The following is a 70,055-nucleotide window of genomic DNA, read 5'->3' on the forward strand; positions in this document are numbered from 1 at the left end:
GTCCCACCGCCCAATGGGGGCGCGGCGGCCCCGCCCCGCCGGCCGCGGGAGCCAATGGGAGGCGTCGCGCGGCGGCCGTCCACCTGCGGCTGCGGGAGCCACCTGAGCGGGCGAGAAAAGCCGACAGAACCCGTCGGTGCGGCGGGCTGCGCGCTGTTCCCTCCGCCTCGCCCTCCCGACCCGCCGGGCCAGTTCTGCCGCCCGCTGCCTCCGCCAGACATGACACAGGACTACGACAAGTGAGCGGGACGGGGAAGGAGAGCGGGAGGGTGGAGAAGAACGGGGTCCGGTCCGACCGGTGCTGCCGCCCCTCGGGAGAGCAGCGGCAAGAGGGGCTCGCGGCCGGGCCGGAGAGAGCCGCTCGTCCCTGGGGCCCGCCCCATTCCATCTTCTCGGAGGAGTTACTGGAGGCTGCGGCGGGGTGGTGCGAAACGGCGGGGGGGTGGGGGGTGGGCGCTGAGCCCTGGAGCGGAGAGACCCGGCGGCGCAGGGGGGCGACCCCGGCGGCCACCCCGCCCCTTCCCGTGGGGCGAGCGGCGAGGCAGGGCCGGCTTTGAAACCCGACACCCGCGGCGAGGCGTGGGGCAGCGCCGCCGCCGTCCGCCCCCCGCCCCGCCGCGCCTTAAATGCGGGCGGCGGCGGCGGATGGGCCGCGCCGTCGGTAGGAGCGGGCGCCGCTGCAGCGCCGAGCCGCCCCGCTCCACTCCCGCGGCTGAGGCAGGCGGGCGGAGCCGCCCGGGCCCCACGCCCCTGCCGGAGCCCCGCGCCCGGCGCCGGGAGCGGCCCCCATGGACTTCTACGAGGCGCATCCCTCCGGCAAGGTGGATTTCGGCAGGTAAGGGGCTGGCCGGCGCAGCCCCGCGCCCCTCCGCCCGTGTCAGCGGTGGGCGGCCCCGGGGCGAGCTCGGATGCGGCAGCCGCGGTCTGCGCGAAACCGGCTGTTGAGAGGGCTACGTCCCAGCTTGGCTTTCTGTAACTTCACGGTGTCGAACGCCTTGCTTGTGTTTGCGTCCACGCTTGTCACTGTCTCCGTCGGGAGAAAGAGGGGTAGCCCGGAGTATTCACGGAAGCGATTTGAAGATCCGATTCTAAAATCGCTGTATTTTGAATGACGGGTGACTCAAACGCACTCGTTTCCTAGGAAAAGCATAGGAGTTTTACCGAAGTGGGTTTTTTTAAACTACACTACTCTTTAGGAAGAGAGCGGCAACGCAGCAGCTCGCTAACTTCACCCTGTCGTTAGGATTTTTCGTGGCTTTTTTTACCTCCAACGACGCTTAATAGACGGGTCCGTAGCAATTTATGGACGTGCGCTTCCCTTTTCTGGCACGTAGAAGCCGACAAAAGAAATCCTCTCTGCTGCCTCAGCATTAAAGCCGTGCTCCCTGCAGAGACCAGGTGTAAAGCACGCAGTGGCTGAGGATCTCTCAACCTCTCGAGTTAAATCGCACGGTGAGGGACAGAAAGAGTGGGATTTGTGTTAATGAAATGAGTGGGAATAGTTTCTCTGATCCAAGCACAGAGCAGGAGGGAATTACGGGAGAGAACTTATTTCTAGCCTTTGCTGGATGTGTCTGCTGCTTTGCGAGCAGATCCACGTGCCCGTAATCTTGAAACCTAAAACTTGGGAGAAATTAGTGTTTGCCTTCTCTTATTAATACATTCTCACTTTCATGAAAGAAGCTGTGGTTCTGTTAAGGGATTGAGTTGCTGCCAAACGCTGCACTCTTGATAATTCTGAAGGTAATTCCTTTTATACTGCTTTTAGAGGGGTAGGCTACCTGTAGGGCAGCGGGCATTACATTTAGACGTTGCCTTCACAAAGAAATCACATAACAATATGCAGGTCTTGGCGTTTGCTACATTGCTGGTTTGTGGCTGCTTTACTAATGGGTGATTTTGGCGCTCTCTTTCCGTGTGAGCGTAGCAGTGCTGGAGGGAATCAGCTTAGTGGTCTTGTGGGTCCCAGCCAGGCTGACTTAGCTGTTCAGCTTGGCAGAGATGGATCAAACACACTGCGCCCTGGACACTTCAGTTGCCTTTTCTGTGCCAGTGACTGTAACTGGTGGATTTACCCAATTTGCTACAGATACTTTCCTGGTTTCTTTTATCACAATGTATAAGAATAGGAGCTTACACTATGTCCCTAAAGAAATTTCCACTTTACTTTCTGCTGTGTGGTCTTTGATAGAAAGTGGACATCCTCAATAACAGAGGTATCTGCTACTGCTTTTACGACAGTGTGTACACAAAGATGTACAAAGACCTAAAACACAGAGCTTGGTGCAAGAGCTTGTCTTTTTGTTCTTGTTTGTTTTTTTCCAACTAAATAATACTGATTAATAGCCACAAAGTGCTCCTACAAATCCTGGAAACTCCCCGTCACTTGAAGTGTCTTCACCTCAGCCAGGCTGTCCAGTGGAAGCACAGAGAGGCTCCTTGTGTAACTGATAAAGGATCAAACGCACAATTTGCAAAGTGCTTTGCAATCTTTTTTTGATGGAAGGTGGTGACAAATGTAGGATACTGTTAAGTTGATTATAGTGATTAGGGTATTTCACAACTTTATATTTCACAAGTTTTTGTATTTGTAGTATATTTCAGTCTCTGAATGTGTCTGAGTGAATAGATGAAAAGAATGCTTATCCAGCAGGGAAGGGGTGGGATGGTGGTGGGGAACTGGGTTTTTTTATGCAGTTTGGGGGTTTACAATATTTATTTATTTTAAAATATTACCACGTCGTTTAAAGATGCTCAGTTTGGGATTATTTAAGAAAATATAAAAGCCTCACTCCTCTCCTAGCGGGTTTGCACTAAACTAATGTTAGACTTGTGCTGGAAAGAAAACTATTTGGGCTGGTTTAAAAGACAGATTTAAGCAACATTTGCCTGAGTTGACTTGAAAGATGAAGCACATGTTTTACCAATAGAACTAAAGTATATAGTAAGTTGTCTAACATGGCAGGACAGCATTTCCTACAGATGCCTCGCTTTCCCTGTGAGCAGAAGATCCGGGTCCTCTTGGAGCTTCCTTGTTCCCAGATATCTCAAAATGGGGTGTTTTTTTGTTTTTTTTGTGTACTAAAACATAAAGGGGAAAACTCCAGTTTTGCTCTTTTTTTTTTCCTCAGTCACCTGTTGAGGGTACTTCAAACCAGTGTTACAGGTTATTTCAACAGTAAGTAGGCAGTAATGCCTTTTGGCTTCCCTTGTTTGACAAATTCACTGCCAAATTGATTTGAAGTCCCTTTGAGCAATTTCTCTGTGTATCCTATAACTCACTGGCAGCTTCTAGGTGGTGTTTTCAGATATACTCCGAGAGCAAAGGCACTTTCTGAAAGCTCTGGAGGAAAGAGATGTTTCGCTAATTCACATTTTCTAGTTCCCTGTGGGAACTGGAGCGTGTTGAGGGTTGCGGCTTGGAAGTATTACGTAGGATGTGCTAGAGGTTTTGTAGGTGGTAGGCCAGTCAGTGCCTGCAACTCTTTCTGGGTTGTATTCAGAGCATGAGCAAGTCATTTACGCTCTTAAACAGCTTTGCTTTTTTATGTAGGCTGGTGTAATCCAGCTGAGTTTGGTCAAATTAATCCTGATTTACGCTGAGCGTGAGTGAGATCAGAAATGGGTTTCTGGGCTTTTTGTGTTGACTAATCCTTGCAGTCCACTGAATCAGAATATGAACCCTGTGAAACTGGGGCAGCTAATTTTGAAGAACTTCAGGAATGTTTTCCATGTGTTCTAACAGGTGGGTTTTTTTCTTCTCTTTTTTTTTTTTACTATTCAAGTAAAAGACCCGTGTTGGTTCTTCAGAATGACTCTCTCTACTCTCAAAGGCGCCCTTATACCAGTGAAGATGAGGCCTGGAAAACTTTTCTTGAAAATCCCCTTACAGCAGCTACTAAAGCGATGATGAGCATCAATGGTGATGAAGACAGCGCAGCTGCCCTGGGACTGCTCTATGATTACTACAAGGTACGCTCTGGCAGCCAGCGGAGCTCTTGTTCCCCTGTGGCAAAGGCATTGTTTGGCAGAGGATTTTACAGAAGCTGTGAACACCTCACAAGGACTTTAAACTGTGTTGTTTTTAAACTGAAAAAATTTCTCTGAAATTTCTCTCTCATTTTCTGAAAATAAGTTTGTTTTTAGCTCAGTAAAATAAGATCCCCTGGATCTTTGCAGCATGTCTGTTTCTGAATGTAAATACACACGGAGAAAGAAACTTCTCTTGCTGATGTTATCCCTCTCCTGGTGGGGCTGTTGGCTTTTGCCAAGGCTTTGATGTACTACCTTAATATCAGCAGATACTAAGCTGTAACTACAGATTTTTGGTGATGTGGAGGTTGGAAGGAGATGCTGCCTGCAACTCTCTTAACCTTCAGTGAGCTGCAGCTGCCATAGCCTGTTAATCCTTTGATAACTGTGGTTGTCTCCCTGTGTTCATGGTCAGCTGGGAGACGTACGCCTTCCTACAAGCTCACAGGTGAATTGAATACAGTCAAACAGATAACTTTCTGGTTTGTGTGGAATACGTTTTGCTGAGCTTTCTTTCGTTGATACCTGAAGCCTAAGCAGGGTAGTTATCTCTGGTGAACATCCAAGTCAGTGGAGACCAGTGGGCGTTTCTGGGCAGGAGGCATCCTGCTTGTGTCGGACGCATACGTTACACTGCCTGCCTCACCAGATGGAGATGCTTGGTTTCTCTTTGCTGAGCATGCAGGGAGGCCAGAAGGCTGACTGGACTCACATGCCTGACATTTTGGCTAGCGTCTTTTAACAGCAGTGAGTGCAATTGCCAGCCTTAGTGTGCTCTTGAAGCATGAGGCAAGGTTGCCGTGTGCATGCAGAATCCTTGCCTGTCCTTTTAAGAGCTGATCATGTCTCAGGTATCAAAATACTCTTGTAATGCCTCATGTGGAGATTAGCACTCCACACACACGACAAAATGCCCCAAACTCACTGATGTGGATGTTACTCAGGTAGTTTTGTGAGAAAGCTAGATTTCTGCTTTGTGCCTGCACCTGCCATGCTCTTGGGAAAAAAAGACCCCCAATGCTTTCACCAGGATGATTTTAATCCACAAAATCACTTTTGATTTCTAAACCTATAGATTACAAAGAGAATGTGGATGTTGATCCTTCACACTTGGCAAAGCAGAAGGGATTTGCTATGTATTGATGCCTAATTTGGGGTTTCCTCTTATGTTTGGGTGTCAACAGGTGTACAGAAGAATCAGTAGAAGTGTGCTGCACACTCGTGTGAAGCAAAGTGGTTGGGCTGTTACGAAGTAGTACAAGAGGGACAATGTCTAGGCATTCCTAGTACGCCCCCTCTGCAATACGGAAGGCAGCTGATGAGATCACTTTCCTATTAAGAAACACCCAAACCAACAAAACCAGACAACTGGAGTTTTCTTCCATTTAACTAGTGGGCTGCCCTGATAGCTCAACTGTGGTTAGTAAGGCCTTACTGGGAACAAATCTTTTGATCAAAATCCAGAGTATTGGAGTGTTGGACTTGAGGCCCAATACAGCTTGGAAGACCCTTGTTTGTCAGTGATATTGGTCCCCAGACAGTTTCAGCTAGTGATTCTCCAGATTTTCCCAATTACCATGGAAAATCTAGCAATCCTGGTGTTGTTGGAGATTGTGTGATGTGCGAGAGCCAGGACTTCGGTTTTGGTTGGAGGCTGATTAGAGAAGTGTGCTGTTCACACAGGTATGCCATCAGTCCTCGAGTTAGCAGGAAAGCTGTGGTACCCCATGTTGCACCCAAGCTGGCAAACACTGGCAGCATCTGAGCGGGCTTCAACGAAGGAAAGTGGTGGGAGTTTACTCCTCCTTAGACTGTAAAGTGTTTGCTTTGCTCATTCAGGAGGCGTGTTGAGGGTGACAAAACTCCTGGGCACCATTTGTGTGTTTGCAGAGGAGCTTGTGTGGACTTGCTGCACGGTCTGGAGGAGCCGAGCACCACAGGCTTGTGCCAGCAGTGACGAAAGCCATTTGGGGCACTGGCTGTATGCTCCAGTGCACTGAGCCACCACAGGTCAAAGGATTAACCTTCTCTATGTGCCTTGGCTTTGCAGTGCAGCCAGGAAGAGGGCATGTGTCTCTGTGTGTGTGTGTATGAAGTGACTCGTGTGATCTGTATAGGAGAAATCCTGCCCATAGTATAAAATAAAATACAGGAGTGGTATTGAGCTTCTTTGAATCCAGAGCACTGGTGGTTACCTTTGTGTGTAAAAGGTGTAATACATTTTGGACTGTGTGGTGTACACAGCTATGTGCAAAAATGAGCTATAGCGTCACAGTACTCTTACTGGACCTGTTCCTTCCTGAATCCCCTGGTCTCTGAGGAGAAAGGAAGCTTCAAGTGGTGTTTGAGGAAGTGGCCTGCAGAGCACGTGTTTGTGGGGAAGGAGATGTGGAGCAGCATCTTTTCCTGAGCCTCGAGCTCATGCAGGAAGCTGAGGCCTGCCAACCTACAGAGGAGAAAAATCTGTGTTATCAGTGCAAACCTTGGGGGCTGTCCTAGTCCTGCTCAGCCTGATGCTGGTGCTCCATCCAGAGATGGACACTTCATAGAATCATGGAATGGTAGAGGTTGGAAGGGACCTTTAGAGGTCAAACAGTCCAACCCCCCTGCAGAAGCAGGTTCACCTAGATCAGGTGGGGCAGTATCTGAGTCAGTTTTCTATACTGATTTTCCCACCTCCTGGCACTGGCAGGAGCACAGGGCTGGCACAGCTGTCTGAGTTGGCTACACAGGGGTCTGTGGGGTGTTGCCTGGGCTATGTCTGCATCTCAGAGCCATACAACACTGGTCAAGCTGTAATGCTGGTATGAGAGAGTGATGCTTTCTTAATTTGACTCAATAGCTGTGTTTTGAGGAGCTTGCTAGTTTGTTTGTTTGTATGCAAGGAAGAATGCAATTACAGCATGTCTTGTCTCTCCCAGGTTCCAAGGGAGAGGAGATCTTCAACAGCTAAACCAGAGGTAGAACACCCTGACCAAGACCATAGCAAGAGGTATTAGTTTTTATTATTATGTGTCTGCTTATCTCCCTTCCCTCCTAGACCACCAGAGCTGCTGAAGGAAGGTAACTTGCTGCACTGCAGTGTTGTGCAGGAGGAGAGAAATTGCTTGCTTATACTCTGTGCCCCAAATTCCTGTGCTGTTTCAGGAACAAGATGCGGCTTAAACTGTGAGGTGGAGAGCTGAGGCCCAAACTGCTTCTCCTTGCCATCCATCTGCTTTCTGTCTACTAACATCATACAGTCAACATGGCAAGAGCTGCATTTTTTATCACTATGCCCAGCCTGGTAGCACGAGCACCTCTGCCCAAGGCTGCTTAAATGACTGGGGACCTTTTCATTTCTGCATGCAGTTGCCTCAGTTATTCACTGCTGGTTTTGTTCTCGGGCACCAACAGCATTGCTTCTTTGTGCATGGACTGATAAGGGAAGATTTCAAAGTGCAATTTAGATTTGGTTTTGTATTACTTGTGGGCTTCTTTTGTATCCTCTGGAACTCCTTTCTTTCTTCCTCTTCTTGTCCTCTCTCTCTTGTGCTTCTCAAGCAGAAGATGATACTGATTAAGTAAATATTACGAATGTGAGGTTCATTCAAGCCAGGCTTCCACTCCTACCACCCTCTTCCTTTGGACAGCCTAGAATGCTTTTAAGGACTCGAGGTGAGGTTTTTGTGGTCTGGCTGAGCCAATTGAACAACTGTTGTTGACGAGGGCAGTCTGGTTCCCAGCCATGTGTTCCCACTGTTCCACTCATACCTGCTGTGGTCTCCCACTGACCCATAACCTATCAGGAGGAAAAAAAAAAAGTTGCTTTTTTTCTGCCAGTGGAACAAGCCGAACTGGCTCACCAAGGGGATGTGGAACCCTCAGAACTAGTGGAAGGGAGAGGGCAGGACCACGTTGTGGGGAGGGAGAAAGGGAGGGCAGGCTGACGTAGTGGCTGCTAGCAATGAGGTCAGCTCAGCCACAGATCTTGGTGTTGTCCTAGCAGAAATGAGTGTTGGTGCAGTGGAGAGTGGCAAGTTATGCAAACCACTGCTGGGAGTCTCGGTGTGGGTTTTCTTGGGGGTTTGTGGATGAGAGAGGTGTGTAATTTCCCTATTAGTGCTTCCCGGGTGGCACACAGTCCTGGGGCAGAGGAGCAGCAGCTTTTGTTTCAGGCCATCTACCAAAGAACAGTTTCGGGGAGCCTGTGTGTGCCAACGCCTGGTGGGAAGGGCCTCAAAAAGCTTAGTTCTGGACTGCTCTTTTCCAAGCAGTGAGGATCTGGGCTGTGAACCCTCACCCTTTGCTCCAGGATGATTCGTCTCTAAGGTGGGGTTGTTGGCAGTAGGTGAGGGATTTTCCTGAATTAGTTTCTCAGCTTTTCAGGATAGGATTGAGCTGTTCTGCACAAGCAGGACAGTTGGTGTCAGTTATCCCCGTCCAAAAGGCTGAGCAGTATTTCTAACTCTTGTTTAGTAAGAAAATGAGCTGTATCATTTATGCATGATTTTTTTTTTCCCCTCTTGGTCCTTTATAGGAACAGCATCCCAAATGTAACAGAACAGTCACTCATTTCTACCGGAGAAAACAGAGTCCAGGTTCTGAAAAATGTGCCTTTCAATATTGTCCTTCCACACACGCCCCAGATGGGTATGGACAAGAGAGGCCACCTTACAACCCCTGACACGACCGTCACCGTTTCAATTGCCACGATGCCCACCCATTCCATCAAGACAGAGACGCAGCCCCACGGCTTTGCGGTGGGCATCCCGCCAAGCGTCTACCACCCCGAGCCCCCTGAGCGCGTGGTGGTCTTCGACAGGAACCTCAACCCCGACCAGTTCAGCTCCAACACCCAGCCTCAGAATTCCCAGAGGCGAACACCAGACTCCACCTTCTCGGAGACTTTCAAGGAGGGTGTGCAAGAGGTACAGAGAGAGACAGTCGCTCTATGTGTGTGTGGCTTGAACTGGATGGAGAGATCCACTTCCATCTCTAATTGTTCTTGTTACATGAGCCACAAATCTCTCCAGTGAATTAGGAACAAAAGACTTTGTGAGAAAGGTGCATAAGTATAACTCAGTAAATAAAATCAACAAAACAAGAAATCACAGAATGGTAGGGGTTGGAAGGAACCTCTAGAGACCATCCAGTTCAATCCCTGTGGTAAAGCAGGTTCATCTCAATCGCGTCACACAGGAATACATCCAGGTGGGTTTGGAAACCTCTGTAGAAGGAGATTCCATACCCTTCCTGGGCAACGTGTGCCAGGGCTCCCTCACCTGAACAGGAAAGAGGTGTCTCCTTATGTTTAAGTGGAACTTCTTGTGTTCCAACTTCTTTCCATTACCCTTTGTCCTGTCACTAGAGACAAAAGAAAAAAAGTGTTGCCCCATCCTCCTGACATCCACCCTTTAGGTACTTATAAGTGCTGTTGAAGTCTCCCCTCAGTCTTCTCTTTCCTAGGCTAAACAGCTCATTATCAAAAGAAAATGACTAACCAGTGGCAGAGCCTGTGGCTTGTAGAGTGTGGAAATAAGTATCTTGATCCACAGCACGGGGCCAGGTTTTGCAAGAGTTCATCACTCTGCAGTGCCTTTGCAGGACCTGAAGTGAGGTGACTTAGGTCTGTAAACTCCCTCGCCACCAGTTTCTAGGCGTGGTGTGTGTCAGTGGAAAACAGTTGGTTCGTGTAGGGGCCTTGAGTGAGATGGCTTTGGTTTATGGTATCAGCTGAAAACAGCAGAGTAACTGTGTTTTGATTTGTAAGGCAGGCCTCAAGGAACTATGTACCTATTCCCTTTCTTTGAGATTTGGGAAAGCTTTAAAAAGGTTGCCCTGAGCTGACTCGGAAGGCTTGTGAGGTGTGCTTAGTTGACACCCAAAAGTTTTGGGTTAAAATCCTACTCAAGTGTCCTGTTTCTACAGACCAAAAAACCAGTTATCTGATGAGCAATTTGCCTGCCAGAAATTCAGTGGAAAAGAGTATCTGTTTGATCTTGACTTTTCTTGTTGCTGCTATATTAATTGTTGTGTTGTTTTGTTTTGTTTCTACGCAGGTTTTCTTTCCTACTGAGCTGAATCTCCGGATGGCCAACATGAATTCAGAAGATTACGTTTTTGACAGCATTTCTGGGTAATGCTTTAAGGCCCCTATTTCCCTCTGCTCTCTTCCAACAGTACAGTTCATGCCCTTCTAGGCTAATGTCTGTCAGGCACTGGGCAGGCTCTGGATCTCAAAACCACAGAAATGCCTGCTCATTTGAATTTTGGCTGAAAATCCTACCTGTATCTTTAGGGAAAACTACTTTAAGGAAAGCTCATTTCAGTCGCTGTCCTTGTAATGTCTCCCTGTCCCATGGGAAGATGCAGTGCTGTCTGTCAGCTCTGCAGTGGTCTCGTTGCTGGCTGGAAGCTCCAGCCAGCTCCCTGGACTACTTGCCTTTCCCTCTGCCTCCTGGAAATCTACAGCACAAATAAGAGACTCATCCAAGCTCTAAGGGAAGGGAATAAATAACCTAGTCATTTGGCTAGCTGCAGTTGACCAAGAGGGATGGGAAGACTGGCCATTGGATGGCTTATTTGCCTGTGAATTTTGCTGATAGATACTTTTCTGCTGCATGATAGCAGCTTGCTCCTCTCAGCCTGACTTCCAGTCTTACCTGCTGGTGCGTCTTGGGATTTAGCTTGCCAAGAACTTCTCTTAAATGTTCATTCATGAAGGAAATGGTTGAAAAAGGGGCTTATCCTGTTTTCCAACTTCCTCGGCTTAGTGAGTCAACTAACGACTTTGGAATTTCTCCAAATTAAATGTAGAACATTTAATCAGCTTTCCAGGAAAATACCTTAGCAATCGTTGCCCTCTTCACTTCATAGGAATAACTTCGAATACACCCTGGAAGCCTCCAAGTCCCTCCGACAGAAGCCTGGGGACAGCACCATGACTTACCTGAACAAAGGGCAATTTTACCCAATCACCCTGAAAGAAATCAGCAGCACTGAAGGAATCCATCACCCCATCAGTAAAGTCCGAGTGAGTGGCAGCTCTTGTGGTTTCTTGGGAAAGAGGGTGTATATAATGGTAGCCTTATACTCTCCCAAAGTCCAGTAATCTAAGCCAGAGCATCAGCACTGAGGCCAGCTTACCTGTGCTCTTACGTCAGTGTTCGTTCCTTTGCTGTCCACCTACTTCCAGACCAACCCATCCTAGCCCAGTCTGTTAAAAAGTAATGTCAGCACTTGTGTAAAGGTGATGCAACACCTGGAATGAGGGCTTTGAACTCCAGTTAGGAGAGCATTCTGCTCATTGCTGTTGGTGACCCAGAAAGCACTGCTGCCTGCCTTCCTGTTTGGCAGCGGTGCGTCGGGTTGGAAAGCTGAAAGCAGAAAACCCGATACCAACGAGAGCTTCCAAAACAAATGTACTCTCTGGCCTTTCCTCTGTCATGTACTTATTTGCCTTTTATTATTATTTTTTAATCTTACTCCCTTCCCTGCTCCTTTCAGAGTGTCATCATGGTTGTGTTTGCTGAAGACAAAACAAGGGAAGATCAGCTCAGGCACTGGAAGTACTGGCATTCAAGGCAGCACACGGCCAAACAGAGATGCATTGACATAGGTAAGCAACACTCACATTACTTATGTCAAACTCCAAACCCAGTTCCTTGGCAAGGTTGGCATTCTGCTGAAGCTTTGTTGTTCTAAGGAACCATGGGGTCACGCCCTCTGCTATCTGTGGCTTTGCTGAAGGCCCAGCGAGAGCTTTTGATCGCTTGGAGCTAATGCTGCAGTTTTTAGGACTCCTTAGGGAGACTGATTTTTGGGGTGATTTTGGTTGGGGAGCAGACTGGGTTTAGAGTTCTGCATTGGGAGATCTAACACCTCTCAACCATAGTTGCTTTGGCATGTGCTGTAGATAAAATCACAGCTTGTAGCCTCGGTGACTGTCCTAAATATTGTGTTTCTTCAAAGGACAAGATCCTCATAGAAATAGCTGGACACCAATGATCCTCCTTCACACAGCTTCACTCACACCTTGTCTTTGCTACATGTGAAAAAAAAGAAAACACTGCAAATTTCCACTTGCCTCCAGACAAGGCTGGGGCTGGCTGGCTTCCAGCCTTCTCTTGCTGAAGGCTGAATTGTACTCCTCATCCCTTCCTTCTGTGAATAAAAGCAGGGATTAATCACTTTGCACTTAAAGCAGACGCACATGCAAATCCTTGTTTGTTATTGAAGGAGTTTGATTGAGAGCTTATGCCCTTGCCATACAGGGTAGAATTTCCTGCACATAGCAAGTTGTGGCACAGGACGTGATTTTTGGGATGTCTGCTTTTCTTACTGGGGTTTCTGGTTTGGAATTTCTGCAGAGTCCCATTTTCCTCCTTCTTCCTGTTTCTTTTGGGGATTTTTTTTTTGTTTGGTTTTGTATGAGAACCATTTCCAACCTTTGTCACGATCCAATTTAGTGTGGTTCAAGTCCCTTTGCCTCCCACAGGAGTTGTTAAGGGACTGTAGTTTCTGGCTGCTTTGTGTGATTAAGGACTCCAGGTGATATCCTCTCTTCCTCTCTCTCATGCATCCTTATTCCTAACAGCTGACTACAAGGAGAGCTTCAACACCATCAGTAACATTGAGGAGATCGCATACAACGCCATATCCTTCACTTGGGACATCAACGAGGAAGCCAAGGTGTGTGGCCACGATTCTATTTCCTGTCCTTTTAGCAGATTTGAGGGCTGGGGGAGGGGAAGGGTGTGTGGCCTACCTGGTGATTAGCATGTAACAAGCTTGTTTACGCTCTTATGTTAGGCAAAACCTTCTGGCCATTTCTTAAGAGAGTTTGCATGTGCAACTGCAGGGAGAGCTTTGCAACTGCTTGGAGGTTCTTGGCAGAACTGCCTACCTGACAGACAAGTACTGACAAAAGGAAGTGCCACGCGTTTCCAGAGCAGATGAAGCAGTGCAGGAGGTGTGATGGAGCGTGGCTGGACTTGGCAGGGAGCACAGGCTCTTGGAGGATCCCTGCAGAAGGCAGAGGACAGTTTCTGAGGGAGTTAAGGCTGTGGCAGCGGGCTTGTCTTTAGCAGAAGAGGGAGTAGGTGCTGCGTTGAGCTCCCAAAGAATGTGTTACTAAAACTCTGGATCCCAACACCCAGTGACCTATTTTAAGGAAGAGCAGCCTCCTGCTCAACTCTGGTTTGTTCTTTTCTCAGAGTCAGGTATGCTACAGTAAGTGTGTAAATATGGGCAGCTTCCCTATCTAGTAGCTACCCACAGCTGTCTGAAGCTACTTCAGCTTTCCAAAAAGATCTGTATGTCTTCCAGGTGCCAGGACACCTCCATTCCAAAGTCGTTTCATACTGATTTGTTGCAGGAGTCAAGGTGTAGGAGGTTTTTTTGGAGAGTTTCATTACTTCTGAGCTTTGCATTAAAACTTGGGAATGGTTCCCTTCAGTTTTTGGAGGCTGGCTGTTCCCTTGCTAGTACATCATGTGCTAGTCACCAGTGTCATGGGGAAAACTACTGGAGACTGCAAAATGCCATGTCTAAGGAGAGCCCCAGCTTGAGGGACATAGGAGCTCTCAGCAGAGAATGCAAAGGTCCTTCTCTGGAGCCATGTGTGCTGCTGTTCTGCAGGAGCAACGAGGGATGATGTTATTGCACAGAGCTCACTGCCACCATGGGCTTTGTTCTGTGCAGCACAAAAGCTTTGGCAAAAGAGGGAGGGGTTGTGTGTGCTGCTGTCAGGTTTCGGCTCCGTGAGAGAAGTTTTGAGATGTTTGGCAGGCAGCCATGAGGAGTTGTGTGTGCTCCTGACAAAGTTCTGCCTTGCAGCATGCGTGACATTACTTTTGAGGCTGGTGTTAGGTGCCAGGCTTCCCTGCTCTCCAGGTTTGGCTTCAGTTGGATTGAGAGGGATGGTAGGGAGAGTCCCACCTGCTGGAGTATGCAAAAAGCCTGATGTTTCTGAAGCATGAAGCACTTTGGCTATGTGAAGAAACAGACCAAGATTCATTAGGATCATTGAAGAAGGCAGTAGATATTCCCAAAATGGTATCTGACTGGGGTAGCCAGTCTAACAGTTCAAGGAACTCTGCTAATCTGTGTCTGTGAGGTGCTGGGGGCCTTAGGATTTGCACCTAGAGATGGATCGTGCAGACAGAGCAGATCAAAAGTGTGGCCAGCAGGTCAAGGGAGGTTCTTCTCCCTCTCTACTCTGCCCTGGTGAGGCCTCATCTGGAGTCCTGTGTCCAGTTCTGGGCTCCTCAGCTCAAGAGGGACAGGGAAGTGCTGGAGAGAGTCCAGCGCAGGGCCACCAAGATGATCAGGGGACTGAAATACCTTTCATACAAGGACAGGCTGCGGGATCTGGGGCTGTTCAGTCTAGAGAAGAGGAGACTGAGGAGAGATCTTATTAACATTTATAAATATCTAAAGGGTGGGTGTCAGGAGGTTGGGACATCCCTCTTTTCTATAGTAGATAGGAACAGCACAAGGGGTAATGGGATGAAGCTGGAACACAAAAAATTACACTTAAACATAAGAAAAAACTACTTCACTGTTCAGGTGAGGGAGCCCTGGCACAGGCTGCCCAGAGGGGTTGTGGAGTCTCCTTCTTTGGAGGTCTTCAAGACCCGCCTGGACATGTTCCTATGTGACCTGATCTAGGTGACCCTGCTTCTGCAGGAGGGTTGGACTAGATGATCTCTAAAGGTCCCTTCCAACCCCTACCATTCTGTGATTCTATCATCCCTGAGGAGTCGGAAGCACTTGGCAGCTCTGCAGCTGCCTCTCGGCTAGCTGAGCCATCCTACAGCAGTAGGAACAGGCTGCTGACCCAGGAGCAGGGCTCAAAGTGGCACTGAGAACCCCATGGCTGCCCCAAGGAAAGCCATCCCTTTCCACCAGGTGACAGCCCTATAAAGCAGGTGGTTATTGCCCAGGTGCTCTACAGAGTGGTTTCATTCCATAGTGAAGTTGCCAGTTATTAGCTTGAAAAGGTCTAAGGACGTGCAAGGTGGTATTTCATCTCAGAACTGACTTCCTGGGATGAGGTGGTGTGGGGAGGTGTGACCCAGGCTGGTTTTGCAGCTACCTAGGTGAGTTTACCTCCAGATTCACTGTCTTAGTGTGTGATCCGTATACTTTGTGTATTGATGTGTATGAACCTGCATAGAGGACTGTTGATTCCAAGAGTACAAGCCTTGGCTCCTGGGATCAGAATCCTATTAAGACAAAATACTCCAGACTCAAGTATTCAAAGAATTAGTGTTTTTAGTAAGCGAGCAGTTACTCTGTGTGTTTAAGCATCTGTTTAACTTTATTTTTCTTTCCCTGAGTGAATGCATTTTGTCAATGGTTGGATTTCTCACCAGTAGAGCTGCAGTTCTTTCTCAACACCTGTGATCTTATCAGGAGATGCCTGGGCCAATTTAAACAATTTTTATTGCATGGTTCATTTACCTTGCATGCACTCTCTCTCTACTATTCTCCTTTTATTTTTTTTTTGCTCCCCAAATAGTAGTCTTGAAGTATACGAAGAGAGTAGGCAACAAAGAGAGCTGAGTTTCTGAAGTTGCAGAAAGTTTTCCACAGTAACAAATACAGAGTCTTACATTTAATAACAGCAGTAGTGTTGCATAGGTGGTATGTTTAACCAACTAGCAAGCCTTGATTATTAGAAACTTGCTTCCCGAGCCCTGGAGTTACCTGGACCACAGCCAAATGATTTTTCTGGGATTGCTGCTTCTCCCATCTCTCTTGCTCTCAGATTGCTATGGGAATGATTTGGTCCTGTGCAGCAGTGGCAAACAGGAGGTGAGGAGGCTCTGTATCTGAGATGTCTGATGGAATTACTTATTTAGACTCCCAGGGGTCTGAGTGTGTGTCAGATTTAAGGGAGAAGTAGCATTTTGTCACAAGAAGTTACCTCAGCAGCCCTGGGACCTTGTCTGTCAGGTACTTGTCTGTCTTGAGCTCTCCCTCACTGTGGGGGTGTGCAGGAATATTGGAGCCCTGCCTCTTTGTGCAGGATGGCGTCACCTGCCCGAGAGTGCTTTGCTATTCCCCTTGGGGCACTTTGGGGGATTTGTGAAATACAGCTTTCTGGTGAAGAAACACTGTTTTCAGGCGGTAATGGGTCATGTGCTCACACTGTAACAAGGAAAATGTGCAGATTTTGCAGCTGGGGAGTTGGGGGCTGGAAAGGGTGTTTGGGATGCTCTCGGCAATCGGTATTTCCCAGTTGTGCTGAGAGGGCTGAGGGCAGTTGCTGGGCTTTGTATGCTGAAGGCAACAGGCAGGTCTGGCTCTGCATGGATGGAGTGGTCACACAGTTGGCTGCGATGCTGTGCTGTTTGTGAGCCTGTGTGTGTGAAAACTAGGAGTATTTTGTGCGTCATAGACACTTCCCACTCACAGACCAGACAAGTGTCCATGGGTTTCAGAGCAAATGTGGTGTGTGTTTTTCTGGCAGCTCCTCTCTGCCCTCTTCTGTTGCTTTGGGACATCACAGGAGCTGCTAGAAGTGGCTACTCTAAGCAACAGTGGGTGTTTAGTCTTCTCTGTGCACTCAAGCTAGAAAAGGACTTGGGATCCAAAGGCTCTTTACTGTGAGACAATCGAGGGTGGCGAGGGTGGGGAAGAAAACCCAGACTGCCCTGAAATAGTGCTCCTAAGCCTGGAAAGAGAGCAAGGACAGGGTAGAAAGATTGTCAGGAGACACTGCGGAGTGGGGAAGTGATGATTCTGTTGGGCTTCCAGGTATATCTGTGTTAGAGGTGGGGTTTGACCCCACCACCTGACACATCAGGGGAGAGGAAGAATTAGATGAGGAGGCAATCGTGTGTTGTGAGGAGAAAGGGGGAGATGGTGAACTGGGAAATCATTTGGTAAGCTGCTGAGTTGTTGAACTGGAGATTTAGGAAACCCAGCACAGCTCCTCAGCTAGGAGCCATCCTGGCTGGGTGGAAGCGTGGTCTGATGAGTCTGACAAAGATGTGTAGCTGATACACTCACTTGCACACAACAGGTAATGCTCAAGTTACCCTGAGGCTTGTGAAGACTTCAAACAGTTTCCCACCCTGTCCTGGATGTCTGCCGTGTTGGGCAGACAGTCGAGGTGGGGTTCTTCCACTGCAAACAGCTTTTTAGATGTCTGGACACGAGCTCGTCATCTTTCGCTCCTATGACTTCATTAGGGATGGAGTGTCTAGAGCTGGGATGGCACTTTCTCTGGAGGTGCCTGTTCCTTCTCATAGACTGAGCAGGCTTGACTATCTTTAAAATCAGGGGATTTTAAAGGTAGGGAAGAGGAGTCCTGTCCTTGCAGCCTTTTTTTTACCTCCATATGTCAATCAGGAGAAGCATGTATGGGCTCAGGTCATGACTTATTGAGACTGGGAGCCATCCCTTCCCAGGTCAGTACGGCAGGCCCGGTTCTCCTTCTCTTGGTACCCATTAGAGGTCTTTTAATGAAAATTGCCGCTATGCGCGTGGTTCAATGCACAGTTCTTTGGAATGCTTCCTGCTACTCTTCGCAGTGTTGACCATTGTCCTGTTACCTGTGTTGTGTTACCCGTTAGGCTGTGAAGCAAATTCTCGATCCCTTAACTTTGGCCTGGGGACACGGCCTGCTCTCAGGTCAGCGGCAGTTAAACAATCTGGACGGATCGGTTTCCGCAGGGTTAACTGGCTTTGCTGGATCCTGCTTTGCTCAAATCCTGTCTGAGCTCCTGCCTGCTGGAGAGTAGGAGGGCTGGGGCCTCGTGTCTGAGCAGGGTGAGTTGTCTGCACGATGACGACGAGAGCCTCTTTGCCCCACTTGTGTAGTCCTCCCAGTGCAAGGCCCCTGCTGCTGTGCTGGGGTACCCCTTCTGTGCTTGCCAAAGGGCTGCTTCCCAAATGTAGTGCTGCTTCCAGCAGCTCCCAGAGAAGGGCCCCCGTGGAGGTCTTCTGTCTGACTTGCTTTAGGCTGCATAGTGGGACTGCAGCCAAAAATTATGTCACTGCATGTTAAGGGTTCTATTGTCCTCCCACTCTTTCCCTTCAAACAAAAAAAAGGCATTTTAAGCCAGATGCTGTGTGTGAAAAGACCCTTTCAACTAAAAAGGGATACACGGTGAGAGTGTAACATGGGCATTTAGGACTAGAGAATATTGTGGTAGAGTATTTTGTGCTGCCTTTCCATCAAAAGAAAGGTGCTGTGATTATCTCTTCAGTGACACATTAAAGGACAGAGCAGTTGTTTTGGGGACTTTTGTGGGGTTTTTTTCAGTTTTGTTTTTTGTTTTATTTTGCCCAAGAAAAGTGGAATGATCCCATATGAAAGTAATTTAGGCTAATTTGGGTTGGCCTTTCGAAATAGCAGATTGGGCAACAAGGGTGGTCTTCTGGCAGATCCTCGTGTGTGTTGCCTGCAGTTCTTGAGCAGGATTTGATTTTTTTTGTTCTGCCTAGCTCAGTTTTTGGAGAGGGTGGATCTCTTCCTACACCATGAAGTAAGGCTGGGATGTACACCACTAGTTTATTTTAAAAATTTATTGTAGAATAATCCTCACTTGGTGTCCAGTGTAGGAAGAATTTCAGCTTTTTTTGATTGATGAATGTTGCATGCATTTATATGGATGCCATTGTAATGAAATGACAGTCATATGCCTCATTAAAGAAGGTGTTGCCACCTTCAGCAGCACTGAGGAGGTACAGGTTTGACGAGTTGGAAATGAAACTATGAAATGTGATGAGTCAAACATACTTAAATGAAAGAGATTGGTTTGAAGCCAAAGCTGCAGACCACAAGTACTCTGAGGCACAGGTACACACAGCCTGTGGAGCAGTGACATAGTATTGCTTACCTGCCTCTTAATGCAGACCTCTCCCTACTTTGTCTTGGGTTTTCTTAAAACAAGCATGTGTTGCCCTTGATTTTAAGCGTTGCAAATTAGAAACAATAGAAGTCAGAAGCAGTTCTGAGGCTTTTCTTCAGAACTTGGTGTCCTAAATTCCACGGTCTGATCTTCCAACAAGCTACAGTGCTCCCAGTGTGTTTCCTAAAGCTTGAAAAAAAAAATCTTCTTGAAGTTGACTCTTTCATAGAGAAAACTGGGAGGTGATTTGTTTTTTCCTGTTTCGTACCTGATGGCAAATCTTCCTTTTCAGTCATTTTTTGGTGCCTTTGTAAATGCAATTCTTTCTGTTTTGTGCCGTGGGATTTTTGGTTTTGTTTTTTACTTGTTTGGATTTTTTTGGGGAGGAGTGGGGAAGCTATTTGGTGAGTGGGTTGGCTTGCTTGTTTGGAGTTTTTTTTGTGAGGTTTTGGTTTTAGATTTGTGTGGTTTGGGGGTTTTTTTGGCTTTTTTTTTTTTTTTTTTCAAACTGCTGCTTTTACTTTCCAACCAACCCAACAAAAGCTGACACCTGGCCCTGCACCTTTATCTTACCAGAGCGTGGGGTGGGAGGAAGCATTGGTGGGACTGGGAACCTCAGTCCCCGCTTTTCCCACGTGTTGTGGGCAGAGATGTTTCTGTATTGCCTTGCCTCAGAACACATTGGAATAACAATCAGCATTCCTCTTTGAGCAGAATCATTAACACTTATTTTTGCTTTGTTGATGGAGTAAATTTGCTAGGAGGATGTTCTCTTATCCGGGGCTGGGTCATATTTCCCACTCAGCATTCCTTGGCATGGTATAGGACCCGTGATGTGTTTTTTGTGTCAGTCACCCAGATGGGGCTGGGTAGGTTTGAATGCAAACTAACTTCCCCAGGTTGTGAGCAGGATGGTGCTGGGTCTGGCTGCGAGGAGGTGGAACGGATGCGGCCGTATCACCCATCTGCCAGACAAACCTTATTTGGAGCGTCCGATCCCACAGGCAGGAGGCGGCTGTGGAGCCCACAGGTGCATGAGTTGCCCAACTTTTTTATCTCTCTCTCCTGGCTTGCCTCCTGCTGATGCAAAACCTGTGGTGCATGTGGGAGGTGAAGAAACGAATGTGAGAGCAGCAAGATTAACCACCTCTCAGGTGATCTGTACAAGCTTTTTTTTTTTTTGTCTTCCTTCTTTTAAGGACGGAACAGTCTTCCCAGTGCTGTTTTCTTAGGATGTGCCTCTGTGGCTGTGTGCAGGCAGCGCTGTGCTTGCCTTGCCTCACTGCCAGCTGCCTGGCCAGAATCCAGCACCAGTTCTGGAAGCCACGTAGCTGAAGCCAGCACGGTGCCCATGCTGACAGCTCTGCCTCTCGAAGGGCCTGGAGCTGCACTGCTGGAGTTTAGAAGGCTTTTGGGCTGGAGGTGATGATTTGCATCCAGTCAGCTCACAGCACCGATCAAGTACATCAGGGCCTGTCTTACATGCATCCATATAGACAAATGCTTAGAAAAGACCATTTATTTGTCCCTTTTTTGTGTTTATATTTGTCCAAGCCTAAACCACATGCATTCCCCCATCAGAACTCAAATAACAACCTTTTAGTTTCCGGGTAATTTTTCTTCAGTGTAGGACTGATAAATGAGTTGTTTGTGGAATTTGGGCCTAGGGCTGCTCCTTCAGCTAGCCAGCAAGGAGTGCTGTGACTAGGTGGCTACATACCCCTGAATTGCACTCACATCTGCAGGACACCAAGTGACCTGGTAGCTGCTGGCCTCTGCATTGACATTCCCGGAATTCCTGCTGAGGGAAGCATCTGTGTCCTGGTGTGGGCAGTAGCTGTGTGGCTTCCCACTCTGTAATGATGAAAGGTGTGTGTGTGTGTGTCTTGGGTCTCCAAGGGAATCTGTGCAGGCAGAAGAAAAGGAAGTTTGTTCAAGTGCCCCAGTCCACATGCAAGTTCTTTTATTTGGGTTTGATGGATCCTTTAGCTTGTTCCTCTGGTTTTTAATCTACTGTGGTAGCCTCAAAGGGTCTTGTTCAGGTCAATTTGGTTGAAGATTTCTATGTCCCTTTGTCCTGCAAAAAGTGAAAATAATTGTAGATCAAGGCAGCTGCACAGTGACTGCTGCTGTCCCCAGCCAGAGACCACAGGAATGGCCTTGCTGCTTGGAGGGAAGGCCCAGTGAGATGCAGCATAGGGTCCATGAGTCCCTCTGAGCGAGGGCTGTGTGTGGCCTCAGGCTGGCCTGCCATGAGGGTATGTGGTGGTTGGTCCACAGGTGAGACTTTGTGTTGGGGAAATGGGCTCAGGACACACTAGAATCCCTTTGCCTGCTGTGTCTAGGGCAGGACATTGAAATTATTTGGCCAAGACTCAGAAAAATGGTATCCAATGATGTTCTCTGGAAAGAAGCTTGTTACAGTTTAACCTCTCCCTGGTTGTTGTATTGTAGGCTCCAGACTTTGTGTTCTGTACAAACACAGTAATCCAAAATCAAGAGCATCCTGATAATTTGAATATAACATTCCAATGAGAGGCTTTTGTCTATTAGTGCTAGAACAGAGCTAAAGGTTTTATCTGAATTCTCAACCGAGAAAGAAATACCCAATGGACTTGGGTTATTGAGTGATACCTTCATCCTCTGTGTACAGAAATGATAATGAAACACAAATAGCAGGAGGTGAATTCAATTTACCTGTCCTTTATTGAAATGAAAGGCATGTGAAGCAAGGCGATCAGACTGGGATTGTCCCAAGTCTTCTGTGTAGGGTCTCATCCAGAAGGACGTACAAGTCTTTGCATAATGGGGAGACCTGTTACTGGCCCATTAAGGTCTCACTATGCCTGTGTTTGCTGTGGACTGGCCAGACCTTGTAGGCTGTTAGTACTGATCTGAGTTACTTGCCATTACCTATAACCACCCTAGACATTGATGCGTACCTACATATTGTTCCTTTTCAAATTTGCTTTGTGATGAGTCAGAAGAGGCTGTATAAGGTGACATTTCATCTAAAGCTGCTGTATATGTAGCCTTTGGACTAGTCAAAACTGCTGGTGCTTTTTGTGTGACAAAAGAGCACGGCGTCCAAGATAAACCAGGGAGAAGAGACCTGGGAATGCAGGCCTTCATTTAAAAAAGACATCTTTCATCTCGCTGACAGCGAGGTTCCTGCAGCGCTTTGATTGCCCTTTAATTATGCCTGTTTTTCCTGGTTTGTTTGAAAGGCAGATCTTGTTAGAAAAAGGTGCTGTGTAGAAAGAACTTGGCTGTCTCCCCTGCCCACCCTTGAGGGCACAGAGCAGAGCTGCTAGGTTCGTTTTCTTTTGCTGCATTATTAAAATGGAAGATCATTTCTTGTAGATCAGAGCGTGGGCACGGTGTGTTTCCGCCTCGGTGGGTGAGGAGGGATGCGAGTGGTGGGGTGGTTAAAGCAGAGCAGGAAGTGATGAGGTCTGGCTTCTTCCCACACTGACTTCCAGCGAGATCCCAGAGGAGGTGCTTTAATCCTTCTGCCTTCCGTCTTTCGTCATGAGCTGCTGGGCTGCTGCTTGTCCGCCCCAAAGGCTGCAGAAAACCCAGCGTGGTGTTGGGTAGAGGAGGCTCTGGAGCATGTTGGGGTCAGTGTTGGCTCATAGGTTTCATGCTGTCTGGTGTTTTTGTCTGCAGCCCTGCCATTGTGAAGCCATTCGTTTCAATGGAAGCTTTCACTAGTAAGATTTTAAGAAGTGTAAAGAAAAAAAATCAACAAAAAGGGAAAGGAAAGTAAAGCTTGGCTTTGGTTAGAGAAAAAAGCTTGGAAACGTGATTCAAATATAGACTAAAGGCGTAACAGCCAAGCAGGCAATATTACTCAAACAGGTTTCTCATCCCTTTAGAAATGGCAGTTTTAGAGAAAAATCTGTGTAGCTTTTGAAGGCTCGAGTCATGTTTGTAAATGCTCAGGCTTGACAATGCTCTATTTTTAAGTGCTTGTCTTTATGTTGAATCTGGGGAGGTGACATGAAAATGTTGTGTGTTTTTTTTTTTTAAAGTAACAACAAATCTTAATATAGCTGAGAATGCGGAACTGCCTTTAGAAAAATAGGTTGGACACATGAAAAGGAATCCTGCTCAGCAGGCTGAAGACGCAGAGCAACTTCTGTGGTTACGTTTTTCTTTCTTCTGGCAATTTTGGGGTGGGGATGTAGCTGGCGCAGTCACTTGGCCTTATGTTTCTTTTCGAACGCAAGTCAAATCTTCCTGAACAGAAAGCACCTGCCTTGAAACTGTTTTAGCCCAAACTGGAGAAGATGTTCACTGAAACTGTTTCTGTGGAACTTGAGGTAACCCAGAGTTGCTCAAAAGTAGGAACTGCAAGACGGGTAGGGAGATGTAGATGATCCTTTTGAACTGAAATGGCTTTGTGCAAACAGTTGAAGACAAACTGTGGCTCGGTCACTTGCTTCAGAGAGGTGATTTGGTTTTAGTTGTCATCTCTTGCCCAGAGTCCTGAAGACATAAATGGCATGAAAATGAAGTCAGCTTCTTTAAGCCAAAGCTAATCAAATGAGGAGACTCTAAAGTAGGAAGATAATCTTTGTCATCTGACAGACTATCTCAAATTCCCATGGGATACCAATGCAACTCTGCTGCTGCAAATTTTGTGTCTGTTGTACCAAGACCAACACTTCCACCTTCAGCCCAGTGTTCTATGTGGGCTTTGCATGGCTGCTAAGCTGTGAAAACTGAAATTGGACGTGAATTATCTGGTAAAGAAGTGTCACCATGGAGCTGGTGTTGCTCACCATGCTGCACCACTGATGTGAAACTCTAACAAGGGATTTCACAACAATTTTGAGGCTATGGTGGATCTGCTGGCTTGGACATGTTTTCTTGAAGAATGCAGTCATTTCTTCATGCAGACATGAGAGTTGCATGTGAATATTCAGTATGGGTAAATAAAATGAAAATTTAAAATGCAAAAATATACAAACACCAGAGCCGAGGCTCTGTTTAAAGAACACACCTCCTGCTCAGGGAACATAATTATTCAGGCTATGCATACATCTGATTACCTAGCTCCAAAGTGAGTGAAAACAGCTCTACAAACTCCTTGAAGCTTTCCTTCTGGGTGTGCCAGCACTGCATGCAAAATGCCCTTATAAAGCTGAAAGCAACAAAAAAGGGAAGGGACGGGGGGGATAAAAGCTGGCAAAACCATGATTTGGGTTAGTCTGGGGAAGATTGGAGCAGACTTTATCTTACTATAATTTTCCTGGCTGTGATTTGGGATGTATTTTAATGCTTTCAAAAAAAGCTGTCTTGGAAGACGATGGGTTTGAGATGCTGAGGCCCAGGCTGGAAGGCAATTGGGCATGGAGCTCTGACTCATCTTCAGCGCCACTGTCACTGCGCCTTGTGCCAGCACAGGGCCCCGCAGAGTGAGGCTGCAGACTGGAATAGCTGACACGGAGCTCTGACAGGCCACTCTGGCAGCAGTCAGGGGTGGCTTATGCCTTCCAGTATCCCTTTGCACAAGTGGGACCTGGCAGGGGCATCACCGACCCTGTGAGGCTGTATGTGCACAAATGGAGGGATGGGGACTGTGTTTACTGAATTTCTGTGCTTGGCTGATGCTGCTCACAGGGGCCACAAGACAGTTGCAGGTGAATCATGAACATGAAGACAGGTTGTTACGAGTGAAGACATTTAACCTGTGTATGTAAGTCAAATCTTATATTAGTGTAGCCAGCTGGACCGAGGAAGTGATTGCACCCCGTACTCGGTGCTGATGAGACTGCACTCCAACTGCTGTGTTCAGTTTTGGGCCCCTCATTAAAAGAAGGACATTGAGGTGCTGGAGTGTGTGCAGGGATGGACAACAAAGCTGGGGAAGGGTCTGGAGCACAAGTGTGATGAGGAGTGGCTGAAGGAGCTGGGGATGTTTAGCCTAGAGGAGGCTGAGGGGAGACATTATCTCTCCCTACAACTACCTGAAAGGAGGTTTTAGCGTGGTAAGGGTCAATCCCAAGTAATAAGTAATAGGACAAGAGGAAATGGCCTCAAGTTGCACTAGAGGAGGTTTAGATTGGAAATTAAGGAGACCTTTTTCACTGAGAGGGTTGTTACAGACACCGACCCAGACTGTCCAGGGAGGTAGTGGAGTCCCATCCCTCAAGGTATTGAAAAGCTGTGTAGCTGAGGGATGTGGTTTAGGGGTTGGCTTGGTAGTGTGAGGTGAGTGGTTGGACTTGGTGATCTTAAAGGTCTTTTCCAATCAAAATGGTTCTGTATATCTGTCCGAGAATATCTTAAAAATGTATTTTCTGTTTTGGTGAGTTGCTCCTCAAAAGGAAAGAAATTGTGTAGACAGCATTATATTTCCATTTATCCTTTTTTGTTAAAACTGGTTGCAGAACCTGTGCAAAGAAACGCTTACTAAGCTCTTTTCAAAACCACAAATTCAACCCAAACCTGTGAGCTTTTGAAACCTCCCCCGAGACTTTGCAGCAGGAGGTGCCACCGGGAGGTGGCACTAACTGCCTGCAGAGCCCATGTCACAGGCGCTTCACAGCCCTCTCACAGCCGGGAGCTGTCAGGGGCTGGGACAATATTCCTGCAACATTTCTGCCAAGAGGCTTTATTTATTTTTATTTTTTTTAAGTGGTGAGTTCACAGCCTTTGTTCTTGATACAGAGAGGAGAGGAGCCATTGGTAGCTCATTAATTCCTGGTAATTAATCATTGCAGCTTCTTCTGAGGTGTGCCAATAATGAGAACTGTGTCTGGAGAAAGGCTTGGCACAAAGCAGGTGCACATTCTGGATACAAAGTACTGTGATCTATCTGTTCATATCCACACAGGAATATTTCTTCCTTCTCTTAAGCAGCGTTTGGCTTGTTCTGTGGTTGTGGGTTGCTGGGTGTTGGTTTTGGTTTTGTTTTGTTCCAAGTTTGGTTGGTTGTTTATTTGGGGCTTTTTTTGGCAATTATGAAAACAAATACGTTGAAAATCCCTCTTCATTTTCTCCATAATTCTATTTTTTTATTAGAATAATGAAAATATTATTCTTTCTCTTTTGATCTGAACATTCACGGGGTATTGTAGCTCTTACTGTGGAATATTCAAAATGGTGTTTATCTTCTTAAGTGTAAAGCCCAGAAACTCTTTCATTGAAATAAGGACATTATTCCATCTATGTTTAAAGATAACATCTTGCCTAAGGTTTTGTTTAAAAGCTTTTAACATCGTTTTTAAGAAAACTCACTACCAACAAGAAAACCCCAAGTAGTTTTAAGCATAAGCTGTGCTCCTAGCAGCTTACATAAAGCTCAGGGAAAGCTTTGTTTTAACTTGTCCAAAGTAACATAATTTTGGGGTTTTTTTGTAGCGTGGCCATGTTCTTACCAAGATGCTAAAGCCTTGGGCAGGGAGGGTTGGGTGTAGGAGGATTGCCATTCCTGAAAGTTGATCTAAGAGACCCCAAATGTCATAATCGGGAATATCTGTGAAAGGTGGTTGGAGTCTTTGTAAAATTTGGAGAGTGTTGAAAATCACTCTGAACAAAGGGTTTTTGTTCCTCTTAATAAAGAGGACTTATATAAAGAATGAAGAACGTAACACTGTTTCTTGTGTGTTTTCCTTAATCTCTTAGAAGGCAGAAGTCCTACCTGTAGTGGCAAGGACCAGCATTTAGATCTCTGCACACACAGTAGTCCGTGATTCAGTGGCCAGCCAGGAGTTTGTGTGTCACTACTGACAGGTGCTGCTTTCCTCTTCTACAGGTTTTCATTTCTGTGAACTGCCTCAGCACGGATTTCTCCTCTCAGAAGGGAGTTAAAGGCCTGCCCCTGAATCTTCAGATTGACACCTACAGCTACAATAACAGGAGTAACAAACCTGTCCATAGAGCCTACTGCCAGATTAAAGTCTTCTGTGACAAGGTAAGATTGAGTCAATGTGCCAGTGACTTTTTTGGGAAAAGTTTTTCCACAGCTTAGTAGCTGCTTTTTTCTTTTTTTTCCTAATTCTGCCACTTGCTCTTTGTGCTCACTGAAAACTCCCATCTGTGTTCAGCCTTTGCAAGGAAAAAATTTCACCCTCTTCTACTTGGCTCATAGATGTTATGATGACCTCAGATAAATTTGCTACTTTCAAAATGCTGGGGCGCTGAGAAGTGTTCCTGAGGATTGACTTTGCAGAAAGGTCAGCCTGTGGCAGAACACTGGCTGTCAGTACTCCAGCCACTGGCAAGTCCTGCAGAGTGCCTTCAGTAAGAGAAGTCATCACTGTTGATTGGAGCAAGTGGAAGCTTGTCTTTTTTCCCGAGCTGTCTTGTTGGTCCTTTTAAATTTCCTTGTGTGTTCTTAATGCATTTGCTATTAAAAAAATGCAATAACTTGCACATCTTATGAATGGTGAATGTTGCTGTTTTCAGCAACATAGCCCTGTGAGATACAGTAGGATAACCAAGCCCACTTAGGACTGGATGGGTGCTGTAATTTCACTGCTCTGTCTACCACATTTAGCACCCAGAGAATTAACACTTCCCTCAAAGCCACTGTTCACCTGATGTTGTGAAAGAACCAGCAAGGGCTGAACTGAAAGCAGTTGAAAAAGCTTGACTGAGTTTACAAATAAAGGACATTTCCCAATCTCTGTAAAGTGTTCCTACCTGAACAGTCTTTTGAATGACAAGAGCAAATAGCATGCAATGTTACTATTTCCAGAGTGACCAAGACCTTTGTAGGCTGGGATAACTGCTGCCTGGACTTCCCCAGTCCTCCTTTTAATTGCTGTGAACCACACAGTCTTCCCATTTTGTTGGCATCCTAGTTGATTAAGGCCTCTCACTCTTTGCACCCAGACTCTTTGTAAGTGGCATCTCAAATACTTCTCTGTGCAGCTGCAGATGTGAGTTGAGCTTGTGACTGTCCCTCTTGAGTCCCCTGCTAGATTTGCACTGGTTACATACTGTGTGGTCTTGCCTTGTCGTCTCTCAGGACACTTCTGCAAAGACTGATCTCCTGTGCTATTGCTCTGCCTCCATTTACCTCTCAAAATATGTGGAGCACTCTACAGTCTATGTCTGCTGTAGCATCCCCTTGACCCATCCTGCTGCCTTTTTTTGTCCATCTATATGCTTTTAAATTGGCCCTTCTGCTTTCCTGCATGGTTAGGAGAAGCTACTGTAGCTGGCTGCCTATGTAAAACTACTCAGTTGTCTTCTAAGTGCACCCCGGAGATGGCTGCTGTTGTGATGATTCCTGCAAAGAATTCACCCGGGAGTATGTGAATTCTCTCCAGAGCTACCTTAAAGGCTTGCCAGTAAGCTTGGGTCTCATGGGCTTTTTTTCAGGCCTTTTTTTTAACCCTCTCTTTCCCTCCTGTAAAATGAGACTGAGGCAGGTGTGTCATCTAAAACTCTCTCGTTATCTGCAATTCTTGTGTGTTGTCAACCTGTATTCTCTACAGTACCAGTGAGTGTAGATTTGCTGCAGGGAAGGGGAGCATCTTTTACTCATAAATTGTCCAGTTAGTTGCTGACACTTCTAAAATTACTGGGAGGCTTGTGCCACTGACTAATCAGACAAATCGATTAATGAACAGGGCAGACATGACATAGCTTAAGGAAAGCCATGGGAATAGCCATGGAGATCTATACCATAAATTTCTGTATAGTACAGTAATGCCCATGTATCCTTTATTTTCCTTTGGGATTTTGACCTTTCCTCCTGCTTTATTCCTCCAGATAGTTTTCAAATTAATCCTGAAATGAGGAAGAGAAGGAGAAAAGATTACTGTTCTGTATGTAATCTGACTATTGCTCATTCTGTGAACATGCAGTCATTGTGAGGTTGGTGCCTGCTGATTCTGCAGTTTGCATTTATAGAAATGGTGTTGAGATTTGCTGCCTTTCAGATCTGAGCTGGGTCCAGCAGTGAGAGCTGAAGACAGAGGCTGATGAGATGAATACTGTTTGTCATCCTTTGGGATCAAACTGTGTAATCCAATGTTCATTTGAGGCGTGGAGTGAGAGAGGGCTCTTGTGAGCAGACCTGTGTCCTTACAGGTATTGACTCACGGAGCCCAGTGCTGACCACCTTCTCCAGGCTCCTGTAAGAGCATTGATGTTTCGGAAAGGGCACCCATTTTCTGCCCTGCTTTCAATCTTGGGTAGTGACTTGTCCTGTGAACACTAAAGATCAGCCCATCATTACTGACATATCCACATGTACTGCAGTCCTTAGTGTGTTTGTCCTCCTGTGGCCAGTCACATGTACCTGTAGAAGTGCTGTTACCCATGTTTTCTTTGTGGAGGGCCAAGTTTATGCTGTTGAGGTCTGTTGGAAAAAGCAGCACAAAATGCTGTGGCCACCTAAAGGGACAGCTCTGTGTGGGTCCCCTCTGTTCCTTTGTGTGTTAAGGCTATGTTTGGGTTGCAGGCCTGCCCTGACTTTGAACCTAGACATTGGCAACCGTAAGTGTTGTGTGATGTCTTTTGCTCAGGAAAGGAGTGAAAGAGGAGAATTCCCATGCTTAGGGTGGAAGGGAAGGCTGCTGATAGTTGTTTCTACTTTCTGCCAGCTGCCTCCACTGGGTTTCTTCATGCACTTCTATCTTCCCCTTTGTGCTCTCGCTGTGTAAAGCAGGTCCTCTGGGTGCCCAGGGTGTTTGGTCTTCATCTAATCCAACATGATTTCAAGACCTGAGCAAAAACATTGTGGGTGTAGTGGTGTCATCCTGTGGCATGTTATGGCCCAAGATTTGTTTAGGCTTGGCCCAGCAGTCTTTAGGCTGTGTAGTGATGGGAATGACCTGTCTCAGAGAAAGATGACCTTTGCTGCTGTAAATTGTGCCTTGGCTAAGCACCTGTGTGGGGAAGATTAAGCGCAGGACTCTCACAACCTATAGCTAGTATTGTCTTCTGGGACCTGCTATTACTCTTGTGGTGATGGGCAGTGCTGTGGAATGTCAGAAACAGACAGGATGATGTTGGAAGGAGATGGTGCAAGGCAGGGGGAGGCAGCATTGGTGCAGATGGACAGCACCACTGAGACTGTTCCTTCTGTTGCATGATGTCAGAATCACAGAATGGTTTGAATTGGAAGGGAGCTTTAAAGATCACCTAGTTCCAACCCCCTTGCTGTGGGCAAGAACACTTGCTGCTAGGCCAGATACTCAGAGCCCCATCCAACCTGCCCTTGAACCCTTCCATGGATGGGAATCCACAATCTCTCTGGGCAATCTGTTCCAGGGTCTCGCCACCCTCAATGTAAAAATATTTCTTCCTTTATATCTAGTCTGAGCTTGCCCTCTTTCAGTTTATAACCATCCTTAAAACCCCTTGTCCTGTCACTATAGGCTTAGTGAGAGGTATAGGTTCTATCTCTTTCTTGAAAGCCTCCTTTATATACTGGAAGGCTCCTCAGAACCTTCTGTAGGCTGAACAACCCCAGCTCTCTCAGCCCTTCCTCACAGATGAGATATTCTAGCCCTCAGACCATTTTCGTGGCCTCCTCTGGACCTGCTCCAACAGGTCCATGTCTTTCCTGTGCTGAGGCTTCTAGAGCTGGAAATAGTGCTGCAGGGGGGCTCTCACCAGAGCAGAGCAGAGGGGCAGAACCACCTCCCTCGACCTGCTGCCCACGCCACTACTTGTGCAGCCCGGGACATAATTTGGTTTCTGGGCTGCAAACGCACACCTCCACTTTTTTGTCCTCCAGTATCCCCTGACAGCTCAGCCACTGGGCAGAGGAAGAGCTTGAACAGCTCAGACTGTGTGCCAGAGCTGTACCCAGAGGGAGAGGGTGTGCAGAGAGAGGCTGGGGAGCAGTCCTCTGTCTTCAGAGCACACCTGACTGCCCCAGCTCTGTGTGGGAGCAGCGAATCCCATAATATCACAAAGAGTGCAGATCCCAGTGTGTCCGGATTCAATGGCACACTTTTCCCTGCATTTCTGTTGGTTATAAAATACAACACACCTCTCTGTGGGAGGGATGCAGGGATAGATAGCAGCTTTCCCCAAAAAGCCATTTTCCCTTCTCAGGACGAGAGTCCGTTACACAGTGGGAGACTCTTAGGGGAAACTAAACAATGAAAGAAAAAAAATGCATCTCATAACACACAGATAAGACTGTAGGCTGTTCTCTAGGTGATGAAGTTGGGAAAACCTCCTTCTTACAAGTTGCATTCCATAATGGTGCAAAGGAAAACAGGATTGCCTGTGTCTTTTCTTAAAATAACCTGACCCTGACTGTCACTGAGCTCCCACTGGCAAGGCAGAAAATCCTGTTATCAAGACACAACTTTCCTCCTGTATCTATAGCCTGAGTTCTGCCTGAAAGTCCATTTGTTCAAGGTAAATATGTCTCAAACCCCACATAAAAAAAGAGAGAGATTAGCTCAAAATGTATGCTCTTGATGGATTAGCACATTCTCCACAAGGAAGCAGGTGCTGTTCTCCGTAGCACAGAGTCTGAGTAGCAGATCTGTATTATTTCCACGTGAAAGGTAGAAGACAGGGCTGAGGCCAAATCTGAACTTTCTGCTGTCAGACTGAGATTATGACTATTCTGGTAAGGGAAGTTGCAGAGGGATGCATGTCCAGGGGTACTGAGGTTTAGGTGGGATCTCTTAAAGCTGATACAGCTCACTACAGTTATGGGGCCAAGTGAAGCTGGCAATCACTGTGTCTTCATCAGTAATTTCTTCTTTTTCACAGCAACTACCTGTGTCCATGCTGTTAGATTGGAGAAAATGTGATGCATGTTAATGCATATCAAATGCTATGGCTAATTTTGTTTTTTCTTGCTAGTGCAGACATGCCCACTGCTACTTAACCAGAAATGGGTATCCTGTCACCCATAATTATTGATTTACAGAATCAAAGTCATTTGGTTGGAAAAGACCTTTCAGATCGTCAAGTGCAACCATTAAACCAACACTGCCAAGTCCATCATTAAATAATATCTCTCAGTACCTCATCTATAATCTTTTAAGTACCTCTAGGGATGGTAATTCCACCACCTTCCTAGACAGCCTGTACCAGTGTTTAAAAACTGTCTCAGTAAAAAAGTTCTTCCTAATCTCAAATCTAAACCTTCCCTGTCACAACTTGAAGCCATTTCCTCTGACATATCACTTGGGAGAAAACACCAACCCTCACCTTGATACAACCTCCTTTCAAGCAGTTGTAGAGAATGATCGTATCTCCTCTCAGCCTCCTCTTCTCTAGGCTAAACACCTCCAACTACCTCAGCTGCTCCTCATCAGACTTATGCTCCAGACCCTTCCCCACCTTTGTTACCCATCTCTGGACACACTCCAGCATCTCAGTGTCCTTCTTGTAGTGAGGGGCCCAGAACTGAACACAATATTTCAGGTGCAGCCTCACCAGTGCTGAGTACAGTGGGACAATCACTTTCTTATTCCTGCTGGCCACACTATTTCTGATCAAGCCAGGATGCTGTTGGCCTTCTTGGCCACCTGAGCACACTGCTGGCTCCTGTTCAGCTGCTGTCAACCAACACCCCTAGGTCCTTTTCCTCCAGGCAGCTTTCCAGCCACTGTCCCAAGCCTGTGGCATTGCCTGGGGTTGTTTTGGCCCAAGTGCAGGACTTAGGACTTGACCTCCTTGAACCTCATACAATTGGCCTTGGCCCATCCAACCTATCCAGGTCCCTCTGATGAACCTTCCTGCTTTCAAACAAATCAGCTGGGAGATTTGTGCCCCATTGCCACATGCTTTTTGACATCACCATAGCTAATCTAGTCTTCCTCCAGCACTGTGCAAGGGTGTGGGATGTGTTTTAGCAGCTTGCAGGGGTGGGAATGAGAAATAATGGCTTCCTGTGTCCAGATAACTGTTCCTGTTTCCCCTCTTTTGTGAGAGGGTGTTGGGAAACAAGTAGAACTTGTGTATACTGCTTGGGGCAGTGATCTGGTTGAGTGTTGGGAACCTACTGTGGGCTTATCACTCTATGCAACTGTTGATGTGACATCCTTGCCTTAACCCACAGTTACGTGGGAGATCTGGGCAGAGCTGGAGGAATGAGCATGATTCCAGTGGAAAACTCCTTCCTTCCTTCTTCCTCTCTCTCCATCACAGCTGCCTGCATGTTGCAGAAAATATGTTTCTTTGGGCGGCCAGGAACCATGGGGAGAACCTGATTAGGTGTCTGGCTTCCCCAGAGTCTGGCTCCAATAGAGAGAAGTAATGTCTGCTTTACAATTATGCATATCTTCAGCTTGAGGTCAGTGAAGGCTACTGGTTCAGCGTGCAATATGCTGGTCTGGTGAACTCTTAACCTGGGAGAACTTGCAAGATTTTATTGTTTTAAGCAGTTTAGATATATTTTTATGTCACACTTTATACAGTTATTATAGCTGTATATATCTTTTTTCATCATATCCTCATGTGTCTTGAAAGAAAAGCAAGTGTGTTTGCATCTTGGATTTGATCACTGGATTTCATTAGATGACAGCATGTGAAAGTAACCACTGAACAGATCTCAAAGTCTGCAAACCTGCAACTCGTATCATGGAGCTGACCTTCATAAATATAGCTCTGGAAGAATCCGTGTTCCTGCTTCTACAGCTGAAAAAAAAAAAACCAACAAAAAAAAACAAACTAAAAGGACTTCTCTCCTCTTGTTCCCCTTGATCTTTTGTCTAACAGGGAGCAGAGAGGAAGATCAGGGATGAAGAGCGAAAGCAAAGTAAAAGAAAAGGCAAGTGCACTGACCCCAGCTCTCAGTTGAATGCTTGTAAGTAGAAATTATTCCCTTGGTATTTTAAATACTAGATCTCATTTTGGTAAAACTCTCCTAAGTCAGTTTCTATCTCCAGTGAAATAGTGTTTGTTTTAAACAATTGCATATGGAGCCATTAATTTGTTTTGCAATGTAGTGAGTCCTCACATAATGAGTTGTTTAGGACTTGTACCTAGTTTTTCCTTTCCAAGACATGGTCCTGTGATATTTTCAATCAGGTATGGTCTTTAGCAGTTGAAATGACAGGATGAGTATGTGATTTTTGGACACTGCTGAAGGTCTCTGCAGCTCTCTGTGGCAGCAAGTAGTGAAACTGTTCCAAGTGTTTTCAGCTTGATCATCCTATACTTGGACTTCAACTTATGTTAAAATGTGTTTGCAACTGCAGCAAGGTGATGGCAGCTTTGGGAGGGAGCTTCCAGCTTTAAGCTTGATTTTCTAGAGCAAAGTGGTCCATAGTAAGTAACTCCAGTAGAAGTTGTTCAGGCCTAGTCAACATGACTTTATAAAAGACACGCCCTGTTTGAACAACCTATTCTCCTTCTATGACAAGGTGACTTGCTTAGTGGATGAGGGAAAGGCTGTGGATGTGGTCTTCCTGGACTTTAGTAAAGCCATTTATACTGTGTCCCACAACATCCTTCTGGAGAAACTGGCTGTCCATGGCCTGGATTGACCTGCTCTGAGATGAGTGGAAAACTGTCTGTATGGCTGGGCCCACAGAGTGGTGGTGAATGGAGTTAAATCCAGCTGGCAGCCGATCACCAGTGGTGTGCCCCAGGGCTCAGTGCTGGGGCCTGTTTTGTTTAACATCTGTATCAGTGACCTGGGTGAGGGGATTGAGTGCACCCTCAGTAAATTTGCAGATAGCACCAAGCTGGGCAGATGTGTAGAGCTGCTTGAGGGCAGGAAGGCTCTTCAGAGGGACCTGGACAAGCTGGATTGATGGGCTGAGATCAGTTGCATGAGGTTTAACAAGGCAAAGTACCAGGTCCTGCACTTGGGCCACAACAACCCCACGAAATGCTACAGGCGTGGGGCAGAGTGGCTGGAAAGCTGTCCTGCAGAAAAAGATGTGGAGGTCTCGATCAACACCTGAACATGAGCCAGTAATGTGTCCATGTGGCCAAGAAGGCCAATGGCATCCTGGCTTGTATCAGGAATAGTGTGACCAGCAGGACCAGGGCAGTGATTGGCCCACTGTACATGACGCTGGTGAGACCACACCTCGAATACTATGTCCAGTTCTGTACCTCTCACTACAAGAACAATATTGAGATGCTGGAGGGTATCCAGAGATGGGAAATGAAGAGTCTGGAGCACAAGTCTGATGAGGAGCAGTGAGGGAGCTGGGGATGTTTAGCCTCAAGGAGGCTGAGGGGAGACATGATCACTCTCTACAACTACCTGAAAGGAGCTTGTAGCAAGGGAGAGGGTTGGTCTCTTCTTCAGATTAACAAGGGATAGAACAACAGGAAATGGCCTCAAGTTGCACCATAGGAGATTTAGCTTTGAGATTAGAAGGAACTGTTTTTATTGAGAGGGTTGTTAGACACCGGCACAAACTGCTCAGGGGGGTGGTGAGGTCACCATCCTTGGAGATATTTAAAAGCCGTGTAGATGAGGTGCTGGGGGGTTGAGAGAGGTTCTCCTCTCCCTCTACTCTGCCCTTGTGTGACTGCATCTGGAATATTGTGTCCAGTTCTGGACCCTCAGTTCAAGAAGGACAGGGAGCTGCTGCAGAGAGTTCAGTGCAGGGACACCAAGATGATGTGGTGAAGCATCTCCTGTATGACGAAAGGCTGAGGGAGCTGGGACTCTTTAGTTTAGAGAAGAGGAGACTAAGGGGTAATCTCATCAGTGTTTACAAATACATAAAGGGCAGGTGTCAGGAGGATGGAGCCAGGCTGTTCTCAATGATGTCCAATGACAGGACAAGGAGCAACACGTACAAGCTGGAACATAAGAGGTTCCAAAGAAATACAAGGAAGAATTTCTTCACTGTGAGGGTGACAGAGCACTGGAACAGGCTGCCCAGATGGGTTGTGAGGTCTCCTTCTCTGGAGACATTCAAAACCACCTGGATGAGTTTCTGTGTGACCTACTCTAGGTGGTCCTGCTCTGGCAGGGGGGCTGGACTAGATGATCTCTCAAGGTCCTTTCCAACACTTTTAAGATTCTGTGATGAGCTCGGCAGTGTGAGATTAGTGGTTGGACTTGATGATCTTAAAGGTCTTTTACAACCAAAATGACTCTGATTCTATGATGTGAAGGCCTTGGCACTCATAATATGTAAAGGCTATGGAGCTACTTCCAGCTGAGTAGCTTTCCTTTAGCTGCTGAAGATGACTGCAACAGATGTTGTGTTTGGATTACTAGTTACTCACCAACAGAACTGTTTAGAGGAAAATGTATCCCCCTGTTCATCCTTTGTACAAAGCAGGTGTGTGCTCTCCCTGGCTCTGCTTGAGGTGTCTGTCAGAGCCCTGCAGTTAACAGTCCAACTGGTTCAGCAGCTGTGCACCTCACAGCTTGCCAGGCAGGATTTTCCTGACGCAGCAGGTACAGGCTGCTGGAGCAGCTTCAGAAGAAGATTATGCTGTGAAGGAACCTGTTTTCTCAAGGGCAGTTGCAAAAAGGGCTTGGGTTTTGGGTTTTTTCCCAAAGTACATTGTAAAAGGTAGGTTTGGCACGTGTGTTAGCATTTCACACATGCAGTAGCCTCAGTGACTCCCAGAAGATTCCTGCATGCAGCCCTTTGCGTGTTGACTGGAAAGTGCCAACAGTTTCAATACAGATTTCCAGGATCTTATGACTTCACAAAAGCTGCTTTCCAGCCTGAATTTCCTACACTTGAGCTTAGCCTGATGTGACCTTTAGTTTCCTGGAAAGTACAATCCATTGCTGTTTCGTGCTTGTGTGGGAAGTTTTTGATTGCTTTAAGCCGTAAACTGTTATGCCCACCTGCAGGCTCACAAATGCCATGTGTGCATTGACTCATGGACAGCAGAAACATGTTGTGACTTCTGGACAAAGCCATTTTCTACAGAGATTGAGCCACCTGCAAAATGTCCATTTTGTTAAAGAAAACAAAGAAAAAGTTTGTTTTCCACTGAAAGTGTAAATGTTTTGTTTGCAGTTGAGTCCACCCAAAATCAAAATGTTTACACTTGATAAAATGAATGAAAGTCCTCAGCTGGGGTCAGTTTGAGGTGAATGTGTCTGAAGTGCAGTTTAAGGCATCTCCTGCCTGACTGTCTCTCCAATGGGTCTCTGTGGGTGAAGTCTTCCCACTTGGTGCCCTGTGTCACATCAGCTGGTGAGTCCTGAGGGTCTAAGTTCTCTGTGGGAGGCAATGCTGGTCCTTGTAGGGGTCGAACTGGAGGCTGACATCTGGAGGTGACCAGGTTGACCAATGGCATGAATGAAATTATAACACTTGAAAGTGTGGAATAGGAATGTAACTGTAAAGGTAGCATCTTGCAAGAAGCAGTATTTGTACAGCCTCTGTAGTGTGGTGGTGCCGCCTCTGACAGGCTTCCAGCTGGAACCGTGTGGATTGTAGGTGGTCACTTTCTTTGTTTCTGCCTTCCTGATACCGGGAAATCCAGCAACCTTCTGAGGGAACAGATAGGAAGGAGACCCAGACTAGCCTTCATCTTCTTTTTGGATGGTTTGCTTGGTATGTGGAAGACCTAAGTTTCTCTGGGATGAGTGGCCAGACCTTTGTCCAGTTGAATATCTAAGCAAAGTCAAGCATCTCACTTGGAGAAATAGAGCAAACTCCTACTCCTCTGTGAAATGAGTTGTTTCCTCAGGGTCCAGGCCTTCATCTGCGAGGCAGACAACCCAGCTTCAAAGTCCTCTACCACAGGAGCTTTCTCCCTTTGACTCAGACAGCAGAGTACCCTTGGTCAACGGCGTATGTACCCCTTAAATGATGTAGGAAAGTCATGTCCCCATCAGTGTCTTCACTATCCTCTATTCCAATCTTTGGTCTCTCTGCAGTTTCTGATGTCAAAGTGCCGATGCTTCCCTCACACAAACGTACAGACATCACCATCTTCAAGCCCTTCATGGATCTGGACACTCAGCCAGTCCTTTTCATTCCCGACGTTCACTTTGCAAATCTGCAGCGTGGTGCCCACGTAAGTGAAGCTCCTGGGTATGGATGAGGAGGGCTATGGGATGTGTTTGCAGAAGGCAAAGATGCTCTAAGATGCTCTGTGTGTGTGTATATACACAAGAAATGCCAGCCTTCGTGCACCAATGCTGTAAACAAATGCTGTCTGAGACTCATGTGAGCAAGAGACGTTACTCCTAGTCACATTGGCTGGAGTTAACTGGGAATGTCTTATGGATAAATTATTTGCCTGTGAACTCCCGTTTCCATGAACCTGAAGTGATGTTTCCAGAGCATCTCCAGATGGGACTTCATTTAATGAGCTTCAGGCTGGTTTTCTCTTGTCAAGTCCATTGTGTTCCTGGCATGGTGCTGTGGGCCTTGAGGTCCTCCAGCCTGCTGCTGTGAGGTGAAGAGCCATGCTGTAGGACTAGTAAGTGGCTCTGTGATCCGCTGCCAGAGTGCCTGGCCCCAGCGTTCCTGGAAGGTCCCAGCTGACAGGCAATGGGAAGGGAAAAACTGGAGTGCAACCAAGTTTCAAAATCTTGAACTTCTCTGTGCTGGGAGCTTTGGCATGTTCCAACAGCATCTAAACCCTGCCTTCTTTCTAAGAGCATTGCCTAAACTAAGAGGAATGGAGAATAAGCTTGTATCTGTGAGGCTGACTTTTTCCACGTATTTTCTGAGAAGACTCTAGTGTTACAAGGAAAGGCTGTGGGAACTGGGGCTGTTTAGTCTGGAGGAGAGGAGACTGAAGGGAGATCTTATTAACATTTACAAATATCCAAAGAGTGGGTGTCAGGAGGTTGAGGCAACACTTTTTTCTATTGTAGCTAGCACCAGGACAAGGGGTAATGGGATGAAGCTGGAACACAAAAAGTTCCACTTAAACATAAGAAAAAACTATTTCACTGTGAGGGTGAGGGAGCAGTGGCACAGGCTGCTCAGAGGGGTTGTGGAGTCTCCTTCCTTGGAGGTCTTCAAGACCTGCCTGGACATGTTCCTATGCGACCTGATCTAGGTGACCCTGCTTCTGCAGGGGGGTTGGACTAGATGATCTCTAAAGGTCCCTTCCAACCCCTACCATTCTGTGAGCTCTGCCAGAAGACTCTGCACCAGTCCAGTCAGCTGGTTGGCTCCTATGTGTTCCTATTTCTCCATGAACCTACGATTCTATGATTTAATTTTTCCCTTCATAAAAAAGGGTGAAGATGATAGTGGCTTTTGGAAGGTTAGCTAAAGTGGTGTTTGATGCGGGATGGAAAGATAGTAAGAGGAAATGCATTCTAGTTCTGGGTAAATGTTCACAACCCCAAGTGCAAGTATTATTTTTGTTTTAAAAGGAAGGCCAGTGTTTACTGCTTGGACCAAAGCAACTTCTAGTAGTGTAGTCATGGCTGGCTCCTCACTTGACAGCTTTGTCTGCCCCTGTGTCCTGGACTGAGGCACTTATGAGCAAACGACGTGGATGAGACAGCTGCCTGTCCCTTGCAGCTCCTGCTGGGGACTCAGGGCCTCCCTGTCCTTTAACCTGATGCTGTTGGACCTTGGCTTATGCCGGATGCAGCAGGATCATTGTTCCATGCCAGTGATTCTCTAATGCAAACAAAGCTATTGCCAAGTTGTTATTAACAGATAGCACTTGAAGGGATAGGGAGAGCATTGCTGACAAGAACATCTGATATCAGCTAATGGGTCTGTCCTTTTGCAGCTTTGTTTAGTAGAGTTCAGAGCCTTTTGTAGTGTTTTTTGAGGACTGAGTGCCACATAAAGTTCTCACTAGTTAGGTAATTCAGCTTGTGTTTTTCTACCTATGTCAAGAAAATATCCCCTTTGTTTTAAAAGGTCCTTCCTGTTGCTTCAGAAGAACTGGAGGGTGAAAGGTAAGAGCTATGTTGCTTCAGCCTGCTGAAGCCTTGCCCTTAGACAGAGGGTAAGCCCCTGTAACTGTACTACTGCTAACTTTTTGCCCTGTCAATGACAGCTCCAGCCTGAAGAGAGGAGCCTATATTGGTGAAGAGGATTTTATCTCTACCCCGAATAAGATGGCCAGAATAGAGGAGCCAAAAAGAGGTATTATTTCTTCTTGCAGAGGCTGAATTGTTGGAGTGTTTGTCTACCATGACAGAGAGATACATCTGAGGCTAAAGAGTTGTTTTAATTTATTTTTTGAGTATGCTTTAGCCTGATTTTTCTGACTTTGGGCAGTAATAGAAAGAGATTGTATACCAGGATGTAGTTCAGCTCCACAAACCTTTTACAGTGTCAGAACCTCTAGGGTGTTCTGCCAACTCAGATGCTAATTGTCTATGAATCTGTAAGTAAGGAGACTCAGAGGAGCAGTTTACCAGTCTCCTGGGGAGACTGGGGCAGAGAATTCTTCATGTAATCCACAACAAAATACCTTGGAAGTCTTCTCTAGGACTTTAAGCAATGAATGCCAAGAACTGGTTCTGGGTACAAAACTGCTACATCATTCCTTATAATGAAAAATGGGCTGCTCACTCCTCAGAGGCAAACTGAGTGAATATTCTGCTTATTTTTAACCTGTTGTCAACCTTTGTGCTCTATGGTGTGGGATTGGTTGTTGCTGTGGTGCTGTGGAAGGAGAGGAGAGGTCCCTCTGGAGATGGTACAGAGGATTACCTGCCTGATGACAGTCATGTGTGGAAGGACCATGACTAAATTCAGAGGATTAAGAGGTGGATTAACTTGTGATGTGTTGAAGGTTATGTCTAGCAAGACTGACCCTACTGGGGCTGCACTTTTGTAGTCTGGATAAACTAGTAAGGAAGGATGGATTTTATAAAAGGAAACTAGATTTCTTGAATGTTTTTGTTGCTGTTTGCCATAAAACGAGGCCCATGGGATTCTCTCTCCTTTGTTCTCTGACAGGTTCTCTGGCCTGTGCTGTAACACAGAGTGTGTGTGTTGTCTTCATTTATTTTGAATCTACGGTCTTTCTTTTTTAGACCTGCCTTTAGCAGGGGAAAGGCATCAAGACACTGTGCTGTCCTGAGTTTACCTTGTTCAACTTAGATATGCCAGTAATTGTCCTGGGTTGCAGGTGTGGCAAAGCTGTGGCTGATGAACCCTTGTAAATGATCCAGACTGGAATACCTAGTCATTAGAAGATGGATTAAAGAAGCAAAGCTGTTGAAGTCCAAGCTTTATTACTCTCATGGCTTATTCCTCAGCCTTAATGCAGTTTTTAACGAGGCTGATGTTACGTACAAGGACTCTTCACTAGCTTGAGCATGCCAGGGATACTCACCTAATTGGGTTTCTTAATCTTTTGTTCCTCTCCTAGCAGGAAAATAAGTCTGGTTGGTGTTTCAGTGGTAGGATTATTACTGAAACATGGCAAGGGGTAGGAAGAGAGATGAGACAGTGTCGGAAGAGCAGAGGACTGTACGAGTAAATCATGTAAAAAAGAGGAGCTGGCTGGGATGGCTTAATTTGCTCTGGTATCTGGCATCTGTCAAGCCATTCAGTGTTGCAAAAAGTCCTGTGAGACATGGATACCCCAGCGTCTCAAACCTCTGTGTTTTGTGTTCTACTCATCTGTGTTTCAAAAATAACAATAGAGATGTTTGAGTCTATGGTAGTTCTGTGTACAGAAAGTATGTTTTCAGCCAACCTAGCTCTGTATATTTTTGATGCAGTCTTCAGTGTATGTATGTATATCTCTTCATGAGACCTCAAATGTGTATTACTTAGCCATTATCATATGCAGATGGTTTCTGAGGAGCAATTATGCAGTAAGTTCCTCTCTTTGATTTGCTTTTCAGTGTTACTGTATGTCAGAAAAGAGTCAGAGGAAGTCTTTGATGCCCTGATGCTGAAGACCCCATCTCTGAAAGGTCTAATGGAAGCAGTAAGTAATAGGGCTGGTTTATAGTCCTCACCTGTGGTTTGAAGACAAGCGAGTCATCTGTGGCTATCCAGTCCTTAAGCACTGGACAGACATGGGAGCTGGATTTGCAGTCACAACTTGTGTCCACATATTCCTACTCCTCTGGATAAGGACTGTAAGGCTGATTTCCTTTCAGTAATGTGGAAATTAATGTAAATAATGCTTTAATTCATTATTAAGGGATTTCAGAAAGCTTCCCTTTTAAGTACCTTACCCCACATCCATTGGGTCTGGATGCAAGAAGGTGTTTCTCAGCCTTCCTGAAAATCCAGATCTGTCAAGCCTGATGACTGGATACCTGAGAGGGTCCCAAAATGACAGGCACTGCTGGAGAGAGAGCCTCCTAGGCTCGATTCCTATGCAGGCTATGGTTTAGCTAAACTGCAGAAGCATCTCTGTAGGTCTCTTACGACTTTTGTTTTAAAAAAAAAAAGTAGTCAGTAGGCTTCCATGGTATCTCTCATGTCAGAGAGGGTATTTTGATTAGGAGATGGAGTGATTTCCAGTGTGTATTCAGTGGCTTGGGTTTATTTTAGCCTTTCCAAGACTTGTTTGGAGAGCCTCCCCCCCGCTTCATAACCTGCTCATGAAGAGCTCCAAGTCCCAGCTTCTGAGTGTGCTTGAAGAGTTTTATATATTTGTGCATATGTGCATGAAATTACTCCCTGGTACTTGACTTCCAAAATAGCCTTCCACTGCCCCTGCTGCTGCAGTGCTGCAAAGGAAATATAGAGCTTAACTCTGAGGAATGGTGCCATGTTTGGCACGAGCTCAAAACTGATGTTTCTGACTAATGCCTTGTTGATGCTTAGAGGACAGAGGCTTTGGGGCTGTACAGTCAGGTCTTGCAATTAGCTTTGAGGCCCAGAGATGATTCTGTAACCTGAAGCTCACTCCTGGCTGTGGAGCTTTGCTAGCGCAGGCAGGCTGGACATAGGGGCTAATGGGGAGAGGGGTTGAAGGTTCTGAAGTCTTCCTTTACCCCACGGTCCTGAAGTGAAGCTGCATCTTTGTTGTTTCACTTGCACTTCTTAAAGCAAAGAACCAAGAACCCACAGCTGTGGCTCAGAGGAAACCCCCCTTACTTTTGCATCCTGAAATGTATTAGTTAGGTACTTGTCAGAGTGAAAGAGCAGTTTGCCGAAGTAAACCTGGCTTGGGTTCCTGACCTCCTGACTTCCTGGAAGTTTATAAGGCAAAGTACTGTGCTCAGTGGCTGTGGGTTCACCCTCAGGTCACCCTGCTGGCTAAGTGGGACGCTTCTGATCAACTCCTGTCCTGAGCAGCAGAGGTCTTTCCTTTGTTGCTGTTTCCTTCCAGCTCTTTTGATGACTAGTTTTTACCTGATCCCATTGACACTGAATTTAAAAATGAGTTTTGATATGCTATGAGAACAGAGAGCCAAGAGAGGCAGAGAACCAGGGTGTAGGGTGCTTTGTGAATGTGTGGGTGTTTTGGTGTGAGGGCAAGGGATTGCTGTCTTGAGCAGCCAGTGGCCAGGTTTGTTTAGAGCATGATTAGATATTTTGCACAGAAGCTGGCGAACTGCAGACGAGGGTTTCGCAGCTGTAGGCTTAGGTTACAGTTGATGACAGTATTGCCTGTATAGGGCAGAGCAGTTGTTGTCATCTGCTCACCTTTTCTTCTTCCTTTCTGTAAAACAGTAAGTGGAAGACAACACCAGCAGTCTTCTTGCTTCACCAGTGCTTGCTTTCTTTTGTTCCAGATATCCGACAAGTATGACGTTCCTTTTGATAAAATAGGGAAAATCTTCAAAAAATGTAAAAAAGGGTGAGTAGCACATACCTATGCAGTCACTCTCTGAGAATATGAGCTCCTCTTTTCAAACCTGCAGGGAAGTCTGCTTGCAGATTCCTCCTTGTGCTGCAAACATATGCAAACACCATTGCAGACACATGTGGGTGCACACAACGTGCTAATCGCATTGCAGTGTCCTTCATTGAGCAGAAGACTGGAATGAGTCCTGTAGAAGTCTGTAGTCTGACTCCTTGTGTGCATACAAGTCACAGGACTCCTCTGAATTAATTGCTATGTGAACCCCTGCTGTCAAAGACTCCCAGTGATGAAGAACCTATTTTAACCTATTAAATTGTTGCAGTGGTTAACTGTAGCAACTGCATCTACCCTTGGTTACAATTACTAAACCTGGTTGGTTTCTTGTGTGCTACATTGTGAAGAGAGCTTTACTTGTGAAATGCCCTTTCCCCACAGAGGCCAAGCTTCACAGTCCTTTTATTTTGTAACATAAATAATCAAGTTCCTGAACATTGAACACGTCTGCTTTGGATTTTGCTTTTAATCTCTCAGTAGTTTTCTCGTTTCTTTCTCTAAAGTGACTTTGGTGTCTTAGCCCCTTTCCCAGAGCCTCTCTGGCTGGAAAAATACATCCTCTGCAATGTAGTTTCAAGGTTTGTGCTTTCATAGCAGAATTAACCCACCAGAATAACTACAAAAAGGTTTGAATGGATGACAGCTAAATCACTGCTATGGATGGCCTTGCATGTGCATGCACACAAATGCACAGGTATTAGCTGTTGCAGCAAATGAAGTGGCCAGATGTTGCCTGTTTCTCCCCTTCAGGCTCTGTAGGGTTTTGTGCAGAGTGTTTATAGTTGTCAAATAAACCAGTTCAGAGCCCCAAGGCTGCCCCAGTCTCTGCAGCTTCAAAAGGGTTTCTACCAGTTCTGAGATCTTTCTCCTTCCCTGGTCAGTGAGCCAAGACCCTTTCATTCAGGCTGCAAACCTTGATGGCAGGTTTAGCTAAGAACAGCTAGACCTGCTAACAGGTAGCAGTGGCTCAGAGATAGGTGAGCAGGGATATTGTATTGCCTCTGGACAGTCCAGTTTCTGGAAGACTTGAGGGCACCCTTGCTGTCTTTGGCATTTAGAACTGTAGCATTTCCCTTAATCATTTTGTTGTTCTTTTTTTTTTTTTTTCCAGAATTCTGGTCAACATGGATGATAACATTGTGAAACACTATTCTAATGAAGATACCTTCCAGTTGCAGATTGAAGAAGTTGGAGGATCTTACAAGCTCACTCTCACTGAGATCTAAGACCATGGATCCTCTCTGGATTGTAAACAAAGGTCTCAAGTGAACATTTTCCCATAATTTAGGATCTTGGGCAAAACACTAATCATCTTCTCCAGAAGAAAGCCAGGTGTTGACTTGTTCTGGGGAGCAGAGCAGTGGTTTTGCTTAATAAGTTTGTGTTTCTGTTCTTTCCAAAGAACACTGTAATGCTTATGACCTTATTTGCACTTGAAATGAGTGAGCAAAGATCTGCAATTAAATAGAGAGAGTGTATGAAAACACTAGTAAATACAGGAGGGGAAAACTCCTGGAAGGTGGCCTTTTAAAGTGGTGATATCTTATTTATCTATTCAGTATCCATGTTTGAGCCCATTATCAGCTAATACCATTTTATTGGACTGTTTTCTGCTAAGTAAAGCTGCAAAACTACTAATTGATGTTGGTAGGAATTGTGTGCAGGTTGGAGAAAAGTCTTTATAATGTTTACTCTTGAGCAGGGCAGACTGTTGAAATCACTTGTGTCATTTGGGGGCAATGTAGAATTGCCTTGCTTATGAAGAACTAGCCTTAGTAACTGTGTGAACTCTCATCAGATGAAGCTACACTGTATATAAGTGCAATATATTTTTGAAGGTTTGTAAATGTGTACATACAAGTGATATATAATATATATGAAATACGGTGTTCTGTATATACCGTGAATGTATGCAATGAAGCCCATCTAAAAGGATGTCATGTGCAGAGACAGCAGATATTTAACAGCTATTTAAAAATGGACAGACCCTTAACAAGCACCACAGGTGGGCACACGTTTACACATTTGTAGAAGGCACAAGAGACCTGCTCGTTCAACATGAATCTTCCTGTGTGGAAGGACAAAGGGTATCAGCTCTCTCCTAAACCCTCCCGCACAGCCAGGCGACGGCAGTCCTGGCATCTGCCACTGGCTGCCAGTCCCAGCCTTGTAAGGGCTCCCTGCTGCTGTCCTGGGAGGGAATTTGGGCTGAGTCTGGGAGCTGGTTGCCAAGAGGGGCTGAGCAGATGCAATTTCCTTCAAGTCTCACATCCCAGTGTCAGGAAGAAGGTCTGCTGGAGGGTGGATATTTTTTTTCTTCTAGCAGTGTACTTAAGGCTCAGCTGGATGCTGCTCACAACAGCAGCTCAGGCTGGATGAACCCATGGGTTGGAGCCAGCTTGCAAGGTCCTGGGATGTCAGCAGCAGGCAAGGCTTTTGAGAGAAGAAGGTGGCATCCAGGCACAGCATGCTGAGCGTTAGCAGGACCTGGGGTGTTCCTGGTTCTGTGTGCATCGCCTCCAAAACAAATAGTGACTGATGCCTCCAAAAGTACTGCTTTGCAGTAGACTGTACAGTATTTACTCATCACGTGCACCTGCTTATGAAGGAAAGGCACCCTCTGGTTAGTAGCAAGTGGGAGAGGATCGCTTAAACAGCAGCACTTGGCTTTAAGGCAGGAGCCTACATTGCAGGGCAAGCAGATGAGTGAGAGTGTCAGGTCCAGTGTCACTTGGTGCTTTTGTTAGGGATCTGGATAATGAAAGAGGTTTATAATGTCTTCAGACAGCACAAAGCTGGGAAGTGGTGCATGTGCCTCAGCTAGGATGTAAAGGTCAATCTGGATAGGCTGGAGGAATCCTGGAGAAGTAGGATAGGATTCTCCTTAATGGTTAATGATTTTACTTAACAGTTAACAAATCACAACTGAATGTTGTTCAGCTGTGTTATCCTGCTGTGTGGAAGAGGGAGGCAAGTGCCACTGTGAGCTGATAATCAGGAGCGTGGCCCACAAGAAATAGGAGACTCGCCTTCTGCTCGCCTTCTTGGCATGGCCAAAGCCTCCACTGGGCCTGCGACCATGCTGGGCCTGTGACTGTGCTGGGCCTGGCTGTGCCAGAGCTCCTGGCTCTGAGGGGTCATCCCCAAAAGGGAAGGTTGAGGGGATAGGCAGAAGTCCAGTCCATTGCAAGCACAACGAGAAGCTGTGGGCGCATGTGGCAGATGCTCCAGGCTGTGTGGAGGCAATTGTCTGTGGTGAGAACACCAGGTTGCCCAGGAAGGCAGCAGAGTTCTTCGGAGCCAGACTGGCCAAAGCACCTCTGGACTCCCACAGCTATAGTTGATTGTTCCTTGGTGCTGAGACTAGGTGACCGCTTGAAGTCCCTCCCCACCGTATTTTTTTAATGGTTGATACAAAAGAGAGTATTTTGGGATTTGTGTTTGAACCAATCCTGAGCTGGTTCATAGACCATTCCATTCCCCTCTCCTCCCTCCTCCTCCTTCATGGCTGGGCCCCAGGGAGGCGTGCAGTGCTCTGAGCCCCGCGTGCTCCTCTCTGCCTTGGGGCCGGAGTCAAAGGCTCTGCAGGATCGTACCCAGCGCCGCGGGTGTGTGGAGGGGGCCGTGGGCCCGATGCTGCAGGGGAGCAGCACACTGTGCGGCGCAGGGCTGAAGGTGCTTTGCCGTGGCACAGCCAAATCCACCACCCGCAGAGCCTCGTACCCCGCAACACCCGCCTGCCACTCAGGCTTCCCTTCGTCATTCACGGGAATGATGTTACTATGGCAAGGGAATCTCTTTTTTAAAACCTGATACATGGAATTCCATATATATATATATATTTACATGTTTTTATTCAACATTGAAGTTTTACTACAGAAACTCAGTCTAGGGTCAGGGAAGTAGATTTAGAGTCTCCATAGAGGTAAGATTGATGTGAATGTTCTTTCTTTTTACTGCTTTAATGAAGTATGTGAACTAAAACTGGCGATTGTTTTCCACTATAAGATATTCTGGGACACGGGTCTTATAACAGTAGCAGCAATGTCATGTATGTTTTATGAAACTGATTTTTTTGTTGTTTTGCCTGCTGTTTTTTAATTGAAAATGTATTTTAAACCAAGCTATTAAATTTTATATGTTCATTTCTAATGATGAGTCTCTCATGTAGTAAACACATCCACTCCTTACCCCTTTATTTTTTCTTTGACAGGAGATCTATAAAACAAAACCCCAGTGATGTTTTTCTAGTTTCTCTTACTTGCAGAAGGAAATAATCCCACTGGCAGCTGGACTGTTACTCCCACATAAGAAATGGTTAGTCCAGTTCTCATTCCTTTCTCGATTTCCACTGACCTTGTTCATGTTTGAGTGCTGTGTAGGGTGTTCTTTCAGTTAGGACCCTTTCCTTCGGCAGTAAAACAAAGCCGTCAGTAGCTTCAGCTGTGTGGTGGGTTGGTGGTAGGGCCTGATGGTTGCTGCTGGAAGTCAAACAGAAGCATGATGGATACTGCTGCCTCCTGCACTCCATGCAGTAGCCATGAGGTCTGCCATTGCAGGGGTTGGAGCAGAGGGCTGATGGCAGTGCTAGTGTCTATCCCTGGCTGTCAGCCCCCAGGTGCTTTGGGTAATTGCCAGCCCATGGGAGCAGTGGGCCTTCCCAGGAGAGAGCTGGCTGGAACTGGCACTTCCTGGACAACGCAGGGCACTGAGGCCATGGACGTTGACTTTCCTAAGATAAATCACTCAGTTGAAATCCATGCTAATTCTCTGCTGTTGTTCTAGTGTCTGGGGAGCTGTTTTCACAGAAAACACCTCAAGAGTTTTCTTAAGCTGGCTCCCCAGCCCAATGAGGCTGTGGGTGCTGTCCTGGGGCAGCTGCTGCACCGACACCTTCCCCAGGGCTTGATGGGGGCAGAAGATCTCAGGGCCAGAAATTACTTACTTCTAGTTCTCATAAGGGCTGCACTCAGAGTTTGTGTTCTGGCCATAGGAAAATACTGCGGGACATCTCCCAGCAAGTCACAGGGTGCACTGAGTGACCCAACAGTGCCGGAGATGCTGTCATTTCCACCTGGGTCAGTGCCTGCTGGAAGGCTGTGCAGCGTTCAACTACACCAGCACTCCTCCCACATGCCCCTGTACAGTGGGCTCACAGCAAACTGTGGCCTGAGGCTGGATCTGCTGCAGGGGTGGCTGTGATGTGGCTGCCACCCCCTCTCCTCTGGGTATGCGGCACCTGCCTCTGCCCCAGCCCTTCTGCATAGGCACCTACACCATCCTTCCCTCTCGTCCTGCCACCCCATTGGCCCTTTTCTCTTTGTTTAATTTAAGGGACGTTTTTGAGCAGCTGCTACCTGTGGTGGGGCATCAGTAGGTGATAGGGCCCTCCTGAAGATATGCAGCCTTGCACTCTTGAGCCAGGCAGCCTCACACAGAGACCCGTGCTACTGCCCTGGGGCGTGACTCAGGCCTCTAATACCACAAACATTGTTAAGCTTTTAACATCTGATCTCTTTTTAGCGTGGGTAAGCTGAGTTCTTCAGCAGTCTCCAGCTTCTTGATGACTCTTTTGTCTATTATTTGCCAGAGGTTTTTCTCAGGACTTTACATGGAGCTTACATACTCCTCAGTTTGGTTTGTTTGACCTGCAGGTTGGTCACCTCTGCCATGGTTTGATGGGTGGGAAGCAGGGGTTGGGCAGAGGAGAGGTATGTGGATGAGCCTGGCAGTAGCTCTGAAAAATGAGAAGACAGTGAAACAGTGGTTGCACCTCTTGGGGGTCTGATGCCTGGAGGTAGGGACAGCCCCAGGCTCAGGGATCAATGGCAGTGAGGGATGATGGAGTACGGTGTGTGGCTGGAGAAGACACTGTAAGTTGGAGTGATTTGTTGATCCATGCTGCAGCTTGCACAGTCTTTGCTCTGTGACTCTCCTTCCTTACAATACTTTGCTTTGAGCCTGTCAGCTGGCGCTGGCCAAGGGCCTTCAGGGGCTGGCAATGCTGGGTCCCTCATCCTGTGGGTGTCAGGGCTCCAAGCCAGTGCTTGCTCTCCTGCTTATTTCTGCTCTGCGTGCTTAAAAAAGAGCCCAGGCTGCCAGTGAGACTGGTTGAGACTTGCTGTCTTCAAAGCTCCAGGTCAGGATAACAGTGAGAGAAAAGGAGAGAAGTTTTTTTTCCCCAGCTGTTTAAACTGCCCCTTGCTGTGCCACGTGACTGTTCCCAAGGGACTCCTGTCAGTCCTGTGCTGAGCCATGCCTGCAGGGATGCACCGTGCCCCTGGGCTTCCTGGAGCTCAGCAGGGCTGGGGGGTTTGGTGAGACCAGGACCCAAATCCACCTCATCTCTGTGGAGGCACAGCTTGTCCCCACTCACCTGTACATGCTGGGGATCTGTCGTGGCCAGCAGCACCTTTAAGATCCCGTGCTGATCTTCATTGCTTTTTCAGAGGAAAATTTTGAGCCCTTCTCTGGGACTGCAGAGGAAATGTAGAAGATATCTCTAGAGGGAAGATGAATGAAGAAGCTGACCCTAAATAATTCTCCTTTTTCTTTTCTCCTTTCGTGTCCATTTTCCTATTTCTGAGTGCTTGGGGTTAGTTAGTAATGCTCTTCAGTGCCTTTCCATTTTTCAGTATTAAATTTCTTGGCAGAATTTCCACCCATTGTCCTGCTTGGGAAACTCTCTCTTTCTGATCCTCGAGGTTTTCTTCATGCTGCATTACATCTATCCATTACCCTGCTGTTCTTTTGCTCCAAAGGTACATCTCGAGGCTTTTATGAAGCATATTTAAGCTCCCTGACAACAGTGCTTGGGTGGATGTAGTACAGTGTGACAGAGTGTGTGGATGCCATAAAGTGCACAGAGAGCAGGTGGAAATCTGTGCATCAGGGACCTGTCTGGCTGCAGCAGCACTGGGATATCATGCCCAGGGGAACAGAGGAGGAGGACCTGGCCTGAAACTGTTAGAGCTAATAAAAAAAGAATCATCTCTCAGCAGGGCAAGTCTGTCTCTAGCACTGAAATGGAAGCACAAGTCTTCAGGTTAAGGTGTTCAGGCGTGGTAATCTCAGCTTGGGAGAAAATGAGGGGTGATATTTGTGGAGCAGAAGGAGTTGTGACTGTGGCTAAGTTCAGCCATGAGGCTGGGAATTACTGGGTGCATGGGGGAAGCGTGGGGTGAAATCAGCATGCCTCAGTCTGTGACATTTCCCGTCCAGCAGAACTGTGAATGTTCATCCTCAGGCTGCTCTTCACAGAGTCACTGTATAGTTGAGATAGGAAAGGGACCTCAGGAGGTCATCTGGTTCAAGCAGGATCAGTCAGAGCCAGTTGCCAGATGGATTCTGAATGTCTTCAAGGATGGAGACTCCACAGCCACCCTCAGCAGCATGTGCCAGGGTTGGGTCACCTTCACAGCAAAAGTGTTTCCTGATGTTCAGAAACTCCTCTGTTTTGGTTTGTGCCTTTTCTCTTGTGAAGGTGTATGGTGGGTCTCCTAGAGGAAGCGGTGCCAAGGGATATGAGAGATGAAATAATGATTTTGTTATGAAAGTAAAATAGTACCTGCTTGGCACCAGACTGTCTCAAAGAGCACAGCAGACTCAGAGGATCAACTGGTGAGAGCGACGAGGACTGAAGCTTGAGCCTCAGTGGGAGGTGAGGTGAGGAATGGGTGCACCCCTCCTCAAGGGTGAGACAGGAGGCTTACATGTGGGGTACAAGGAGACGACCAACAGCTGTATGATGATTCTGGGTGCTGATGTTGGAGCTCCATTCCCAGACACTATGCTGTGAGGCCTGCAGCATCACACCCTACGTGTCTTGGCAGCCTCAGAGACTCAAGCCCTGGGCAGCCCATTGGTATGTCTTTACCAAGCCACAGACAGCCCCAGTGTACCAGACAGTCCCGTGCTGACACTCTGAAGCTTAGCCATCCTCCCAGTACCCCCACTGCATTTCTTGGAGCTTTGCTCTGGGCAAGTCTCTTAACACTACTTTCCTCTCCCCTTTCCAGCTTTCCATTTCTTAGGCTGTGGAAAGAGCAGTTTGGCATCCAGTATGGTGTAAATGAGTTTTATTCGCAAATTGAATTAAAACTAAGAAACCTCGGACAGGAAAAAGGCAATCCTGGAGAGGAAACAGCCTCAGCACCTGTTTGGAGTGGAGCAAACCATCAGCTATTAAGTGTCTTATTTCATTACCAGGAGCTCCATGGGAGCCAACGTGCTTTCTCCTGGGCTGCATCCCAGCACCATAGGCAGCCCCCCTGAACAGCCAAGAGGACTTGCTGTGCCTGGGAGCCGTAGGCCATTTCTAATGGAAAGCACCATCAAATTGTCCAGGGAAGGACAGATACTACAGGGAAAACAATGGGACAGAAAATCTGTAGTGGGAGGAAGGTGGCTGGAACTCCTTCAACTTGAAAGCCCTGGGAACATGTTGACTAGCCAAGCCCTGCAAGGGTCTGGCAGGGCAGGAAAGCCCTACTTGGCAGAGGAGGAAAGTCAGACCCATGGGCATGGCAACTGGTGTATGAAATGTGGATTTTTTTACTCTTTCCCCACTCGGGTGTTTTGGAGGGACCTAAAGAGCCCAAACGCTGCACTTCACTCCCCATGGCTGCAGCTCACCCCCTGTGGGATGTGCAGATGGGCACATCTCTGGACAGCCCCCATGCCCTGAGCAAGGGCACACAGCGCCAGCACACTGCTCTGCTCTGGTGGCACTGTGGAAGGATGGCCAAGGGGAAAGGAATTCGGGGTGAATGGCATCACCCGTATCGGGGAAGGGAAAGCAGCACAGCTATGGACCAGGAAAGCCATGGCCCAGAACTAGAGCCTGAGTTTCTGTCACATCAGTTGTCTCATCACATCTTAACCTCCTGAAGTGCTGCAGTAGTAGAGGGGAAATGCACGTCCAAGGCTGATGAAAGGGTGTACCCATGCCCTGGAGAAAAAACGGGGACTCTTTGCCCTTGTTATGTAAACAGCATAAAACTAAGTGGGAAAGGGCCTCAGAAGGGGGGTATTACGGTCTCTGCTGTGCAAAGCAAGTAACAGCAAGTCTGTCCAAGTAAGCACCAGTTAGGAGAAATGCATCAAATCCTTTTTCAGCAGCCCAGTCGTGGAATACTTTATCCAAGCAGCAGGCAGGGTCTCTTCTGCTTCTGAGCAAGTGAGTGGAGGAGACTGAGACATCTGTGACCAACAATACTGCTGTGGAAGTATCACAAAAGCAGCAGGAACATCAGTTTGCAGCTCCTCAGCTGGGACAAGGATGGGATGTAGACAGGGCTGGGGTGAGACAACCCCCCTTAAAGACCCCCCTCTTCCCCCCTGAAATCTCCAAAGGTGCAGAAGAAGATAGGTGGCTTTTGTTTATTCAGCTCTTAATGGAAAATGTGTTTGTCCATGTAATATGCCCAGTAAAGCACGGAGTCAATTTCACATTCTATATGTGGAGAGTGCTTAGGGCATACAACGATTGGTTGTATCATTTGAGTGCACATGGCAGGTATTATCCTTGCAAGCAGTGTCCACACCTCCTAGCCCCAACAGCAGGAAGGGGCCATTGGAGAGGGACATGGAGACCCCTCTCCCCTGAGGGAGCGTGGGCTGAATCAAGTGGAGACAAAGTGGTTCTCAGGTCACTGCTGATTTTCCTGCCAAGTGGCATGGGAGGAGACAAAGGGAGATGTTGGGTGGGCACAGGTGGGGACCTTGTGACGAGGAGCAGACACAGGAGTGGGCACAGGGCAACCTGGGGGAACTGGGGGAAGGTGATGCCACAGCCAGAAACCGACCACACGGGTTGGTGAGGAGTTTATTTATACCTGAAATGTGTTAGCAATCATCTCTCAGTTCAGATGTCCAGGTACCATGACAGCTTCCTGTTGTGAGGGGATTTTATCAAGTAGAATTCATGGTGTCTCTCACTCAGGCATTATTTTGTTATGGGAAGCAGCCAGAGTATAAAGATAACAGCTTTTGTGGTCTGCTCCTGCAGCCCCCATGCACCTAGGAGCGTTACAGTGTGGAGGACCATGCTCCTGATGTGCAGGGGGCCCTGGCTGGTGAGAGTCCAGAGGCAAGCAGGCCCTGAGGTCGGAGAGTGGTAATGAAGGCTGGTTGAGTGCTAAGGTCTTTTGCTTGAAGGTGGCCATTTCATTTGTCTCCTTCTCCTCCACACAAGCTCTTGCAGTTACTTCTGTCCAAGGATGCCCTGGCTGGTCTCCTTCACCTTAGGTCTCATCTGTCTCATCTTCAGTGATGGTCATTAACTGCAAGCCAACACAGATTTTGGGTTCATTTATTTTAAGATGTTTCTTATTCTTCGTGTTTTGCTGGGGGAGGGCTAAGGGTAAAGAGAAAGGCTCTTTCTGGAGTGGAGGGAGAGATCCAGCTCCAGGGAGGAACAGGGGAGGCTGTAGGATGGACAATGTGGATGAGGGATGTGTAAGTGATGAATTCCCTGGGAAGTGCAGGGTCAGGAATCATTACAGGGTGTGGGGAGAGATAATACAGATAAGGCAGTAGCCCAGAAGAGAAATGGATACTCACTGTAAGGTCTGCTTAGATACATGACCTTTCATTGGGCCACTAGGTCTGGGATGTCATAGACCTTCCTAGGCACATAAGAAGGGCTCATTCCCAGAAAGGGTGTTGGGGGAGGTCTTTGGAGGTGCTTGGTAGTGTATCAAGTTATCAAACGTGACAGGGGACAGAAGTTGTACATTTAAACCATGCAGAAGACCCCTCTGATATCATCCAGGAGCAGTGTGAGAACTGTGAGAAAGTGCCAGGATCTTAAACTTCATTGGTGTCAAAACTAGACGACTCTTAGCAAGCTACCCACAGGGGTTACAGAGGAAGACCTCATTGACCATCCCTTCTGCCCTACACATGGACCTTGGCAGAGAGTCAGTGCAGAGATACGGAGGCACACGTGACAAGTCAGCTAGGTGCCTGTCATCAGCTGAATCCTCCCCTCTCACCAACCTCCCTCAGGCTTGGCAAAGTGCTGTGGTGGGCGCTGCCCAAGTGCATGTGGACAACGTCCTAGAAGAGATGGCAGCATTAGTACCAGAGGACCTTGTCTCTGCCTGTGCAGCCACTCCTGCCTGTTGGAAGGCTGTGGTACTAGTCACCCCCAGCTCTGAGCAAAGTCGACCTCTGGTCACATGGGACCTCTTTCCAGCACTCATGTGCTGCATGAGCACACTTCAGAGCTAATACAATGTGAAAGGTGATTCAGGATGAAACACATGTTTGCACGTAGGCTTGATACCTGCCCAAGCAAGTCATGAGATGACCAAAAGAGGGGAACACCTGTCAGCATTGCTTTAATATACTGCGTGTTGGAAAATATGTGTGGGTTTAGCTAACAGTAATGCTGAGGTCACAAGAACAGTGAAAATGATGAACCCACATCCACTTAAGCAGAACAATACATAAACAATACATTGTTTTAATTTTTGTTGGTATTTGAATCCATCTTCTGGTGCCACTAAAATAAGATCAGGACATGAATAGCAGCAGCACAACAAAACAGATGGTGCATTCAAGCAAGCAGATGGTACACTGGTGTGTCATACATACTGCTGTCACTTCATGGTTTTTATTGCAGTGGATCTCTGGATGGTCCTCACCTGTAATCAGTAGTTGTAGACTGGGTTTTTTTAAGTCAGTAAACATTGTGTTTCCCATGCTCAGGAAAAATCTGGATGAGTGGCAATTTCTCTCTGTAGCACTGCCAGGCCTCAGGAAGCCTTTGACACAGACGGTGTGTTTTTTCAGGTAGAAACATGTTTTTGGGAGTGAAGAAAAATAAACTGGCAGCATGTGTTTATTCTACAAGCACTTTGGATGCAAAATAAAGTGGGAACAGTCTGTGTGGTTCACCTATTAAACCCTTTCCTATTGCCGTAACCTGTGTCTGTTTCCTTAGGCTGTTCACCCTCTCCTTGGATGCTTCTCGGACTGAAAGCTCAATCTGTTTCTGAAAAGGAATGTGAAAGATGCAGGCAAGGAAGAAGTCGACTTTTGACTCGCACCAGTTGGGGACGGCACACAAGGACCGTGTTTTTGTCCTCCCTTCGGGCAAAGGCTGCTGTGTCACAGCCTGTCCCTGCTAGCAGGCACGTAGGCAGTTTGCTGTGGAGGGCTGGGGCTCCTTGCCCCACGGCAGGGGATTTGCTGAGCTGTGGGTAGCCTGCAGCAATGAACGGGCCCTCACCATCAGCCAGGGCCAAAGGCTGCTGAAAAACCCCTGGATCCATTATTACTTTTGCAGTCAGAAATTACTCCTGTCAGAAATATTTCTTGTTGGTTTGCCTGATTTTCTTTCTCTTTCCTTCTTTCCTTCTTTCCTTCTTTCCTTCTTTCCTTCTTTCCTTCTTTCCTTCTTTCCTTCTTTCCTTCTTTCCTTCTTTCCTTCTTTCCTTCTGTCTTTCCCCTGCTATCCTTCATGGTTATCCCTCATATCCCTTTCCCCCCATCTATTTTTCACATATATCATTCTCTGACTAAATCTCTCCCATAACTGCCGTTCCCACTCAAGTGGGTATGTTCACTCCCTGGGTGAATCCCCACGCCCTCAGCCAGGGATAGGCACCACCTGGCAGAGCTGGTTCATTTGCTCTGTGCTGGGAAGTTTCTCCCCTGGCTGCTGCTGCCAGCCTAGTAAATGTGTTTTGGGGCAATCTGGGGCTGTGGCAGCTCTGACTGCTCCATCCTTCAAATGCATAATGGAGGATGGAGAGGGGACAGAGAGACGTGTCCTACATGTGCATCACAGTCTGTTTTTTCTTCCCAAGTATCTTCTCACGTCTCCTGTACAGAAGCAATGATTGTAATGATCTATATTTATCCAATCCCACCCCATTTGCTAGGCTATGTATTTGCTACAGTAGCCTGCTGCTGTACTCAGCCAGACCAGATGCCGCTGCCAAATTGCACTAACTCTAAAGCTGCACCCCAGACAACGGCTTCGGTCTATTTTTAACTGCTGGTAAACATTAGGGAAGCTGTCTGAGGCAGTAGTGTTCTTCCCTTAGTCTCTTTTGAATTGTTTATTGTATAATTATCTGCAAAAAGGGGACAGAGGAGAGCTGCCTGTGTGCCCTTTTGTTGTTTTCAGTCTATAGTACTAAATATTTTCCCTGCTGCTTACACACAACATTTGATTCTTTTCTTGTCTGCCCCGAGGAAAGGCTACGATAACCCAAGCAGAGCCTTCTCAGCCCTCTGCTGAAGCAACTTCCTTCAGCTCCTTCCTTCATCAGGACAAAGATGTTGTCTATCTCTGGCAAAGAAAGCTTTCCTCTGAAGTGTTTGCCAACAGTCTGAGTCAATTACGCCTTTATAAAAGCAAAGAGTACTGGGAGAGCCAGAGCTGGAGGATCCCAGAGCAGCAGCAGGGCAGGGATGGCTCATCTGGGCAGGGGCTCAGCATCCTGCACCCATCGCTGTGGCTGGGCTCCTCCCAGCCCCTTGGAAAGGAGTCCTGGGGTTATCTGGGCCCTGTTCCGGGTCACTAGTTTCAGGAGGGAAACCACTGCCTCACGTGCTGCTCAGGACGCAGTGCTGCTGATAGAAACCCACAGGGAAGTCAGTGGGTGCAGGTAGATGTATAAAGGAGCAGGATAATATTAACTGTATTAATATTAACTGTATTAATATTCACCTTGGTGCAGCCTCAGGAGAGGAAAGAGAAAGTAGGAAGAAGTGAAAGGGAAGTAAGGAGGAAAATCTCTCCTTGGGGCTGGGGGCTTGGGCTCTGTTGGGGTTCAGACCTACGTTCTGCTACTGATGTCCAGTGTAAGGACGAAGAAGATGCTCTTTCCTCATCTAACACTGCCTCAGCCGACAGCAGCAGAACAAGGCAGACCAGGTGATTTTGGCAAGACCTCTGAGGATTTATATTGAAAACCTTAGTTGCTGTTTTTCAGCAAAGGGAACAAAATCAAGCCCATTTTCCCTCCTGTGCAAGTCAGAGTAGAGACCATGTACATAATTTCTTTAAAGTGGTCTCGCATCCGTGCACTGCAGCAAGGATCCCGGGTCCAGCAGTTTCCACCGGGAACTCGGAACAGTCTGTGGCATGTGAGGTGGGGAAACATCCTGCTGGGAGGAGAAGTGATCCACTCAGCTTCCCAGCAACTGCTTCTCAGCTAGTGAGGCTGCTGTACTGCCTTCAGATGCTATTACTCAATTAAAAACCTGCACTGTAAAGCTCTGTGTGTAAGCGCTTTAAGCAGAAACTGCATGTGTTTCAACAAGCAGCAGAGAGACAATTGCTTCTCACCTACGGTGGAACTGGAGGAAAAGCAAAATAGAAGGGCACAATATTTCTCCTAATTTTACAATTCCCTAACAGTTTCCCTCAAAATGGGAACAGTTGATGATTTATAGAATAGGAATGTACCCTCTGCCCTCACTTGTGCCACCCCCATCACGGTTTGTAGTCACTGACAGCATTTTCACTGAATTTGTTTCATTCCCTGTCATGGAACCAGTTTCCTTTCACAAACCTAACTCCTTAATGTTCGAGCTGGATTTGCAGTTTGAATTATTGGCATGTTTCTTATGACTGTAAAGGCACAGGGCCCTGCTGCAGGGGCTAACAGTACGGTAACCCGCACCATCCAGGTGTCCCGTTGAGGTTTGGGGACTCACTTTGACACCACCTGAGAGTTCCCTGCCAGGACCTACATCCCTTCAGAGAGGGCAGTTCCAGACAACTGACGGGTGCCCCAGCTGACTCCTCAACACAGCACAGACTCACACATTCATTCAGAGGGTATCATCCCTGCAGTTCAGACCTTGGATTTCCTGCAGCAGAATCGCAGCTCACCAGGTTCCATTAAAAAAACAAAAGAATTGAGTGGTACAGCAGTAGGAACAGTTCGAGCTGGGTGGCTCTGAAGAGGGAACCCCAAACAAAGAAATCCTTTGGCAATTATACCCTTAGGATCTACGTACCCGCCCCTCACACACTCCTCAGGCACTTTTTGGTCCAATGGTAATTTCTGGTCTGGGATCCTCTAACCCCTTATTGGATTCTTTCTCTGTCTCCAGACAGACCGTTAACTGTTCTTATCTCGTGGGGCTGCAGCTTCTGCTGACAGCTGCAGTCTCCTTATCTTCTGGTTCTTGCTGGCTCTCCAGGAATCCTTTTTTGTCAACTAGGTAAAAGTTCAGCCTGTATAGGTAAAAGTTCACATCTTGCAGCCTAAGGCTCCAGCACAACTAGCTACTCATGCTAACTATGCAATGCTAAAAAAACACGATGTCAAATCACACAACATGATGCCGTGCCCCTTGCATCTCGATGCTAAATGACTGAGCAATTCATTCTACTTAAAACTTATTAATGTAAGCTAAACAATCAGTATTTCTTAACAGGTACCACGCAAACACAAAAAGAAAGCTGCTTGCAACCAAGGTACAGCATGAGACACTGGGCAGAGGCATGAGCTTGCAGGTTGCAAGCTGCAGGCAGGAGCAATGGCAGGCAAGAAGCCTCATGGGACCTTCGGGGCTGAAGGGTTTGTAGGGCTGCTGCAGGCCCTGCATGGGGGTGGGGCTGGCAATGGGGCAAAAAGGGGAAAAAAAAGGGAAAAAAAAGAGGCAAGAAAAATTATGAGAAAAAAAGAGAAAAGGAAAAAAATAGAGATGAGATTAAATACAGGAGGCACTAGGGTGAGATGTAAAGAGGAAAGGGGAATGCCCGGAAGGGCAGGCCAGGGAGATCATTTTAATTTGGCTGGGAAGCAGCAGCACTGGGGAGGCTGAAGTACGGGAAAAGTGTAGTAAGGGAGGCTGGAGATGAGTACAGCACCGTGAGACTTTAGAAACTACACGGGTAGCAGCGAAGGACTGGGAATCAGAAGAGCCATAACGGAAAAAAATGAGCCCCCGTGGTCAACCGAAGCTCGGAGCAAAAGGAGATGAAAGATCCCAGATGATCCCTCCCACGTCCTCTGCAGCGGCAAGGAGGATGTGGCGTCTTGAGAAACAGAGGAAGGAACAAGTAGAGATAATCCAGCGGGGGGAAAATAAAATGCTTATTACTTAATGCCTTAGCGAGGCACGCAGCAGGGGCCGGGCCGGGAGAAGCGGCCAGTGGCCACCCCGGGCACTGGCCACCCGGCGCTAGGGGTGACCCAGGCTCGTCCGACCCAGGCTCGCCCTCTCCAGGCTGCCGCGGAGGCGGGCACCGCGTCACACAGCGGGCCAGTAAAATCACACGGCCTGCGGGGAGTCAAGAGAGCCGAAACGTCTGAAAAAGAAACCCGAACAAATTGCCTGGGAGCGGGGAAGGCGGGAAAAAAAACACATTAAGAACATAGGTTTTAAATGAAAATACGTTGCGATTTGAAGACTTTTTAAGGCGCCTGCCAGGCTGGCACAGGTGAGGCTTTCTCCCCACGCTGAGGGCGGCGGCCACGCACGCGTCATCCACAAAAGCTCCATCCCAAGGTATTCTGGGGGAGCGGTGAGGTTATTGCAATGCCGCATCCTCTGGGGGACCCGGGCTCCCCGTCCCTTCGCCGCCACCCACCGCCGGCAGGACCCGGGAATGCACCGGAAAACGGGTGTTTTCCCCCAAATCCCGCGTGTCCCCAGGGGCCGCAGGGGCGGGGTGAGGGTGCCCGCGTGCGCTGGGTGCGTTTGGATGTGCGCGTGTGAGCGGGTGTCTGTTGTGAGGGTGGCCGCGTGGCGCGCCCCCGCGCCGCTGGGTGTGCGTGTGTGCGCGTGCGTGTGAGGGTGGCCGTGTGCCGCGCCCCCGCGCCGCTGGAGAGGGGGCTGTGGGTGTGTGCGTGTGTGCGTGAGGGTGGCCGCGTGCCGCGCCTCCTCTCTGCTGGAGAGGGGGGTGTGGGTGTGCGTGTGTGAGGGTGTGCGTGCGTCTGAGGGTGGCCGCGTGCCGCGTCCCCGCGCCGCTGGAGGGGGGGTGTGGGTATGCGCGTGTGATGGTGAGAGTGCGCGCGTGTGTGCGTGCGTGCGAGGGTGGCTGAGTGCCGCGCCCCCGCGCCGCTGGAGGAGTGTGGGGGTTGTGTGTGTGAGTGCGTGCGTGAGGGTGGCCGCGTGCCGCGCCCCCGCGCCGCTGGAGGGAGGGGTGTGGGTGTGCGTGTGCGAGGGTGTGCGTGCGTGTGAGGGTGGCCGCGTGCCGCGCCCCCGCGCCGCGTCCCGCCCCGCCCCCGCGCGCACGGGCATTCCCGGTCACCGCCCCGCCCCCGCCCGACCTTTCCCCCAGTTTCCAGCGCGCGCTCCCACCCTCCTGCCGTCCCTCGGCCCCGGCCCCGCCTCCTCCCTTCCCGCCGGCTGGGCCGCCGCCGAACGCGCCCACGCGCCACCCTTCCCGCCGGCAGCGCCGCGGCACGCCGCGATCACGCCGGCCGCCGCCGCCCATTGGCCGAGCGCGGGCCGCGGCGGGCGGCGATTGGCGGGGGGTGCCGGCTCCCCCCCCCCCTTTCCCTCGCCACCCCCCTGCCCCGCCCGCGCTGTCTGGCTGTTCCGGAGCGCTGTGCCGGGCGCGCCGTTGCGCGGGGTCCCTGCGGGCGGGGGAGGAGGCGGCGGCACCGGCTCCTGTGCGTACGTGCGCGCGCTGCCGCCGCTTCTGCCCGTGCCGTTCCCGCTGCTCCCGCACGGTCCGCTGCCGCCCTCCGGAGCCGCCATGCACGGATCGCCCTGCCCGGAGATGGCAGATGCGGCCGCGGTAAGCATCGCGGGCCGGAGGGAGAGGAGGAGAGGGCGGCGGGGACCGCAGGAAGCCGGCGCCGGTGCGGCCGGGCACGTGCTCGGCGGGGGCGCGGGGACAGTTACGGCCTCGGCGGGGGCGGCCGTCACCCGGGACCCTTAACTCGCTCCGGGGAAGGGGTGGTCTGCCGAGACCGCTAATCGTGGCGGGGGGTGGTCGGTCGGTCGGTCCTGCGGTTGGGATCGTCACCCGCCGCGGAGGGTGGTCGGACGGTGCCGTCGCCGTCGTGGGGGTCGTGCCAAGGCAGAGCCCTCAGCGGCTGCCGTTGCCGCGGTCACCTGCGGGGGTGCGGCCCTCCCGCAGCGGCTGTGTGCGGGCGGCAGCAGCAGGGCGGGAGCTGTGTCCTCCTCCTTCTCCTCCTCCTCTTCTTCCCGCCATCCCGCGGCACCGCCCGGCCGGGAGCACCCGCCGTGAGGGGAGAGCGGGAGCGGGCGGGGCGCGGCGGGCGGAGGCGCAGAGCGGGGGCCGCGCCGGCCCTGCCCGCTGCCCGCGCACGTAGGGCCCCGGCAGCCGGCGGGGTGAGCTGAGGACAGGCGGCCCGGCGCCGTCAGCCGCCTCGCTGGCAGCGGCAGCGCCGGGGCTGCAGCGCTCGCCTTCAGAAAGCCTAGTTAGGTTTTTTGGTTTCTTTTTTAGGTAGGTTTTTTGTTTGATTTTTTTAATTTGAGATTTGTTTGTTTTTTTTTTTTTAATTGAAGCAGGGTATTTTTTTTACGTTTCTATAGCGAGAACTGCTCCTCGGGAACGTAGGGTGGGAAAAACAAATCTACTGGGTTCTTTGGCTGCAGTCACACTTTGAGAGATGCTCAGTCACGGGCTTCCTGGCCACTTAGTGCAGAGCCTCACCTGCCGTGACTGCTGCATGACAGGCGGTCTAGGACCAGGCTTGTAGGCAACAGCACCTTTTGCCCTCATGTTCCTTCTCGTTGTTTTCCGTAGAAGTTCTTAGAAATCTCTCTCGGAGCGATTAATTGCTTTAGAGTGATTCAATTCCTTCTGGTCCCCCAGTCTCGACATCTCTCTGCTTGGTGCCTTGTGTTTTAGCCCCAAGTCCAATGTGAGCGCAATACCAGCGTTTTGGATCCATTGTGTTTAACGTTTGCCATGCATATTCCTATCCTGGAGACAGCATTACATTGTATCTTTGTGAGGTCGTTGAGCTACAATCATCTCATGTTACTTAGCAAAACTCTTGCACTTAGGTGTGTAAGTGATGTCACCCAAAGTGTAGGGTTCCCTCTAGGGCTTTAGGCCATGGTGGTAATGTGGTGGTGCTTGTTGTTGCTTTGTTAGTCAAAACCCTTTTGCTGCAGTATATAAGCACTCTGTGTCACAGCAGTAGGTTCAAGAATTTTGGTTCATGCTTCTGAATCCCAACCTCCACAGGTAGTCGGTAAGCCTGAAGACTGGGAGAGTTTGGATACCTAGTTGAGAGCCAAGCACTGAGAGCTTGATAAAGTTTGGATATCCTTTTGCAGAGGAGTTGGGTGCTTCCCATGTACATGCACACACAGAGTTTTCTGTGATGCTTGTGTTTGGAAACAAATCAATATGGTTACATTTGTCTTTATGTTTCTTATGGTCCATTTTGAGGTGATACCCATGTACCTATGTAGTATTACACCTTTCTGAAGTACAATACCAATAATTCCCACTACACTTTGAAGACTGTTCTCCTTCCTTTCTTCCTCGCACCTTGACTTCCCTGTTGGTAAAAACAAGGATAAAATGCATTTGCAAGGTGTGATGCTCCGAGTCAGTGGTCATACCTTAAAGCATCTTGCTGTCAGCTGAAATTTATTTTCTAAATGTGCCGAATAGCAATAGTCTTTTGGGTCCAGGAAACTGCCTTGTCTAAACAAGGTTGGAAGTTAGGATTTTTTCTTCTTTTTGCTTGTATACAAGCATGGGATGTGTTTATTTCGAGCACTGTAATCTAGGAAATAACTCTGGAAGCATGGGCTACACACATACCTGTTCTTTTACTGGAAATTGTCCTTTTCTTTCTTTCTTTCTTTTTAAAGAATAACAGGGTGGGGAGGTGCGCTGGGGGAGGATAAGAGTCGAGCTGATCAGTAAAAGTCTTGCCGTGGGCAGGGGATTCACTTCAGATGACCTCCAGCGAGAGCAGACAGTATGTGGGTGGCATGGGTTGCATATGACTTGTCCTAACAGCCAGTAATCCGATTCCATTTAGGTTGACATTGTGGACATCTATGAGTCTATCCGTGAGAGGCAGCGTCATGACAGCGAGAGGTCCACCTGCAGCACCTTGGAGCAGAACGACATTGAAGCCGTCGAAGCGCTTGTTTGTATGAGCTCCTGGGGTCAAAGATCGCAGAAAGGTGACTTATTAAAGATAAGGCCACTTACGCCCTTCTCGGATTCTGGCGATTCCACGATGCACGCTGAGGCTGTGGCTGAATTACCAAAGGATTATTTGTCTACACTGGTAAGAAAAACGTGAATGCGAAACAAATAACGCCTGACATCTGGATGCTGCACCTCTGCAGTGTTTCAATTTGAGTGGAAAAGATAGCTTGCTTGTGCATACCTGTGTGGAATAGCCTCAGCACAGCCCATGCAGGGTGTGAGCACGCGGAGTGGTGAGGCGGGCATGCCCAGTTTGGGTTTTCCTGCTCTCTCCAGAACAGTAAATGTGGAGGTTTGATCACTCATTAAATCCAGATATTAAAGCCTTTGCTGGCAGGTAATCTAATTTGACAGTGTGCTGGGGATGCTGTCTGGGTGGCTGCTGTAGGTTTCTTGAAGTAGGAGTGGCAGGGTGAGCCTCAGTGATTCGGCACCAACTTGTCTGTGAGCACTATAAAAAAGGCTCTTGATGATACTTGGCTTCACTGTGGTCGTCATAAGAGAAAGTGCAGGTTACCATTATGAAACAGACAATTTAATGAGTTTCTATGCTATGTGTTTGTACATGCAGCCTGTCTGTTATTTCTCCAGAGCATCGCTCTACTGCAGCTGACTAAGGTTGGTTGAATAACAACTGTTTTTACTTTTGGGAGTTGCAATTTATGTTGAAACAAAAGTAGGTGTTAGGAACGGGTTTGGTGCCTTTCAGGTTTCAGATGATTAAGAGCCATTTTAAGCAGTAGTGCTTCCAATATGCAGTTATGTCAGGAAAAAGGGTGACAATAGAGGAAAGAGGCTGAGATAACATGGCAGCTGCTTGCTGCTCAGTGTTGGCACTGTGCTTCCAGCAGTGCAGGGGACTTGCATGAGTTTTCAGTGGTAAAGGAGGAAGGGGAGGTGGTAGCAGCAAGAGGGCAAAGAGAAATGGAGAATAAGAAGGGAGAGAGCGATTTCATTTGTCTTTATCCCAGAAGTAGACACCAGCTGATGGAATAATTGTTGGTAGAAAGTCTATGGCTGGCTGGAAGCTTGAGATTGAAGGGGTGCAGTATCGCTGTCTGCCGTTAGTCTCTTTTCTGTGAGCGTTGGAGTGCTCATAGACTCTTACAGCTGCATCCGTTGCTGAGGAGAAAAGAATGAGTTTTTTGTAGCTCGGTAAGTAGACATGCAATGTTTGATGCAGGTTTACAGCTGGCCTGTTGCCTTCCTTTTATTAATATGCCTTTGACTCTATTCAGAATGGACATTGGATGAGGCAATGTATGCTGCGATCCATTTGTCTGCAGAGGCAGGTTCTGAGACTCTGGGGAGAGGGTGTAAATTTTATTTTCCACCGTAAAGATAGTAAAAAACTATGACATTACACTGCTGTATAATGGTGTGGCATTGTGTGTTTTTTTTGCAGTGCATGACCCCTCCGCACAGTCCTGACTTTGTGGAGATATCAGCTGCTATGGTCATCTCCTCCCAAGTCACTTATTCCAAACCAAGGACTGTCATGGCAAATACAGTTGCCTGCTCAGTCACGTCAGCGACTGGTGCCTCTCCCATAACCAAGCCATCTGTCATCAGCGTGGAGCGACAGGGTGGTCAGAAGCCAGTGCTATCCGAATCCTTTGCCCCTCAGCCTTGCAGGGCCATGGCAACGAGTGTCATACGTCACACAGGTGATAGTTCTGCTTACCGTCACATTCCTCCTGTGCAGGAGAAAACAAAGGTAACTTCAGGCTACAGCACTTCCAGAGACTGGCGTGATGTGAATGACCGAAGACATTCCAGACCGCCACGGGACACGTGTGCTGCAGATGATTTAATTAGCAAAACCTCTCCAGTACATCGACCTTGTGCACATGACTCCAGTGATATTGTGACCAATAAAGGACAGCTACCAGTCTGTCCCACTTCTCCACAGACCCACTTACCAAAGAATTGTGAGAATGACTTGCAAAAAAGAGCAACCCCAGTGACGCCTGCCCCTGTTTCAAGCCCCCAAGTTCTCTGTCAAATGGTCCCTTTCAATGGACAAAGCGGTATGGTCAATGCCTATGTCAAGCCTTCAGCTCCAACAGTTTCCACTCCTGTGAAGCCAATTTTACCACAAACAGCCCCGCTCCCTCAGCCCGTGCTCATGGGACCTTCTGTGCCTCAGGGGACCGTCATGTTGGTCCTTCCACAGACTGCTGTCGCGCCGACGCCGCAGTGCCCGCAGGCGGTGATGACTGTCGGCAACACCAAGTTACTGCCCCTTGCCCCTGCTCCTGTGTTCATCGCTTCTGGTCAAAGCTGTGCTCCCCAGATGGATTTTTCTAGACGGAGGAATTACGTTTGCAACTTCCCAGGGTGCAAGAAAACCTATTTCAAAAGTTCCCACCTCAAAGCCCACCTTCGCACCCACACTGGTGTGTACCACAGGGCAAGTCCTTTGTCGGGCTGGCACTGGCTTGCAACAGGGTGCTGAAATACACGTGATTTGGGGGGATGGGATGGGAAAGGGAAGAGGCAGGTGACCGGGAAACTTCTGCTCATCTCAGAGAAGGAAGGAATGTTCATTCTCCATGGGCAAGCAAATCAAAAGAGACTTTGTTCCTAGACCTCAGCTGACCCCGTGGTGTTAGTTGAATTTCACGTGCTTTAGTTGGAGTACTGTTTTGCCCTCTGTGTGTGTGTTTATATTTGAGGGGAATCCTGCCATCTGGACTAGATCGAAATGAATTGTGCAAGTCCCTTTTTTGGGGTCATGGAGAAGTCTGGTGTAAGCAAACCGTAAGGTAGTTGGTTGGTTTTAATTGTTACACCAATGAAAGGAAAGAAAGTCAGAAATTGCACATTTTTCCAGAGTTTTGTTTAGGCTAAATGAGAATGCATGTGACACCCCTCCTTCCTTGCCCCACAGACACTGTGGTTTATTGGATATCAGCTTCTGTGGCAGAATCTTTGTTAGTTTGCCAGCTTATCTTTACAATTCCTTTGGGGAAAGAGCTTAAACCTGGTACGACGCTGATAATCCTTGTAAACCACAGCTCAAAGCAAGAATAATTCTTGTACTTCTGACTTGAGAGGAAGTGCTGCAGGCTGCTGAAGTAACCTGGCACAGCAGCATAAAGATAGCCTAGCAACAAGTGTCTCACTTTGAGCATGAGCTGCTACTGATCCACAGGGGAACCGTGTGTGTCCCTTGATCATGATTAAGACCAGGACATCTGTGGGTGGTGAAGCACGCTAACCCCTCGCTAGCCAGTCCACGTTACAGGATTAGGGGGCAGAGTAGTTCAGCTTTCTTTTCCCACCCTCTCCTTTGCATGCTGGGAGCTAAGTGCTATCATAACAAACAGAACTTTACTCTCTGTATCTAGAATGAGAACAACGCTTCTGTGAGGCTTCCTTTCTGCTGGCCCTGTTTGTTCTGCTCCAGAGCATTCCCATAAATGCGGGTTGCATGATAGATGTTTATCTTGAGCTTTTTGGGGGGGTTGCAGGTAGTAGATCACATTGTTTCAGTTAGGTCCGGTGTTAAGCAGTTGCCTGGATGTGCAGAAGCTGATGTGGCCAGCCTGCCTGGCTGCTGTTAGTGCTGGGTGGGCAGGACTCTCTTCGCTGCCTGTTGGGCCTCCAGCTGTGTTTGGGATTGCAGGATGGGTGCTGTTCCTCAGCAGAACTTGCTGGGGCGGTGGATCTGTGTCTGAGACTGGGCTGCTGCGGCAACAGGACTCTGAGGCTCCCTTCCTGTCTGCCTGCTGTATTTGCTGGTGACGTGCAGCAGCCGTGGGTCTGCCCTCACACAGTGATGAGGGCAGGGGGTTGCTTCTAGTTAGCCTTTTGATAAAATCGTAATGCCTCTTCTCAAAAGTAAGTTATCCTTCTTTTATGTTCTGCAGGAGAAAAGCCTTTCAGCTGCAACTGGGAAGGCTGTGACAAGAAGTTTGCCCGCTCTGATGAACTGTCACGCCACCGCAGAACTCACACAGGAGAGAAGAAGTTTGCTTGTCCCGTGTGTGAGCGTCGCTTCATGCGCAGCGACCACCTGACGAAGCACACCCGCCGCCACATGACCACCAAGAAGATCCCCAGCTGGCAGACAGAGGTTGGCAAACTCAACAGGATTGCCACAGCAGAGAAGCCAAAAAGCAGTGGCCCTCTGAGTATGCTCATCCCCGTGCCGTCATCGGTCTGCCAGGGCTAGGGAGAGGGAGCTCCTTCTTTACAAACTTTCTGAAGATGAGAAAGAGCTCCGGTGGCTTCAACAGAACTGACGGTGGCTTTTTTCCCACCCCCATGTTTGTGCATACTTTAGTTCCCTTCAGTTTAGGTCCTCTGTTAACAATGCAGTGTGAGAAATCTTGTCGTATGTTTCCTCATCCCTTCCCTACTTGTTGTTTTCAATACTTGGGCAAATGCAATCACCAGCACTTCAGGAAGGCAGAGCTCTTTGGAAATGATTTTGGCAATAGGTTGAAAGAGTCGCTCATGATGCTTGCCGTTAGTATTTTGATGGACAGTAAAACAGGGTGATTTTTAGTTTTTATACTAGTATTTTCTATACCAAATATATTTTGTATTTATTCATTTTGGTCTTGATATGCAGGCAAATGACCTGCATTAGTGGGGGTGTGCAGGATGAGACACAGAGCTTTGGGAACTCCTTCTCAGTAAACCTAAAGAGTTGCATGCAGTGCATTTTGTAAACAGGTAACGAGATAACTCCCGGTGGTTGGGATTTCCCCACTGCGGATCCTGATCCCACAGTGGGCTGGTGCTGTCACACCCTCCTGACGCAGGTGACGTTGGAGGTGTGAGATCCAAGGGTGTCATTGTTTTTAAACCAAACCAAACCAAACCACAATCTCTTACTTTCAGAAAACAAGTGTTGAAACCCTCAATGTTTTATAAATTCGTACCCTTTGCAAGTGGGAACTGTTGTAACTTGTAGTAGAAGTTTGACATATTGGGCATTCCTGAGTCCACACTCCACCAGGGCAAAGTTTGGAGGAGCCAGACTGCTCTAACGGAGGTAGAAGCACAGACACTGTTTAGAAACTTTGACACTAAGAATTATGCTTTACTTTCGCTCCTAGTAAACCAGCATATCGAAGTCTACTGAAAAATGCAAAAAGGGCAAGATAACCCATGAACGATTAGCTGTTTATATATTTTAGCTCTGTTTATATATTTTTTTGAATACAGGAGAAATAGAAAATTAAGGGTTTTTTTTTTTATGTATCGTGGATGCTTGTGCACCTTATAGGAATATTGTTCAAGGCTTTCATTTACCTGTATCCAAGCACCAGAGGAAGTACTAATCATGTCTTGACCTAAGAAGTAGCCACCATGTCACTTGATGATGCTCCTCATGTGGCCTTATATTTCTCCACAGTACTTTGTATAAAATCACCCTTTTCTATTAAAGGAGATACTCCCCCTATTGAATGGATTTTCTTTCACACCGAGTGTAGCCGTGGTGGAGGAGCTGGGCCAGATTGGCACGGTGGCCGTGGTACCTGGAGGGAAGGTCAGCTGTGTGCTGCGGGGCACAGCTGCTGTTCTGCTGCCAGGCAGCTCACCTCCTCAGTGACAGACTCGTGTAGCGCTTGTTCCTTCTGGACTCTCTTCCCTTCAGCCACTCGTGCACAGATGCTTAGTTGAGCACGGAGGAGGACTGTTGTTCCTGGATGTGTGACATGCGAATACCTAGGAATGCGCTCTCTTGCACTGCTTTGTTGTTCTGAAGGCCTGGTCTTATTTCCCACTGTGGGTTGTGGTCTGCCTGAGGTCCGACTTGCTGATCTCAGCTCACGCTCCCCTGGAATCTGCAAAGACCTCTTTCAGTTGAAAGCAGAGTATGTCGTGACTTTTACGCTTCTGTCTATAGTTACAATTAGTGGTAATGAGTTTTCAAACTGCACTAAATGGGAGTATTGTGCTAAGTGTGCTACAGTTCTTGTGCCTGACCTTTAAAATGTTCACCCAAGCCGCTGCAGTCCCGCTGAGGTGGCGGCCATGCTGCTGAACATGTGCTCTCCTGGGGCTCTGGGGAACCCCTCTGCCACCCAAAGCAGGTGCTCCAACTGTTACTGTGCTCTCTCCATACCCGATTTTCCAAATTCATGTGTTCAAGAAAGATATTGCTGCTTTTGCTTTTCTTTTTTTCCTTCCCCTTTTGGATGCCCTTTTAGCATGTGTATAACTGGAGGGAAGAGCCTCATGTCTCAGTCCAGTAGCCAGTTTAGTACTTCAAGACTAACGTTTATGATGTTCCCTTGAGCAAAACAGGGGAAACTCGTCTCATAATTTCAGAAGTTGTCACATTAGTCTGTTGCATCACAGAGGAAATAATGGAGTAGGGAGTTGGAGAAGTGTGTGTTGTGGGGCTGTGTGAGGCTCCCCCTTTGCAGGGCGTA

The 70,055-nt window shown here is 47.8% G+C and overlaps 2 protein-coding genes across 2 annotated transcripts in view; both read left to right on the forward strand.

Moving 5' to 3' along the window:
• Positions 1–219: 219 nt before the first annotated feature.
• Positions 220–44,752, forward strand: GRHL1 (grainyhead like transcription factor 1). The gene is made up of 16 exons (XM_061990111.1): positions 220–239; positions 3,786–3,972; positions 6,954–7,024; positions 8,552–8,942; positions 10,074–10,150; positions 10,891–11,047; positions 11,521–11,632; positions 12,611–12,705; positions 26,647–26,805; positions 33,543–33,594; positions 37,645–37,784; positions 39,605–39,642; positions 39,744–39,832; positions 41,551–41,636; positions 43,402–43,466; positions 44,638–44,752. Exons 1-16 carry the CDS (start codon positions 220–222, stop codon positions 44,750–44,752), a joined length of 1,854 nt encoding a protein of 617 aa, XP_061846095.1.
• Positions 44,753–61,045: 16,293 nt separating this feature from the next.
• The window catches only part of KLF11 (KLF transcription factor 11), a 9,630-nt gene continuing 620 nt past the window's right edge, over positions 61,046–70,055 (forward strand). Inside the window, exons 1-4 of the mRNA XM_061989830.1 lie at positions 61,046–61,248; positions 63,485–63,739; positions 65,066–66,059; positions 67,536–70,055. The exon at positions 67,536–70,055 is cut by the window's right edge and continues 620 nt beyond it. Coding sequence (XP_061845814.1) covers positions 61,207–61,248; positions 63,485–63,739; positions 65,066–66,059; positions 67,536–67,840 — 1,596 coding nt within the window. The 5' untranslated portion in view covers positions 61,046–61,206 and the 3' untranslated portion in view covers positions 67,841–70,055. The remainder of the gene's footprint in view (positions 61,249–63,484; positions 63,740–65,065; positions 66,060–67,535) is intronic.

The sequence above is a fragment of the Colius striatus genome, chromosome 2 (assembly GCF_028858725.1).
Source record: "Colius striatus isolate bColStr4 chromosome 2, bColStr4.1.hap1, whole genome shotgun sequence".
Taxonomy (NCBI): domain Eukaryota; kingdom Metazoa; phylum Chordata; class Aves; order Coliiformes; family Coliidae; genus Colius; species Colius striatus.

Excerpts from the sequence above, each read along its gene's own strand:
- GRHL1 (XM_061990111.1), top strand. The coding sequence starts at position 220 with ATGACACAGGACTACGACAA. Across the intron at positions 26,806-33,542 it reads TTAAAGTCTTCTGTGACAAG|GGAGCAGAGAGGAAGATCAG; the intron begins GTAAGATTGAGT and ends TTTGTCTAACAG. Across the intron at positions 43,467-44,637 it reads TTCAAAAAATGTAAAAAAGG|AATTCTGGTCAACATGGATG; the intron begins GTGAGTAGCACA and ends TTTTTTTTCCAG.